This window comes from Photinus pyralis, unplaced genomic scaffold, assembly GCF_008802855.1.
Source record: "Photinus pyralis isolate 1611_PpyrPB1 unplaced genomic scaffold, Ppyr1.3 Ppyr1.4_LG8, whole genome shotgun sequence".
NCBI classification, from domain to species: Eukaryota; Metazoa; Arthropoda; class Insecta; order Coleoptera; family Lampyridae; genus Photinus; species Photinus pyralis.
In genome coordinates this window covers 17,098,705-17,170,178 of record NW_022170819.1, presented here as the reverse complement: position 1 = coordinate 17,170,178, position 71,474 = coordinate 17,098,705, and the positions used below count along the sequence as shown (strand labels likewise).

General features: G+C 38.5%; 5 protein-coding genes across 5 annotated transcripts in view; 4 read left to right on the top strand and 1 right to left on the bottom strand.

Annotated features, from left to right (window-relative positions):
* Positions 1-18,629: 18,629 nt before the first annotated feature.
* LOC116179677 lies at positions 18,630-19,151 on the top strand. The gene is made up of 2 exons (XM_031499491.1): positions 18,630-18,760; positions 18,807-19,151. The coding sequence occupies exons 1-2, from the start codon at positions 18,644-18,646 to the stop codon at positions 19,122-19,124; spliced, it is 435 nt and encodes a 144-aa protein (XP_031355351.1). The 5' UTR covers positions 18,630-18,643; the 3' UTR covers positions 19,125-19,151.
* Positions 19,152-27,786: 8,635 nt separating this feature from the next.
* On the bottom strand, positions 27,787-46,235 carry LOC116179676 (intersectin-1). The gene is made up of 19 exons (XM_031499490.1): positions 46,065-46,235; positions 45,807-45,987; positions 45,216-45,761; positions 42,711-42,866; positions 42,446-42,663; positions 42,117-42,390; positions 39,325-40,132; positions 39,101-39,273; positions 38,532-38,805; positions 38,316-38,480; positions 37,981-38,257; positions 35,149-35,319; positions 32,614-32,876; positions 32,080-32,565; positions 31,873-32,007; positions 31,608-31,827; positions 30,324-30,395; positions 29,899-30,123; positions 27,787-29,849 (listed from the first exon to the last, which is right to left on the bottom strand). The coding sequence occupies exons 2-19, from the start codon at positions 45,980-45,982 to the stop codon at positions 29,695-29,697; spliced, it is 4,794 nt and encodes a 1,597-aa protein (XP_031355350.1). The 5' UTR covers positions 45,983-45,987; positions 46,065-46,235; the 3' UTR covers positions 27,787-29,694.
* A 4,019-nt stretch (positions 46,236-50,254) lies between these two features.
* On the top strand, positions 50,255-62,090 carry LOC116179003 (organic cation transporter protein). The gene is made up of 12 exons (XM_031498694.1): positions 50,255-50,407; positions 58,546-58,597; positions 58,644-58,742; positions 58,787-58,976; positions 59,046-59,149; positions 59,202-59,356; positions 59,401-59,569; positions 59,622-59,855; positions 61,071-61,285; positions 61,363-61,544; positions 61,595-61,731; positions 61,779-62,090. Exons 2-12 carry the CDS (start codon positions 58,554-58,556, stop codon positions 61,855-61,857), a joined length of 1,608 nt encoding a protein of 535 aa, XP_031354554.1. The 5' UTR covers positions 50,255-50,407; positions 58,546-58,553; the 3' UTR covers positions 61,858-62,090.
* Positions 62,091-65,962: 3,872 nt separating this feature from the next.
* On the top strand, positions 65,963-67,554 carry LOC116179103 (adenylosuccinate lyase-like). Its single transcript, XM_031498814.1, has 2 exons — positions 65,963-66,284; positions 66,483-67,554. Exons 1-2 carry the CDS (start codon positions 66,028-66,030, stop codon positions 67,492-67,494), a joined length of 1,269 nt encoding a protein of 422 aa, XP_031354674.1. The 5' UTR covers positions 65,963-66,027; the 3' UTR covers positions 67,495-67,554.
* A 2,594-nt stretch (positions 67,555-70,148) lies between these two features.
* Positions 70,149-71,474, top strand: part of LOC116177965 (probable aconitate hydratase, mitochondrial) — a 6,500-nt gene continuing 5,174 nt past the window's right edge. The window contains exons 1-2 of the mRNA XM_031497165.1: positions 70,149-70,309; positions 70,525-70,755. Of these exons, the coding sequence (XP_031353025.1) occupies positions 70,277-70,309; positions 70,525-70,755 (264 nt within the window). The 5' untranslated portion in view covers positions 70,149-70,276. The remainder of the gene's footprint in view (positions 70,310-70,524; positions 70,756-71,474) is intronic.

The following is a 71,474-nucleotide window of genomic DNA, read 5'->3' as shown; positions in this document are numbered from 1 at the left end:
AAAAATTAACATGTAAAATCCTATGACCAGTCTTAAAAACTCTCACTGTATTACTGTATAGAGTAGACCATTCCCATGGGGTTCAGCTAGTTTTGGTGGAAAAGTTTTGATTTTAAATCTTCAGTTGTACAGTTTCTCGGGACTGGCCTGGGTACGTTACAAATTCAACATTTTACGGAATTTTTACAGGTTGTTTGGAGGTGCCCCTCAAGGACTAACTTGGATGGGGGGCTAAAAAACCCAAAATATTCGGACTTTTTTCAGTTTTTCGATTATATCTCGTAAACTAAGACTTTTGAAACTGTCATCTGGGGTCAAGTGTCATTTCCATGACAATCATGGAATTACCAGCCCACTTAAGTCGATATGTATTCGAGTATAAAGTCAATATGATTTCAGTATATTTTCCTTATTTTTAAAGTATATTGCAGATATAAAAAAATACTATAAGAACAACGTTTAAAGTTAAATTCGTTCTTTTAATATACTATTTGTGTATTATGGCACATTATAACGTTGTAGGGTTAAAATTTGGTTGGTAAAACAAAATTCTAGAAGATTTGGCCAGCCTAATGCAGCCTTAGGTTACAACAGTTCATGTGAGGAGTTTCCACTGCGTTAGACATACTATAAATTATTTTTGGTTATGAAATTAGTTAGAAACACCGCCCGTCGAGTTAAACATTTAAAAACTGTGAACGACTCACCGATTTTGTGAACCATCAGAAGCTATGTAACATTACTAAATAACACTACTTTAAACAACAAAAGTTTTCCGTTCGGAATATGGAGCTATAATGACGAATAGTCACCCGTCTACAATTACGTACTTGCATTGTTGACTCATAACGGAGTTATTCACATTATCAATTTACCAATTTTTGTGGGGAAACCATAAAATGCAATTTTTCGGAGGACAAAAAACAAAAAAAATCATTTTGGGTCTTTTCGATTAAATATCTGTCATGATTCAACAAAATTTCACCCTTGCCGTTTTTAGATAGATTTCGAAATAATATGGTCTCTGATTTATTTAGAAATTAATATTAGGCGAATGATGAAATGAGTGACATTGCCGTCAGCAAAGAATTATTTTAAATAATGCAACATTCATGTTTCTTCCCATTACAGGAGGTGTTCCCCAAGGATCCATTCCTAGTCCGTTGTTATATACTATATATGCATGTAATTTCTGTAGCAGTTTACGACAATGCAGATATAATTTATACGTTGATGACACCCAACGGCATCACATTAAATCGCTTGTTCTAAAATCTAAACAAACGTTGGTAGGTGTAAAATCCAAATCCAGTAAAGCCTATTATAAAGAATATGAAAGGTTGTTTCCATGGATGAATAGGAATTTACTTACGAATAAAGTCTTAAATGCATCGATAATGCTGGGATATATGAAGGAAATGTCAAAGGTATTTAAATCTATCTTTTGGTGTATTCATTCAAAACTTCAAACAATGCTGCGATTAAAAAGTGGAACAGATTTGGAAGCATACCCTAAATTACGCGCGTTTGTGAAAGCTTCAACCAAAGGATAGGTACAAGCCAAAGAAATGTTCTGCATTTACAGAAAGCGACCTAAGAGGATTTTTTATTTCACCCAGATGACAGTTTCAAAAGTCATACTTCAAGTATCACTACTTAGCAACTTTAAAGCATGTGTGTTTTAAAGGCCATTTTTCGCACGCATTTGAGTGTTTAAAATGGACATTGTGATTCAGGTATAATAAAAAAAAAGTTTCCTGTGTCTCATTGCGCTACTAGAGCGAGCTCTCGTTACAGAGCATATTAATAATAAATCGGCTCTGTTACAAAACAATGTAATGGGAACATGTCCGACCTTTTCAGTTTTGTTTACACCAAGCAAGGAATATCGAGAGTCGACTTCGGAATAAATTATGCGAAAACGGCGTGCATTAATAAAATTTGATTTGTTATTTAGTGCAATTCAATTGCATAGACGGAAAGGGGAACGCGTTTATCGACGTAATTAAATTTTTGTATACGAACGGACGTCATTTCCATTTTTTTTTCATTGTCAAAAGGGCTTTTGTACTACCTTCGATAACGTAAAGGAAGGAATCGAATCGTATAATTTTCAATTTAATTTCCATTAAGTCGGTGCATTGCTCTTTAGGTTTTTGGTTATTGCATCGGACCCGAACGGTGCCTCGAGTGTTTAACTAAATTATGTTTTGTGTTTCTCCCTTTCAGAAACGACCTGTACATAAGTGTAAGGGTAAAATGGTACCCCCCACCCTTCCTAAATCCACTAAAAATTAAAAAAAAAACAGGATATTAAATACAATAATAAAAATCTGAAGTGGAAGATATCTGCAAAGTCCATTTAATGTTCATAGCTATATTATTAGTAAGTAGGTACATTTTATAGGAAAAACTTTGCTCATAATTCATAGATATAATAGGTGGATAAAAATGTTATTAATTATCACCCATACCACAGATTAACTAATCTCTGCCCATACTAATAAAACCAATTAACATTATGCACCATTTCAAGCATCTTACACAACGTCATTCTTTTAACGTATGCTCTGGATGCCATGGAGTCGCACTTCTCTACTCATGTTAGCAAAGTGCCGCAAACAACGAGTACTGAAGGATATAAAATCGGCACGGAATCCCGGAACAATTATAAAGCGTCTGTGGGTTTGAGTTGTAGTAGGGCGTCGATAAAATCGTTTCAGTAAAATACGTAACGCAGAAGGGAAGAAAAACTAGAGTGTTGGGAGAGAGAGTATACAGAAAGGAGGAACAGATACAGAATAATTATGAAGAAAGAAAGAAGAGTAAGGTACCAAAGAAAATGCAAACAGGCAAAGGTGGAAAAACAAAAAGAATACGAAGAAAAAAATCAGGGAAAATAAAAACAGAGGACTTTTGAAGAAAGACGATAAAGAGAGGAAAAGAGAAAAATAGAACAAGTGGGAGAGAAATACTAATGAGGGAACAATACTTTATTAAAAGTGATACAGGGAAAGCAAGTGAGAGAGGTTGAGCAGCAATTAAAGAGACTGAAGAAATGGAATGGGCAGGGAGGGATAAAATAAGAAATGAAGCATGGATTTTTTCGCCGCAGATAGTATTAAGGAAAAGATGAGGAAGATATGGAAAGGATGGGGACTACCTGAAGAATGGAAAGAAGGGGTTAATAGTGCCGATGTACAAAAGAGGCGATAAATACTACATAAACTGTATATATGTACTACACAGATTGGTGGCAAAGGAATTGGAAAAAAAGAGCGGAAAGATGATTGGCAACAGAGGTATTGGGAAAGAATGGAAATAGAGTTAAATGTCGGATAGCCGAAGATTATGAGATTTGAAAAAGGGAGAGGAAGGGTTTATAGGGTGGGGAGTGGGGGTGTGAAAAAAGTGATACTTATGGTACCAATTGCCTGTGAGGCGCAGTGGCGTGGAAGCCCGATTGCGGCACTAATGGCACTGGTTCAAATTCGGGTTCGGGCATGGTTATTTGTAAATGTATAGTGGGTTGGGTTGGTAGAGCAGCCCTTGACTGAAACTCCGCCCACTTGAAACTTCGAGGACCAAAAAGAAATGAGGAAATGTGCAAATATAAGAACTCAGAAAAAAAGGGGAAGTGGCGAGGAAACAGATGTGGGGAATAGGAGAGAGGAGCGTCAAAAATGACTTTAAAACAAGAAAATATATGTTCCATACAATTGCGAAAAGGGTGCGGGGGTGGAAGGAATGGGATAAACGGAAGGCCACCAAAATTATAATGTTGTGTAAACACCCGGTATCTAGAAGCGTTTTAAGTTGGGAGCTTCGTTGCGTAGTTTGCCGTTCAGAAAATATTTATTTCTGTTTAGGAGCTGTAAATATAAGGTAGAAATTAGTGGGTTAAGTCCCGTTAAAGGAAATATCAACGCGATAACAGATTTCGCCGCTTGACCTCGCATTCCAAAGAACAAAAGGGCATTGCTGGACTGCCGAATTTGGAAATTTCATTCCGCCTATTTGGATAAGTACAGTTAACTGTAATTAGTTGTATCACTTACAGACCTCCGATTAAGTCGCGATTACAGCCGTTAGATGCGCCCTAAAAAAATTTTGACATCGGTCCCGTATTTTTAAGACGCCTGGGAAGGACGTAATTAATTGAAGGAGATTTAATTTTGAGCGTTATCAGAAGGGCAAGCTGTGTTAGTTAAAAAAACCGTCGATCCCTGCATGGTATAACCGAATTTTATAAAATGCAAAGCAGTTATTATTTAGATGGGATCTTTCTGGCTTTCGCACTTTTCGCAAGCTATGTACCGCAATTTTGAGCTTTTCCGTAAATTTATTTTGCATTCATACCGTGCATTTTTTACTTTTCATTAAGTTTACCGCACCGTATCTACATCTTTTGTTTTTTTTTAAGGTTAGCTATTCGTTACTTTCTGTTTAATTAATTTTAAGGGAAGGACATTGTTTGGTTTTCCTGCATTTGCTTTCCCATAGACACTGCTACCGAATCTGATTATTTACTGTTCCCGATTAGAGAAACTGCTGTGAGTTTAATTTTGTTTTAGCATTCACCAGTAGTCGGCACTCCTGAAGCTGTCGTTTACTCCGTTTGAGTTTTCCCGAGGCTTTCGAGACCGATCTGCGAACCCGCCGACCTAGACCAGGAGCAAGGTCGTACTCTTGGTGGCGCTCGAGTCCGTCCGTCCGTTCTGCTGACAGAACACCCGCTACTGTCGTCTATTGACTATAATTTGTATATAGATTTATTTTTCTTGTAAATTAAACTACAATCATGCTAATGCTCATTTAACTTTTCATGCCATTTGTGGTCGGACTTAAAACCAAAGTTCGTGACAGTGTTACGAAAAATGATGGGTTTCGTGTGGAGAAATGGGGACGTTTGGTGCGTTCCGTTGTAGCTGGCGTTTATCTAATTTAATTGTGATCGGCGGTAGATTTGAAAATTCCCTAAGAAGGAGTCTGTTTTCTGGTGTAAGTGGCGGTTCTTTAAATACTGAAGTCAACGTAAATACGAGGCTGCTGGTTTCGCGATGGTTGAAGAGCGTGTAGGTCGTTTTACTATAATTTTCTGGGAGTCGGCCTATTTGTTTCTACCGTCCGAACAGCCACCAAAAATTTGTCTTCTTACTCTAATTTTGTGTTATGAAGCATTGAAGTTCCGAAGCTGTCAGCATATGTGTGTGAGTTAAGTGCGTCTAGTATCGCAAACCTTTTACGGTCATGTTATTTGGATTATTACGAAAAATCTGTAGGTAAATTAGGATTTTTTAATTTTAATTCTCGACCGCCTGCGTGCGGGGTAATATGTCCGAACACGCTTTGTAAGCCTTTCTTTTTTACAGGGATTTTGTTTTAATTCTTACATGTATTTCGAAATAAATTTTTGTTATTGTCATACACGTTTCTAGAACACTATAACCAAAAGATGTAATTAATAATAGTAATAACATCAATAATTTTCAAAGCTCTTGCGATGTATAACCACAAAAAGATGATAAATTAAAATATCACCTTCATCGATTTTAAATTACATATTAGATAGTTTCTAGCCCTATAACTTCGAATAGCACGCCATCCTATAAAAGGCGCAGAGACTAACTAGATCGGAAATTAGATTTTCTTTTTTTATGCTCCAGTTTTTACGAGTGAATCTATTTCGAGAACGTATAGGCAACTCTGTTATCACATTCTACTCATTTAATTAGATTATGTCGTTGGAACGTGCTCTTTGTTTACGTCGAATAAGACGCGATTCTTTTCGCGTTACGATCGATACGGCCCAATTCAAATTAAACCGCCTAATTCAACGCAAACAGAACACAGGATAATTGACAACGACGCTCATATCAGTTTCAATATAAATTGCGTTATTCTTTAACCGCTCTCGTTTATATGCGATGGGTAAATATGCCTATTTTGCATGTGTACCAACAATAAACCGTCCGACTTTGGTCGCTTCCCTATCATTTAGTTTTCCTTACAACCTATGCGCACGATACGCGAGTTTTGCATTTCGTTTATTAAAGTTTTTCTTTCGGATGGGAGGAAAAACGGGACATCAAATACGTCGGAATGGAAGCAAAATATGATAAATTGCGAAGATACATATTTTTGCATTTTAATTAGGGGCAAATATGCAAAATTTGCTTCAAGTTTATATATCGTTTTATAACCCCTTGTTTACGTTTTATTGCCCTTGTTTTTCTCTCATTTGCGTTAGTTTTTCCGGCTGTTCCTTTCGTATTTGCATTTGCAGCGGGTCGGCTGTTTGATGTTTGCAGTTAATTTTCGACATTTTGCATAGATTAACTCAATAGAGATCAGAAATGTAGAATATTTGTAGTTTCTATCATTGACATGACTATAGTTATTATTGTTTAATAATTTAAATCATTAACACAAACTATCACATTAGAAAAAATGCATTGAACAGGATAAATCATCTTAATACTCTTTATTCGAGTTTTATGTTGACTTGTTACCAAGTTAGCTTTGTGTGGTTCATTCTAACTTTTTAGTGCGCTTTTGCTAGCAAAAAGAAGCTTGTAGCATCGTAAAGCTGTCACCTTTTTGGTATTCAATTCCCATTTTGCATATTGAATATGGCAAAATCGTTAGTTATGGATAAATGTCGTTGGGAAAACATCCAAACGCATTACATTAACGAAATAACGTTTTTGGCAGATAATCTGCACGTTAAGTTTGATGTTTCTGATACATCACAGGGATGATTATCTTCATTTTATACCGTTTTTAGTATTGGCCACTTTAGAATTTTCTAATTTCTCTAATCGTTTCTAAACAACAGTTTTCTTATCGGCCTTTGTAATTCTTTATCTAACTTAGCTGTTATCGTACATAATAAGCGTTTTTCCACAATAAAATCACCTACTTCCAGGCCATAATAACTTTTAATGTGCAGAAAACAAAAAAACAGGCATATAAGACAATCCCAACAAAAGCTTTTCCCCGAAAATCCGTGATAATGTTTTCACGCAGAAAGCAAAAACGAAGATTAATTGCGTTGCTTGTACAGTCGAATATTTTGTTCAGACTGGCCAATTAAAATTCACTACAGCCATCCCTTATTAAAGCTCAAAATCCCCAAAATGGAGACATTTTTTATTCCATTTCTGCGGAATTTCGATAAAAGATGGATGCCTAGTACAGTCCACTACAAAATCGTTAGTCAAATGATCACAGGGTGTCGAATTTTAGAGGGTTGATTTCCCATGGGCGTTACGTGTAGCGGAATTCTCATTAACAAGGTTTTTAAACCGTGTATACAGAGTGGCCCAACGAGAAGTATACAGAGGGCTTTTAGGGTATTAAATTTAGAAATTTCGAAAAATCCTCGAACACGTCAATTTTGTATTCGAGGGGGGCAACTTTTGGAATACAAATCACGAACCCAAGTCTTCACCCCTCTACGTATAGGGAGCTTAACCCCTAAAATGTTAAATGGAATCCTATGGCAAATGGCACATTATTTGAAAGCCAATTTAATCGTGATTACTAATCTGCTTTGCTTTTTAAATTCTATTGATTCGATTCGGAGATATTCGCATTTGAAATGGTTTTTTCTAAAAAAACCAAAACAAATGCGATCTAATTTAAAAATTTTAATACAAGGTTTAAATTGTGCAAAAAATAACAAATTACTTTAAACACACATTTATTGCAATAAATGTTCGAATTGGCTGTATACTTCTCGTTGGGCCACTCTGTATAAACATAGGTCAAACACAAAAGATACATCGTAGGCACATCGTGTCGCTGCTTTGGTGGGACAAAGACCTACAGGTAGGTGTGAAGCTGTGATACGCACAACGAGAACGTTAATTGAGCCATGCAAATTGAACTCTAGTTGTTCACAGTCGTAAAATTATCAAAATTGACGCATTCGTAGCAGTATTGTACGTCGTGAAGCTTTCTCCCACTTGTGATAACCAAGTGATTCCAATTTTTGGTAAACTAGTTAACCCCAAACAGTTATATTAATAAAATGGTGGTTTGCTCGTATTTTTTAAACACAAGGATCCACGAGAAAAAAAGTTTCGTATTACTATCGGCGAGATTCCAATCCCTCACTCTTTCCTAATTGATTGTCACTGAAGGAGGATTGTATCCAACCTAATTCTGTTCAACATTTCCACTTGCAAAAGGGAAAAAAACCATCGTCATTTTGAACTTCATTGCTGTTTAAAAGTTAATTAATAAATGTGACTTGTAAATTCTTAAAGAGCTCAACCTATAGACAGTTAAAACCGTTTTGTCTTGTATGTATTTTTACCGCTTATGAACCCTCAAAACATTGAGTTTTGTCTAGAAAGAGTTCGTTAATGATATTTGGTTATTAGATTCGATTATTAAGTCCTGATTAGTTAAAAAAGATGTGGCCACAATATTGACTTTGTAAACTTGACATTATAGGGGTAATGTAAATTGGAATTCTTGCACCATCTTTATTCTGCTAACGTTATTTTTAATTTGACTGGTAAAAGATTACGAGGTTGTGTCAATTTTACTTCAAGCGTTGCTTCTTTCGATGCCATTATCCATCATCTGTAACCTTTACTCTCTCTCTCTACCAGCTCTTAAGTACTTCCATTTTTCTTATAACTAAGTTATGATGAGCATTATAAGGAATGTAACGTTGTGTGAAAAACACGCAACAATCTATCACCTTCGCGTTGGTTGTTTTGATACAGTTCCATTTCTCTATATACGTCAGAAGACGGATATCGGCGCCAATAAGATTCATATCAAATCTAATATCGTTAATACCAAACACAAGAAAACCTAACAATAGCTGACATCAATATAAAAAATGAGAAAAGATATTCCCTTAGGAGATGAGGTGCACTCGCTTCCGAAGGGCTTATAATAAAATTATATACACTTACAATTTCTACAACAAAAGGCGTATCAGATGTATCCTTTCAGTCGTTCTTTTTGTGAGGCATTACGTTACATTCGCCTTGTTTCCGATTTAATTATCGCTCTCGATGTTTTTTAGGCGGCTAATGAGATGATTCGTATGGAGCAAACTTGGAAATTTGGCGCACGTACCACGGCTATCTTTAATCGTTAACAGAAGGCTTGAAGGAGGGTCCATATTAACGACAAATTAAACTATAACGTTAGGCTCTTTATTCTGTAATTAACGTGGAACGCGCGTGTAACAGATAAAATTAACATCCACCCTCCCGATAGGGGCTCGAACTAGTGTGTTTTGTGTTATTTTGTCGTCGGTACTCGTTTTTGATAAATGAAGATAAAATGGAATTGAATATGAGACAGTTAATTAATGTTATGGCTGCGACTTTTGTTCGAGAATACCTTAATGGCAACTTAATTAAGCGAGCGAGTTGATTTACAAACCCCCGCTTGTTTGCTACAGTATTTTCGGTGGAAGGTTTACGTATATCATTTCTGTTATTAAGCAACACTAATTACGCACGGAACTCGCTTAATCATTGTAGGAATCTTTCGAAAAAACGAGAACCATCTTTTTACAGCAAGGGGTTGGTATGATATTAATATCGAAATTGCGTGCTTAAAAGCTCAAAGATCTCGTGCACTTTTATTTCAGACGGATTGTCCAGAAATTACTACTACGTACACATCGCAAGCGGCGAGGGTAGTTTTTCAATTGAAAAATTCCCATCAACTAAATCCTATCCCTATATAGGAGAGAGAACGTTTTTACTTCTATGTTTGAACGCACCTGTATAAAGTGAAAATGTTCCAAACAAACTTAGGGGTACGTCAATAACGAGGGCTGCTTTGCTTTAGATACTGTTGAAGAAAGAAACTGAATGTTGTAGTTTTCTTAAATTAGATCAAGATAGTTTTCAGTTTGCCAAAATAAATACTTCATGATTATTATGGTTCTTTTGGTAATAAATTTGTTAATTACTGATATGTATTCAAGTTATTTATAATAATTGTATAAGGGTGCGCTGATGTTGTCATAGAGATAAGTTGTTGATTCTGTATTCTGTATTTTTGTAAATTGGTCAAAGTTTGTCAATCGTTAGAATAAAAGTTATTAGCAAGTCTACAACTTTTGTCCAGCGAATACATAACAATTTGGCGACGAGTCGGGTCAAGAACTATTGATGTGATGTCAAAGCATTGATATTTTCGTCAGTCTACAGTCTACAGGAAACGTGCTTGTCAAAGTTAGTATTAGTACTTTACGTCCAGAGTAGTATTACAGATCATTTAAATCATGGCGTTAATTGGATCCATAGAACAATTTAAAGGTGGAAACGCACAGGAGTTTAAAGGGTACATGGATAGAATGGAACACTTGTTTACCGTCAATGTTGTTAACGAAGACAAGATGAAAGTTTCGCTTTTTATAACCCTTGCAGGTCCTGAAATCTACAACGTATTGAGAAACCTAGTTTCACCGAGGACTCCTAGTCAATTATCATTTGAAGAATTAAAAACGTCTATCGAAGGCTACTACAATCCGGCAGTTTCAGAGATTGGCGAAAGATTCATTTTCCACAAGTGTGTACAGAAAGCAGGTAAATTTGTTTCTGACTACATCGTGGAAATTAAGAAGCTTGCATCAACATGCAATTTTGGAGCATTTTTAGAAAGTGCATTAAGGGATCGTTTGGTTTGTGGTCTTTCTAATGATAATATCCAGAAAAGGCTTTTGTCTAAGCAGGATTTAAGTTTCACAGATGCCTGTAAGATAGCTATAGGGTGTGAATTAGCAGATCAGCAGGCGAAGACGATGAGTGATCAGCAATCAAATGAGTCAGTCAACAAATTAAGTAAAAGCCAGTCTCAGAAACAGGGTCCGTATATGTCAAACAAGTCAAGAAGTCAAAATAGTCAGTCGCAAGGAGGAAAGTTAAGTCAGTCGAATCAAAGCAGTTTGTCGAATAGTCGTAGTCAGTTTAGTCAGCAGTCAAGTAAAAGTTGCTACCGTTGTGCTCGTTGGCACAATCCTGACACATGTCCAGCCCGGAATTGGGATTGTTTTACATGCAGAACTAAAGGACATACTAGCAGGGTATGCAAGAAGTCAAAAATCAACGTGGTAGAAGACACAGCATCGGAGGTAGAAGAAGATGAATTTGAACTAAGTTATATTGGTGTGGTGAGTGATAACCAAAAAGCTTTTAAGATACCTATAAATGTTGAGGGAAATATAGTCAATTTTGAGATTGACACTGGAGCGTCTAGGTCAGTAGCACATATATCATTTTTTAAACAATTGTTAGCACATAAAAAGTTATTTAGTGTTAATTTTAGTTTGAAAGTAGTTACTGGTCAAAAAGTTAATATAGTAGGTGAAGTCGATGTACTTGTTAAGTCAAATAATGGTCAAGATTTATTAGCACTCGTAATTGTAGAGTCAGAATCTTATTTTACTCCTTTATTAGGCAGAAATTGGCTGAATGTACTGTTACCTGATTGGAGAAATCATTTCTTGGGTATTAAGTCAAAAATTAATCATTTATTTTGCTTGAACAGTGATGAAAAGTCAGAGTCAATTGATGTTGGTCGGTGTATAGCTGCGGTTAAAAACAAGTTTAAGGTAGTTTTTAATGATTCTCCAGGATCAATTATAAAAGGTTTTCAAGCGAGTTTTCAACTTAAAGAAGGAAGTATCCCAGTTTTTCATCGTGCGTACGATGTACCAATTTTGTTAGAAAAAAAAGTTGAAAAAGAGTTATCAAAAATGGTCGAATCCGGTGTACTTGAAGAAGTTAAGTATAGTCAGTGGGCCAGTCCCATTGTTATTGTCCCTAAAAAGGAAAAAGGGGAAATAAGAATTTGCGTGGACTTTAAGAAAACTGTAAATCGTGTAATAAATTGTGATCATTGTAGGTTACCAACCCCTGAAGATATTTTTGCCTCGTTAGGGGGTAGCCGTTATTTTAGTATCATTGATCTAAAGGGAGCTTATCAACAGTTAGAAGTAGATCCACAGTCGAGTCCATTACTTACCATTAATACGCATAAAGGACTCTTTAGGTTTAAACGGTTAACATATGGTATTAGTTCTGCTCCGGCTATATTTTCTGCTGCCATGCCTACTATTTTGTCAGGTTTGCCATGCAGAAACTACCTAGATGATATTCTTGTGTTTGGTGATTCTTTACAGTCTTGTTATGAAAATGTTATAAAAGTTTTAAGTCGTTTACAAGAATATAATGTAAAAGCAAATGAAAAAAAATGCCAGTTATTTAAAAAGCAAGTCGATTTTTTAGGTCATCGTATTGATGAAGTTGGAATACATCCTTTAACGGATAAAGTAAAATGTATAAAGGAGTGTCCCGTACCCCAAAATGTTACACAACTTAAGGCATATTTAGGTTTGCTCAATTATTATGGTAAATTTTGCCCTATGTTGTCCACAGTGTTAAAATGTCTTTATGATTTATGTAAAAAAGATGTCGATTTTAATTGGGATAAAAACTGTGATGTAGCTTTTGAACGGAGCAAAGAATTGATTACATCGGATAAAGTGTTGACGCATTATAACCCTTCTCATCCTTTATATTTAACGTGTGACGCTAGTGCTTATGGTGTAGGCGCAGTCCTCAGTCATAGAATTAATGGATTAGAAAAACCAATAATGTTTGCTTCCGGCACACTATCAGATAGAGAGAGAAAGTATAGTAACTTAGAAACAGAGGCTTTGGCCTTGATTTTTGGTTTAAAAAATTTCATAAATTTTTGTATGTACGTAAATTTACGTTAGTCAGTGATCATCAACCATTAAAGTTTATCTTTAGTAAAAATAAAAGTATTCCTGTTACGGCTGCACCACTAATAGTACGTTGGGCAGTTACATTGTCTGGCTATAATTATGACATTGAATACAAAAAAGGGTCGTCGATAGCACATGCAGATGCATTATCACGTTGACCAGTAGATGAGCCCACAGGTATAGAATTATTTTCATTTAATACAGTGGATGAAATTCCACTGCACGCTGGTGTCATAGCACATCATACCTTGAAAGATAAGGTGTTGAGTAAGGTTGTAGAGTATACACTTTTACATTGGCCAAATGCTTTGAGTTCCATTGAATTAAAGCCATTCTTTAAAGTTAGACATGATTTATCTGTTGATCAAAATTGTCTTTTATTGGGAAATAAAGTAGTCATTCCACATGATTTGAAATTACAAGTTCTAAATTTATTCCATAAAGAACATATTGGAGTGGTTAGGTCTAAAATGTTATTAAGATCATATTGTTGGTGGCCATGCATTAATGAGGATTTGGAACAGTTTATCAGTAAATGTGAGAGTTGTCAAATTAATCAGAAGTGCAACAAATCATCATTGGTTTCCTGGTCTCCATCGATTAATAATTTTCAAAGAGTTCATATAGATTTCTTTTATAAATTTGGTTATACTTTTCTAATTTTGGTAGATTCAAAATCTAAATGGGTTGAAGTAAAGCTGATGGATGAAGGTACTTCAGCAAAAGAAACTATATTAAAGTTAAAAGAAATGTTCAGTGTTTTTGGACTTCCAGTATCACTTGTATCAGATAATGGTCCTCCATTCACTTCTAGTGAGTTTATATCTTTTTGTCATGCAAATGGAATCAACTGTTTAAAATCTCCACCGTACCATCCGCAAAGCAATGGCTGTGCTGAAAGGGGGGTGCAGACAGTAAAAAAAAGTCTAGAAAAGAGTTTGTTTTCTAAGGATAGGTCGATGATTTCCAAACCATTAGTTCAGAGTAAATTAGCAAATTTTTTATTTGAATACAGAAATACACCAAGCACATCAACAGGATTATCGCCGTCACAAATAATTTTTAAGTCAAAACCACGAACAAGATTTGATTTATTACGACCGGGTAATCAGTGTGCAAAGCCTATTTCTAATTTAGAACGTAAGCTGTATAATGTTAATGAAAGTGTTTTAGTTAGAAACAAACATTCTCAAGTATGGGAGAAAGGTAAAATTTTAAAAAATTTAAGTTTTTGTACACATTTAGTATTGGTTAATGGCAATGTAAAAATGTTTCATGCGGATAACATTCGCACAAGTACGTTACAGTCTAAAGTTACACCTTTTCTGCCACTTGAGACGGCTTTTGATAGAAACGTTTTGAGTAGTTCAGCACAATTGTCACCACCAAATGTAGCAACTGAGAATATGACTCCTTCTGAGGGAGAATTTGAAAAAACTACACTAAGTAGCGTTACCTTGGTTGCACCTCAATCAACTCCTGATGAGCTGGATTTACAATCGCTCAGGTAGGATTAGTAAACCACCTGTAAGATTAGATTTATAATTTTTTTTGTGAAGGGGGGAAATGATATGTATTCAAGTTATTTATAATAATTGTATAAGGGTGCGCTGATGTCATAGAGATAAGTTGTTGATTCTGTATTCTGTATTTTTGTAAATTGGTCAAAGTTTGTCAATCGTTAGAATAAAAGTTATTAGCAAGTCTACAACCTTTGTCCAGCGAATACATAACAATTACATTAGGTTATGGGCCCACGCTCTTTTACTAAAAATTAATTGGTCACTGCGAAAATATCAAAGGGCTCTTTGTAATATGTCAAGGAAAGTGTACAAGTAAACTTCAGTGAAAATCTAGCAGCTGCATTTGTTGGAAAACCAAGGTCTGGTGACTGTGAAGTGTTATAGATGTATAGATGAATTCGGACATATCAAGTCGAATTGTCCTAAGAGAAGCTCGACAAGAAGAAAACTGACGGAAAGAGCATGCTTTGTGCTATACTGGAATGGATTTTTGATTCTGGCGCCATTTCGTACATGTGCAATGACATTAATCTTTTTGAGAAAGGACAATTTATTGGAAATATCAATTTGGCTGTGAATGTCAATAATACGAACAAAAGTGAACTTGATTCCTACACTGTCTTCTCACAATTTAATTAGTTCCGCGTGCGTTATTTGTGTCTTGATAAAGACAACTACCGCTTGTGCTTCGAATATAAGCTTGAATTATGACCTACCTCGTGTTTTCAATTTACGAGACTTTACCACTAAAAACACGTTTGCACCCATTTTATTGAATCAAATATCATTAAAAATTTATGAGTAAATCTATATTGCAAAAATTATTTACAGTGGCGTGCGTCTACAGGACTAAGAGGGTTACTTTAATTCAATGGAAAGAACATTTTTCGTGAAGTACTATTAAAGAATAAACCTTTTTTAATATGACAACATGAAAAACAATCAAACTAGTAGAATGACAAACATAATTAACACAACTATTTTCCTTAATCAGTTTTTATGCTACTATATCCAAAAAAATGTACTCTTTAATAATATGTAATGAAAACTAGCAGTTGCCGTTAAAAAATGCCCCCTTTACCCATGCAGAAGTACGCCAGTGACTATTTGCGTAGATTGGTAGCAAATTTTTTATAATTTTGGATAGCTGCTTTAAAAAAAGTGTGGTTTTGAAGAGGTAAACTGTTCACCCTGTATAGGTATTTGATAGTCCTGACTCGTAAAGACTGTGATAAAGCTTAAAGACTTAGTTGTCGCCCTCTTCTGGGTTGAGTTTAAAACTAAACTCTGCGGAAAGGTAACCCTAAAGCAACTGTTGAATCAAGGAAGGATTGTAATTTGTGAAGCAAGAATTCGTTCTTTTTGACACCATATTTTACATATATTACACGATATTTTCATTACCATAAATATTTTTAAATTCAGTGTACTTTGCTGCCCGTGATATAAAAAAGGGGATTGGACTCTATTTTCATAGTCGCAAAAAAATGTAAACTTGTTACATAGTGAAGATTTCTCCTGTCTGGGATAATATTTTAGAAAAAGGTTTTGATTTCCCGTGACACTTGTTAAAAGTCTACGCCCAAAGAAACATTTGCATCATTTGCAAATTCACCGAAGTAGTAATAAAAATAATAATAATTTATTGCCATAAGTTTTACATTCTGTATTAGCATTGTCAGAGTAAATTGGTAAATTTAACAATAATTTAGTTGTCGAAGTTTCAGCTCCGTTTCGTTTCATATGTTCCATACGAGGTACCGTTATTTCATTAATGAAAAATTAAAGGTCCGAATCTTTAAGAGAAACATCGTAAATTATAACAGATTGAAGCAAGAAAACACTTAGTACAGAAAATTTTGATTTGCACGTTCTTGAAGAGATCAACCTAACCGCATTTTAAGCCTTTTTTTGTATTGCATGTATTTTTCCATTTAAAACATCCACTCGAATTGGATTTGAAAAAGCCAGATTCTTATTTGAAGTGAAACAAAAGGGTTCTTTCAACGAGGCTGTTCAGAACTTATCGTGTTCAGTTTGTTAATTTGAAATTTATTTACTATTCAATTTCTAAAAGTAAGTACTCGATCAAATGTATTGGGCCCGGTTTCAATAGAAAATTAAATTAATCTCGTTTCATACTTAGCTATAAAAGAAGTGCGCCCTCGCCCCCTCCAAAACTAACGTTTACATGTCCGAGAGTACTTTAATACTTTATTTTGAAGACAATACGAACATTTTTCGATGCACCACCCAGTATATATTTCATAAACATAATCGAAACTCACCCTTTCCACGTGGAAAATGCGTTTTCTACCAACGGAGCACATACAACCGCACTTACTGACGATTCATTCGTAAATGACTAGCGCTTACGAATAAATAAAATTATAACCGCGATATATAGGTATAAAAAGAAACAGGTAACACGTAACTTATCACATCCCTATCCTGGTCTATTCTGGCCGATTTGAATCCTACATTTTAGTCTAGAAGACTTCCGGAAAATTAACAGATTTAAATCGACCGCGAAAAGATTTTTTTTCTATACAGGGTGTTCCTAAATAAGATGTAAATACGGAAGGGGCCTATTTTATGACTAAAAGTTCATATAAACGTGGGCCCGCAAACGTTACCGGTCTACAGGGTGTTAAAATTTCAAGTTTTTCTTTATATCTCCTGCAGTTTTTGAGATATTCCCCTCAAATGTGAAATTTTTAAGTTACGCTGAAGGCCTTACATCATTGGTAATGCCAATAGTTGAGAGAATCTACAGGGTATTGTTTTTTCAAGGGCCATGTTTCAATTTTCAACTTGAACTTCTTTTCCGTGCACCATTGGTAGATGGGGAAACAAGAATACGATTTTCTGATTTGTTTAGAGTATTTTTGATGCATTTTGAATAAGATCGAATTGTAGTCATAAAATAAGCCAAATAATTAGCTCCTTCCGTATTAGGGAACAGCCTGTAGAGTCCAAACAGACAAAGTATGGACCGCTATATCAAGAGTTTAGCTCTTTGATATAAATTGTGTTTAAATGCAAGTAGCAGACAGCGTATCATTTCTATACATTCTTTTTGGGCTTCAACAGTATACTATCTGTCCTTTGTCTTCTTCGTTTTTATAAAGAAAATGCTTTTCTCTTCTCTGAAACATGTGAAACCAGGAAGTTACAGGTACTATTTTATTTTTTTCCAAGCAATAATTAGACCTTTCTTAATTATTATTAATTATTCAATACAAAATGACTGGTATCCTTCAAAATTTCAAACTAGGTGCATGCAAAAAGGGAATATTTTCCACAGTTAGCTTATATTATATTGTTGTGTAAACTGCAAGGGGGTGCTGTTTCTCTAGGTTGAAACAATGCCAAATATGAGAGTGAGCCACCCTGTAATTAAAAATGTACGTGGTCTACGATTGGAAATAGCAGTCGGGACATCCTGTATGTAAAATGTTTCAATTTATTTAATAGGACCTGGGGGAATTTCTTGCAAATAGACACAGAAATGGAAATAGTTGTTGAGTTGTCATTTTAATGTTAGTTAATTATCATAAAGTTAGTTAGTAATTGTTTAATTAGTTTAAAGAGCATAAAATGTAATCGAATTTAATGGAAATGTTTAAGGGTTCGGTCCAGGTGTTTGTTAAAAAAAAGCGTTATCGGGGAAATTAAATGGCTTTGTTTACTAACAACGCCACGTGCATGATATCCCTTATGGGGCTCTTATTTCTCATTTCAAAAATAATAGGGACTCAAAATTTTACACAGCTTCAAAATAGTTCTTTTTCAAGGCGTTTATCGTTGGATATATTTTGGTATAACATTTAGTTTGAACATTTATGAAAGTATTGCAATTGGATTGGTTATAAAAAAAATTAGTTTTTGTTTTAAAAAATTTGTTCAAAGTGCAGTAAAGAAAATTTACAAATTCATTGTAATTATTTTAAAGGTAAATTGTGCATGAAAACTTATCCTACGTAATTATATTTTATTCTTATTGGAATTTAAGTTAAGGGCATTTCACAGAAACCGTAGACTGTTTCAGTTAATTTCGAGTTATTAGTGAAAAAATATTTGGAGAAAATCCTGTAAAAAGAAAGTGTATATTGGAACCATTTCGATTCTTTCCAGAACGAGTAAAGTATCAAGAAGATGGAAAGGAGACCTGTCAACCAAAGCCTAAGGTTCGAATCATATGCTAGGAACTTTTTTGACAAACATTCCCAAATTTGTATTGTAACACTGCGTGCTTTGTAAAACAAACATTCCGGAGCAATTAATAAATAAGTGACTAAATAATTGACTGATTAACGTGTAATCAAAACCAATATCAAAGGAAATGAGATTGATACTTCCAACTGTAAATTACGCACGTGTAATTTACATTTCCATTTCGATTGCCAAGATGAAGTCCGTCTTCGCCTTAATTTTGCTCGTAGAGATCTTCTTTGGACAGGTACGTGCACTTGAACTTTAAATAGTTTAACCGGAAAAATTCGCAGGGGACGGCGGATGTGATAGAAGATAACAAAGAAGGCGCCATGAATTTTATAGCGCAGTGTCTGGATGAAACGGGCGTTAGTCTGGAGGAGCTTAAAGTCGCGATTAAAAGTGATAAGTTTGATTACTATCCCATCGACTTGTTCATGAAATGTTATGAAGAGACCATGTTTGCTATAGACGAACCAATTTCGCGGCACTGCGCCGAATTGAACGGATATGAATTGATGAAGTATTTAGAATGCTATCAGGACATTCTAATTGACTATCTCTCAGATTTTGCAGAAGAGATGATTAGTGTAGATCCAAAGAGAATGTGAACTAATGGTAATAAATATTCATAAGTGTGTTCGTTTTTCATTGTTCCATTCCACTTATTCTTATTGCATTTTAAAATTATAAAATATCTTGTTTGGTAGGTATACCTAGACAGTGTCGCTGGAACCAATTGAAAGATTGCCAAAATACCGCATGGTTCAAAAGGTTCCCTTTACTTTTTTGTCTTCTCAGCCGAGTTGGATTGGGTCACTGGTTCATTGGGTCGACTGAGTCAACTCATTGGGTTGAACTGGGTCACTTCATACTCTCTTCAGTTGTCCATTTTGACCCAATGACCCAGTTTGACTCAGTATTTACCTTTTTATTTAATTTTAAATATACCGACACACACGATTCAATTTGGTCTCATCTAAACAAAATGGCAGACCTATTGCCACGATACAAAAACATCGATCACAAATACCCCGTGTATAAGTATCATTACACCCTGTGTATTTAAAATCACAGTTAAAAATTCAAACATACCGCGACAAAATGGCAGACATCCCGAAATCTCTTGCACAAATTCGGTGGCTGGCCTCTTACTACTCCTATATGAAACAAATCAAAGGCGCCTAGGGCGAGGTTTCCATGGAGTTGTGGTTATGTACTGGCTACTGGGGTAGGTTACAGTACATGGACTGCTATTACCCCTATACAAAATGGGTGGGTGGATGGGGGGCATTGTGTTTTTGCGGAATACTGTAATGCCAACGTATTAACAAAACAAAAATGGAATTCCGTATTTATGTTACTGAGTTCTGCGTTATTTAAAAAATGAAACCGAACACCTTTAGTGAAAGGTTTTTTTTTGTTTCAGGCTAGTTTACGTTTACATTGCGACAAGTCAAGCTGTTTATCGCGTTTTTCTACATTAGCCGCTTAAAATTCATTAGTTTCAAAACGATCAATCATGGAAGCATAACTTCCGTAAGTCTCACAGCGATATTTTGCGCCAAAAGTTTCATAACCCACAAATGCCATCAGGTTTACCAAGAAAAAGTAAGCAACTTATTTCTCATCTTGTTTTTTATTTTGAACGAGAAAGAGATAATGATGGTCCACTTTTACCAGTCGCGGCAGATATTTGGGTAACTGATGATTCAGATTAATGTTTTCCGGTTTATTCGGATACCAAGCTTATCAAGTTTATCCCCCTTGCGACATTCATCAACCAACTGGAACGATGTAAGTTAATGTTTTGGGAAAAAATATGACGTTCCTAGAATCTTAAAATTCGTGACCCGATTTTGAAATGTTTTGTGGGTTTTTCCCATTTGTTGTCTTTGCTAATTTAGTTCGTGTATTTGCGTGAGCTATTCTAGGGTTTTTGTCCCGAAGAAGGTTTCCCTGATATCGATTGGTTGTGTGCGTAATATATTTTATATGCACAAAATTTCGATTCGATTACCATTAGTGTATAAAAAGAGCCGTTAGTTTTAATACCGACTGCTACACAGCTTCGAAAGTACTGCGAAACGTTCATCGTTTTGACATGAAAGTAACGGTAGCTCTGCTCTCTGAGTACGGAGTAAGTCAAGATCGCAGTCGCTTCTCGATTTCTGATATTAAGTACTGCGGGCGTTGTTATTACAAAAAAAAACGATTTTTTTTTATGTTTCCTTCACGCCCAAATAATAATGTCCACCTTGTCAGCAAAAGATCGTAACATAGGTAAGAAGTCGTGGATTTAATGGGTATCCTACCCAAAATGCAGCACGCTCTGTATGGTTGCCTACATACGTATTCTCTTCCATTGACTGCATGATGCTATGTAAACATACTTAATGATGACGTCATAATAACCTATAACGTGCGCGCAAACTAAGTAAAATCCTATTAAAGTGAAAATCAAGAGTCTGTGGCCCTGCGTCATTGATTTGTTAATTAATTTCGGACATACGTTCGAACAATGCAGCGTGTAACAAGTGTTCGAAATCTCAAAAATCGTGTCTCATTCGACAACGTCGGACAGACTCGTTTTATCCTAGAATATACATACCAAGGTGATGTATTTTACCCCTGATTTTACCATATTTTACTTGCAATTAGCAGTTCATACTGTATAGTGTAAATGGATCCCTAAAAAAATTGGCAACATAATTTGTACCAAACGGAGTTCCTGAAGAAACCCGTGAAGCAACCAAAAAAAAAGTATGTGCATGCCGTGTGGTGAAAAACGTGCGTCACGGCGGAAGTTTTACCCGCAAGTAACGCTAATTACTATTACTAAATTCATATTTTTGTCAATTATTAATTTACATCAATCAACTAATTTAGTGCATTTACACTATATAAATTAATTAATTTCGATACGCGAAGCAATATAATTTAAGGGCTGTTTATGAATCTTCGGACCTAATCCATAAAAAAAATTGCTGTGGCGAGCATAGATACACTCGCACATGCGCGATTCTGCCCTTTGGTGTCTAAGAATATGCGTACCAAATTTGGTTCCAATCGGTCCAGCCATTTCGCCGAAAATGAGAGTAGAGATTGACAGACCGACCGATTCGGATTCCTGGTGCTTAAAATCGTCTATTTTCGTAAAAAAAAGTGGGGGGTAATTTTTTACCCCAATGCAGTACCTCCCTTAGTAACGTGCGGGTGGTAAAAAGGAAGCCATTGTGGGTACTTTGTTCTTTTATCTGGATTTAAGGAATAAAAAATGATAATATTCCAACAAATAGTCGCCAGATCCAGATACTATACAGGGTGTCAATTTTTTTTAACCTCTCCCCGGGTGTCCTAGATTATCCTTAGAAGCTACAATTCCCAAAGATACTTTAATTTTAAATAAATTCCGGTTTAAATTTAGCAACTTGGCTCCAATTTAACCAACATCTTAGTGAGTACAGAGCACCCTGTTATTACTCTTACTAAATTGGTATTACGTAAAAAATCTGATATCAGTAAATATAGAAACCCGAAACGACAAAAAGATAGGGTATCGTTTATCACTCGTTTCAAGAGTTTTATTGTTGTTTACCCAAAGCATAATTTCCAAAATTAAGAAAGTGTTTAAACTACGCGAGAGAGAGAGAGAGGAAATATATACGCTGTTAATTTCTTCTGAGGTGTAGTTCGTCGAGACAGCCACAAAGAAGTCGCCATACATTGAAGTTGAGGAATTTCGAAAGTACCAAATCCCTTAAAAATGAGCATGTTCTGTGACTAATCAATGCAGACAGAATAGGAAAGTGTTTAATTCGATGATATCATAGTTATAGATTTCTCTTCTAAAATATAGCAAAATACTGTCCAGTACAAACACGATCTCCATAACAAAGTGAATAAATAGTTTGACTCACCCTTTGTTTCATCCACATTACTCTCAAGGCATCTTCCCCAGTGTTCAATAAATACTCGTAATGTGCCATTAGCATAACAATCACCCCCTGAAATGTTTTGCCAAGCTAATCCTACAAACAAAATTTGTTTTGAATTTTTATTTTTGTCAGTGATACACGATTCTGAGTATGGAGTTGGATAAGATTAAACCTCTTGAAAGCGATATAAAGGCCCTTGTTGAGCAAACGTTCCAGTATCGACACTGACCACAATGAGATTACTCCTACTATTTGTTATTTTGGGCCTTTTTGCAGCATCCGTTATGGCTGCCTGTCCCGAAAAGCCGGCTAAGGACCCAAAATGTAGATGTGAAGAGCCTGGAACTTCAGATCGACCTTCCTGGTAAGTCACGTTACCGTTCAACATTTAGACGTTGCTAATGGAACGATATTGAAATCAAAAGTATTTCTTCCCATAGTAACATTAGATTTTTGGTACCTATAAAATATGTAACAGGCTCAAACTTTAATCAAATTTTCGTTACAGTGGATCGTGCAGGACCAAGAAGATCCGGGTGGGAATCATACACTGCAGTGATTAATCAGGGAAAAGTTGCTGAATCGAAACTTAAAAATTGGTTACAATAATACATTGAAAATAAACGTATGAAGATTAGTCAATAGTATTTTTTTTATTTAAAATTTATTTAGTAATCCCATTTCAATCAAATTTTTGTTGGATTTTAAGTTCTACTAGCTGTACATTAAAGTACATTAAAGATGCAACAAAAAATATCAGTGGTTTGCGGTTCTAGCCCTTGCGTTAAGGGATAAAAAGATGGAATGGGAAAATTAATCAGCATAACATTCTCAATAACAGTGCCCATTAAGCGACTTTCTATCTCTTACGGTCTACGAGATTCCCATAGATAGTGGAAATGAAAAAGAACTGCCTGTATTAATAGTCAAGTAATTCTATGCCAAAAAGCGTCAAGTAGAATAATTAGTTCATGTAGTTCCGAGTGATTTCGATGCCGCTGGAGGAAGGGGAGGGGTTGAAGGTACAATTTTGCGGGTTTTCAGTATATCTCGAAAATGGTAGGTCGTAGGAAAAAATCCAAAGCTCATAAAATTTTCTACAATTTTACTTTTATACATTTTTTCCAAAAAACCCATCGCTCCCTCAGCAGATGGCATATGCAATGGCAAAAAATGGCTTGAAAAATTTCGAAGTTCAGCAGTTATTGGAAAAATCACCCCCTCCAGAACCATGGGGTTGGAAATGAGGATGGATACCTTCATCCAGTAAGGAACACAGCTCCATCATCTCCAAAGGGAATTTTAAAAGTCATTTTTTGCCGTTGTTCTACTAACAACTAAGGTACTTGCTGTGGGTGCAAGAAGGCTATCATATTTTACACCATTGCCTGTGCGAACTGCAAAGGAAGTTGTTTTAACTCTCCACCAATGTTAACAGAAGATAAGAGGACGCAGATGGTCCTCATAGAGAGGAATTGTACGTACATTAGAATTGGACAATATTATGGCCAGAGCTGGGCAGAATACTTTCAAAAAGTATTTGAATACTAAATACTTTTACGTCCAGCACAAGCGAATACTAGATACAGATACATTGAAAAGTATTCAAATACTTGAATATTTGAATAACTTAAAAGTACTGCCTTTTTTTGAGGCCAAAAAAAAATGTCTGAGATCGAGATCGATTGAGAGTCCATAATTTCAAACAGTTTGAAGATTGGGCTACTAGATCAAAAGTTACAGCCCTTTGAATTTTTTTTCGAAATTTGTTTTTTGTCCATAACTTTTTTTTGAGAGGTCTAATCGAAAACATACGAATAGTTTTGGATTCTACGCACCAAAATTAATAAGAAAGGTGTTTTCCCGAGAAATTTTGGTGCAGTCGATTTTTGGTAAAAAAGGAAGGTTGTAACTGCCTTTTTTTGAGGCCCGAAAAAAAAATTGTCTCAGATCGACCCGGAAAAAAATTTTCTTATAGAATGTGGCCTGTAGAATCCATAATTTCAAACAGTTCCAAGATTGGGCTACTAGTTCAAAAGTTACAGCCCTTTGAATTTTCTTTCGAAATTGGTTTCTAGTCTATAACTTTTGATTGAGAAGTCTGATCGAAAAAGTACGAATTGTTTTGGATTCTACGCACCAAAATTAATAAGAAAGTGTTTTTCTGAGAAATTTGATTTTGTGGTAAAAAAGGAAGGTTGAGGGGTGACGGGGGGCATTGCCGGGCTCGAGCCTACCCCAGGAATTGCTCCCTACGTTGTCAGGGCCTGGATTAACGTCTGGGTGACCAGTCAATTTCAGGCTCAGAGTCCACGTGCAGGTTTCTGTTGCGAAGCACATGTGCCTGTCCCTGTTACGCCTTGATCAGGGACGGACATCAACTCCCTGGAGGCAGCTATCTGGAACAGGGGAGGATGAAGCTAACTCTGAACCCAGTTGCGAAGTGCTGCCCGGTCGGGCTCCCCTGTGAATAGATAAATAAAATTTGCTTTTAATACACTTAAATGTTGCGACTCTGACCCATATTTCACTCCCGTACAGTACCACGTTGTTAGCGACCAATGGGAGGATCCTGGATCCGCAATGCAACTTTAGCTCGCACTACCTTTCAAGCAGAGCCTTCCTACCTGAACGCAACGACCTCGACTAGTGTATCGTTTTAAACGAATAGCCAGCCTGCACTTGTGTCGCCGCTTTAAACAGAGCTTTCCGCGATACGCTTCCTGTTATCGCAGACATACTTTTGTTCAGGTTCGCTATGAAGCGGTAAATTTCGCTGTTGACTAAAATGTAAATTGCAAAACAATTTTTTTTAATGGTCAAGCGACCACTAATTTGCTTTCTTTAACTGAATTAATATAGTTTTGAAATTTAACGACCGAATCCCTACGCTTCCTCTATTTGCAAAGTCTAATTACGTTCGCGAACTACGGTAATGTAAATTAGGAAACACAGTAAGAAAGTGATAAGGTAAATAAAATAATTAGGCAAAATCGACCTACTGCGAAAATTGGCATTTATAAATAATTACGATTAATTACTAATTATTTTTAACAGTTACACGAGGCAAGTGCACTTTTTTCCGAGATAATTGGGATTTAAAACGGACGCACGACCTAATTTCTTTCGGTTATTCATCACGAAAACTTCTAGGATGCGTAGGTAACTACGTATTTATTGTCTGTTACGGTAATTGCTCTTACGATGAATCACTAAATTGTATCGGAATGTATTCCGTTTCGTCTTGGGTTCGTAGAAAAGAAAGTGCTTTGCGGAAAATGGAACAGTAATTTTTCAGTGGGAATTCGTGTGCGTCATAATAAAAAAAAAACTAGAAACGCTGACCATTTCCTTAAAAAAAATTCTTGGCCAAGCACGTTCGGGCTTCGGACATGGAAATTTTGTAAATATTAACAGGTCGAGTTTCCCAACGATCCTTTAAAGATTTTTTAATGGATCTCCGTTGATTCTTTAATGAGAGTGTTTACAGAAATTCTTCTTAAAGCATTTTCAGATGCACCCACTAAAGTGTAAACTTGAAAATCCCGTACGGAGGGGCAAGTTGCAAATCCCAGGGGTGGAACCCTTTTAACAAAAACTCTTCGTGCAATACGAGTTGGATAACATGAAAGGAAAAGAAATTAGTTGGATCCAATATTCACAAAATAAATTAATAACTGCAATTGAATGAAATTAATTTGAAATACTTCGGTAGTGGGCACGACTGTCTCGTTGGAACGGTACGGTTCATCTCGCGCGCCACCAGGAGATCGCTGCCTTGCTCCTGGTCAGGGTCGGCTGTACGGTCGCTGATTTCCGTAAGCCACGGGCAGTTAGATGGTAAAACGGGAAACTCCAGGGGTCGTGCAGTCGGTGGCGAAAAATCTAAAACAAAATTACGGCCGAGGAAAGGCCGGGAAATCCACACAGCCCAACTACATCAACATGCTCGAAAATTAAAACTTCTCGGTCCCCTGTTATCATAAAAAACGGGAGACCAGTCTTAAAACGCATGGTTAATTAGCGCGCTTCCACTGATACTAAACGAATCTATTCATGCGAATCTATTCATTCAAGTATTTATTGCTAGGAAGTGAATAGTTACCCCTACCCCTTGGTATTGATCATGGGAGCGTGAAGTTATACATTTTTACAACTACATAATATATTTTTCAAATACAATTTAATTACATAATAATTAATTTTTTTTCTTATATCTACAATAATATAACATGAGCAATATAGCAATATAGAAAATAACATTATTGTAAAGCTACCAATGAGAGTGTAATTGTAGAGCGTTCAACTAAAGAGTGTAGTACCAATTTTACACACATTTCGCCATGTTTTGTCACTAATTACGAATTATTGTCAAAATGTGTACTAATGGCAGCTGTCATAGTCTGGTCCAGTTGTGTCACAATAGATATTCGGCAACATTAACAATTTTAAATCTTTCTTAATTAACACTAACACTAACTCACAATTATTTACTGTTGGGCAATATACGCTATTATGGAATATTAAAGCTGCATTAGAACTTAGCCAATAAGATATTGTAATAGTAGTAAGACCGTCGCGGCAAAAAGAGTGACCTTGAAATTAAGGTCGCGCGTTTTGTCGCCCCTACTACGACCGTAACAATAGCGACTCGAGCCTTCGTTCGTGGTTTGTCCTTGTATAGGAATGTGTAGCATTTTTTCTTACGGCTAAATTAAAACATTGAACGATAGCAGTCGTCAAGTGGTCTAATTGCCTACAATACGAACACTACTATCGTGCAACTTCGTAGATACTCGATTTGGCAAGAACAAACAATCGTAACGTCTAACACAATAATACTGTTATCGAAGCCTGAAACAAATCCAAATTCGTGCGCCATTTTGATTTGTCACCTACATTTAACTAAACTCGAATAATCCTAAAGTAAATTTGTACTTTCAACCAAATTTTGGATGAGCTTTTTTCATAAGAGACGTGGACGTTTTTGTTTTTTTTGTTCGGTCCCTAGACATACACAGTTGGAGCAGTGGTGTTGACGATCTGCCAAAACTGACACCAACTGCTGAAGTTATATCTACGGACGTCATTTAGGAAACATATCAGTGCAAATCGATCGACAGCTATACCGTCCATCGATCAAATCGATCAATTCCGTAAGGCAATGATATGGCAAGGGCGAGTAGCACCGCTGGCATTATGTCGTGTGGTTTTGTGCCAGGATCATCTACGGCCTTTCCTAACAGTTCAGTCGACCACGTTCCGGCCTCCGGGATAAACTTGGCCACAATATTTTGGCAAACGGAAATCCGAAAATTTAATTTATGACACCACATAACGTAATCCGTCGCCTGCATTCAATAGTCGATTTTCGAGCCAATTCCAGTCGTTCTAAGAAGTCGTAAGAAATACGCCGCAAAGCCCATCTATTCTGACAAATTAAAGTGTCATACCAATGTAAAAAGACCCGTCGTCAAATTTCAGGTGATCGCCTTAACTGCGCTAACGGCTTGACACGAATTCGAATAACACGAAATAAAATCCATCCAACGATAAATTACAGGTGGTCAACTTAACTTCGCTCGCGGTTCAACGTGAGTTATCACGTGCTGGGGGGTATTTTGTACCCCCAAGACCTCCCGGTCTTAGACCCTCCCCAAATTTTTAAAAGTTCACCACTCTTGTGATCATTTTTCAGGGAAGGCTATCGAAATTTGTGGACCGGAAAGGTGTCCAACTCCCAAATTCCCTTCGCTGATGTGTTGTCCTCAGAAACGTTTAAAAAATAACAAAAATTCGATGTCCTCCCTTAAAAAATGATCACCAAGAGTAGTGATTCCACGAAAAAAGAGTTTCGGAATTCCAATAACAATTAGTGAGGGAGATTTACGACATATTTCTTTCCTGAAATGTAAACTAGTTTGATCCAAAAAGAGCAGATGACGCCTATATTACTTTTTTGTTCGATTATTATAGTGTCATATCAATATAAAAAGACCCGTCGTCAATTTACAGGTGATCTGCTTGACCCGAGTTCGAATAACACGAAATAAAATCCATCCATCGATAAATTACAAGTGGTCAACTTAACTTCGCTCGCTACTCATCGTGAGTTATCACGTGCTGGAGGGTATTCCGTACCTCCCAAGACCTCCCGGTCTTCGACCCTCCCCAAATTGGTAAACGTTCACCACTCTTGCGATCATTTTTCAGGGAGGGCTATCGAAATTTGTGGACCAGAAAGGTATTCCACTCCCAAATTCCCTCTGCTGCTGTGTTGTCCTCCGAAACGTTTAAAAAATATCAAAAATATCCTCCCTTAAAAAATGGTCACCAGAGTAGTGAAGGTTTAAAAATTTGGGGACGAGTCTAAGACCGAGGGGGTCTGGGGGGGTATGGAATACCCCCCAACGACACACAGTATACATTCCACGAAAAAAGAGTCTCGGAATTCCAATAACAATTCGTGAGGGAGATTCACGAAATATTTCTTTCCTGGAATGTATACTGGTTCGATCCAAAAAGAGCAGATGACGCCTATATTACTTTTTTCGATTACTATAGTGTCATACCAATATAAAAAGACCCGTCGTTAAATTACAGGTGATCTGCTTGACCCGAGTTCGAATAACACGAAATAAAATCCATCCAACGATAAATTACAGGTGGTCAACTTAACTTCGCTCGCGGCTCAACGTGAATTATCACGTGCTGGGGGTATTCCGTACCCCCCAAGACCTCCCGGTCTTCGACCCTCCCCAAATTGTTAAACTTTTCAAAGAGAGAGAAATAGATCAATTATTCGAGAAGTTCCGTTAAAAATTCCGTTATAGTGAGCTAGCCGACGGCATAATTTTACAGGAAAGTATTTCTTTAATGACTTTAAACGAGCGGGTAATTCAGTTTCGTTTATGTGCAGAACAATTGGGTCAGGACAAAAAAAATGACGCTTTGACACAATAGATAAATGTGATCCTTGAAAATGACAGCTGTACCTAGCACTAAAACCGGTCCAAGGTAGACAAACAACTCTGGAATCGAAGACCATGGCCAAATGTCAGCGTGTTTCTGTTTGGGAAAGGCATAGCACGTTCCGGGCACAAAACACCCCCTCTCAAGAAAATAACACCGTAAGCTAGAAACGCTAACTGATTGTCACACTAATAGTCGAAGAATATCTACTAAATTAGATCGGTATAATACATAAAACTTAGCTTAGGTAAAAAAATGAATCCGTGCCATTTCAGTAGTCGTTGGTGAACATGTGCAAGTCCAATTTAATAGTGAGCTCGCCCGATTCGACCTGATGTAAGATCAACTTTTTCTCGATTGGTCCGTTGGTGTTCTGCGCCTCGTGATAGATATCCAAAACCTTCAGCTCGGCCCTTCCCAGAAACTCTGCAAAGACACTTTGGGTTAACAGTCAATGAAGGCGTCGGTGATCTACCGTCGGGCTGAAATGGGCACATCTCCAGTACGACAATTGATAGAACTTCTTCGTTGATGTTCTTAATCAAGAACTGCATGCTGTAATTCCACACGAGCAGGGAGGCTGGTACGACTCCGTTTTGTATCACATTGCCGTTGATGACGTTGTCCGTCGCGACGTCGGTAAGGTGCTCCTGGTCGTTGACGGTCACTTTGCAGTAGATGTTATCGGTGTGCAGTTTACCTGTTCGACAAACGTGGTTACACAAAGGGCAATCTACAGGTGAATTTTACGTGATTAGTCCTTGTACCTTTCTTTTTAGTATTTTTATGAAAACTCTTAGTGCGAATATCTTGACCGGCGATCAACGTTAGAGAGATCCACGCTTGCGATGAACTGTGAACTAAAACTAGGCATGCAACAGAAATAATTAAAAATCTTACCGGCCCTAATGAAGCGAGTTCCCTTCTGCACAAGCACCAGCAGACGACCACACGAAACCCCACCTTGTATCGCTGCGCACACACGTTATATTTAACAAATTTCTCAGCATTAATCCAATCGATATAGGCTTTTTGCTTGCCGTATTGAAAAACGAAGGGGGTACTGTAACGGGAGCCTCATAATGGGGGTTAATTTTTTCGAATGTTTGTAGGAGAAGCCCATTGGAGAAGATTCAGTTTTTCAAAACAATAGGCTTGAGTAAATTGCAGTAAAGTTGAACTAGCCGTAGATATAATATATGGCTCCTGTTACAGTACCCCTTTCATTACAGTACTATTTTTTTAATATGATAAACGCCTACTATATTTAACAAATTTCTCAGCATTAATCCAATCGATATAGGGTTTTTGCTTGCCATATGGAAAAACGAAGGGGGTACTGTAACGGGAGCCTTATAATGAGGTTAATTTTTTCGAATGTTTGTAGGAGAAGCCCCATTGGAGAAGATTCAGTTTTTCAAAACAATAGGTTTGAGTAAATTGTAGTAAAGTTGAACTAGCCGTAGATATAATATATGGTTCCTGTTACAGCACCCCTTTCATTACAGTACTATTTTTTTAATATGATAAACGCCTACTATATTTAACAAATTTCTCAGCATTAATCCAATCGATGTAGGCTTTTTGCTTGTCATATTGAAAAACTAGCGGAAACGAAGGGGGTACTGTAACGGGAGCCTTGTAATGGGGTTAATTTTTTCGAATGTTTGTAGAAGGAGAACCCCCATTGGAGAAGATTCAGTTCTTCAAAACAATAGGCTTGAGTAAATTGCAGTAAAGTTGAACTAGCCGTAGATATAATATATAGCTCCTGTTACAGTACCCCTTTCATTACAGTACTATTTTTTTAATATGATAAACGCCTACTATATTTAACAAATTTCTCAGCATTAATCCAATCGATATAGGCTTTTTGCTCGTCATATTGAAAAACTAGCGGAAACGAAGGGGGTACTGTAACGGGAGCCTTATAATGGAGGTTAATTTTTTCGAATGTTTGTAGAAGGAGAACCCCATTGGAGAAGATTCAGTTTTTCAAAACAATAGGCTTGAGTAAATTGTAGTAAAGTTGAACTAGCCGTAGATATAATATATGACTCCTGTTACAGTACCCCTTTCATTACAGTACTTTTTTTATGATACATTCGAACACCTACTTTGAGTGGTTTAAAAAACAATGACAATGCAACACACACCGCAAGCGGAATCACGCACCGTACTTACTCGATTTAGGTCGCGACTTCGTGAAAGACACAATCTTGAGATACTTCTTCTTCGCATCCTCTATCCTTCTCAGCCACAAGCTGCACTCGTTCGCCGAAGACGTCAACAGCGCGATCGTCTGCTTCTTATCTTGTACTTTCAAAACGCGGTTCGCATCGGTACCGCTCTCGACGTTATCGGTACTGACTTTCGTCGCGGTGAGATCTTTCACAAGTATCGGCTGCAACACTTATATCAGTTGGAGTAGAAACGCGAGATGGCAAACCTGTTTGTAGATCTTGTAGAGGACGTTGCTGTTGCGCTGAAAATTGAACTGGGTCGCGCCCGATGCCTTACTCGGTTGCACTAATAGCAAAAAGTCGTTGAACAAGAATCCGACGAGCTCTTTGCCACTTTTAACCTGCGAAGAAGGTAGGAGTGAGAATGATTGAAGTCTCAGAGCGTGGAGTCATCAGAATCGGCGGCAACTTACTTTGGTTAGAATTCCATAGTGTAAAATCTTTCTGGGACCTAGTTTATTCGTATCACCATTGAAATTGATCACAAGATCGTTTAATATGACATTACTTTGCAGCCACTCCAATCTTTCCTCGTTCTCCTTCAGTCTTACATTCTCGTTTAAGCGTTTCAAAAAGTCGTCAGCCAAATTCAAAGCCTCGACTAAGAATTGATGATCTACAAAGTCGATTAACAGCGGAAACGAGATCGATCGATGCGTACCCGTCGAGGTGGTCGGGGTGTGCTCCAAAATTTTGCTTATGAGCAGCGGATATCGGGTGATCCTCTGCATGGGTTTGATGAGAAAGGAACTGAGCGGCATGCCTCGCGTAAATCGGTTGCTCTGGCACTGCTTGACGACGTTTCGGAACGCCGGCGACGTCTCGGTGAGTTTCTGGAGGAGCGCGGCGCTTTCGAGCTGCTGGCTGCAGAAGGTGATGTAGGCCGTCATCAGCGGTAGCTGCGAGTGGATTACAGTGCGCTGAAAAATCGGCGCAAGTTGACTTACGTGCTCGCAGATCACATCGCCTATTATGGTACTGCCGGAACTGCGACGGTTCGTCAGGTCCGACAGGAAGTTGCGATTGCACTGCAAAATTTCCTGCCAATTGACGAATATTCCCCGAATCTCTTCGTTGCTTACGACTTTACTTTGGCGTAAAGGAATCTCGAAGACCTCGTACACGACGGTCATGTCGTCGATGTACGATTTTTCTGTTTGGATCAGTTCGTTTATGCACTCTAAACGCATTTTATCCTCAGGTTCGACGGCTGCAATTCATAAACTGAATGTCACAAACACAGTTTATCTGGACGTTATCCCAGTCCCCAAATTATTGTTGAATCATGTCTCTAAATGTAAGATCGGGAACAGAAAAATGCAACAAACCATTTTTTTAAGAGCGCACGTTTGATGTGCGACCCCACGATAGAAAGACGTGACATGGTAATGATCTGTCACCTAACCGGATTTTCGATTCTAATATCGGGTTCTCCAAATTTGACTGTTGGGCAAATCTGACTATCTCATTTTGACTTTTTACATTACATAGATCAGTAGTTAAGCAAAGAAATTTGGCGGAGGTAACCTTTACGAAAATAATTGGGTTGCAAGAAACGTTATTAAAATGGGTCGTGTTTGGTATTGTTGGAAGCGCGCTACAATAACATGAATTTTAAGATTGATCCCGGATTTTGTGATGATATGGGATCGAGGACGTTTTAATTTTTGAACCCGAGTACGCCGGCCGATGTTCCCTTTCCGCATTTTGGGAATTTTATACAAGGGAGAGGAGAGGGTGTTTCGTTTTCTTGCATTATGACAGTTACCGACCTTCCGAACTGTGGAATAGGCCGTTTGTCTCCAGATTACTTGCTCGTGGCTTCGTAGATCATTTTTACAACACCGGACTTGACCGCAGACACGTTTTTTCATTATCTCCCGGTAGCGCCCGAGATTACGATATCGTCCACCGACTACTGCACCGTTCGTGTATAATGGTCAATGTATTTGACCAATTAAGCTTTTTTTTCTAGTAGACGACCAACGTTCGTCGTGGGCCAGGAAGTGCCGTCACAGCCAATCAGAGACGAGCATCCTCTACGCCCCTCCCCTTGGCCAATGGGATACGGCGCGCCTTTAGATCTAGCACTCTGTGACCTCACAGTCAATAAATTGTGTGGTCGACCATTTTGTTGAGCGCCATCTTGGATCCGTCCGCCATTTTATTAGTAACTAGTCTAAATTCGCGATTTTTGTCTGCCTCCATCCCCACCCCCGCCACATGTAACTGTCACAGACTTCTTTGAAATATCGCAAGTAGTTTCATGATTCACCGCTAAAGCGAGCGCCATCGGCATTATTGGTTGATTATATGACTAAATTATATATTATATATAAATTAATATTACATATAAATTAAAATATTATATAAATTAATTTTCTTATGATTTTTATGAGAGAAGGGACACGGTCCCACGACCTTGACTGTCCTTTGAGCCCATCTCCTTGTTCAGTCTTATTCCGTCTGCATAAACTTGTACGGCTCGGCAATGAAATTCAGTACATCAGATATTCTGATCTCGAAAACTTATACGGTAAGGTAATGAAATTAAATTTCAACGTGATTTTTAAATTACACGGATGTACGTTAGGTAACAGACCATGGGCAATTCACTTGTTTGGGTTGTGGGGCTGTGCACCAAAGGTGCAACTTGAGCGACCTAAATTTAGGCGTAATTGCCATGGGCCTTCATCTTGGGTTCTAGTCGCCATCTTCGTCCTACCTTTAACACGAGTGAAATTGAAACGAGATGCAGGTTAACATAATATATATTACTACATAACAGTTGAATACAACAGTGCGTTACGTTCAAATCTGACTACACAAGCCATAGAATGCCAAGCGAAAGAAAAGGAAGCGTCCAACCTACGATATCGGTTGCACGCCCGAGGTTTTGTTACCACAATTTGCACAATAATTAAGTATTTCCGTTTAACATGAGATCGAAAACCTCCCCTAAAATTAACAAATTATCTAATGTCATCTGGCGATTCCCGCCCGCGGCTTCTCCACGCTCATTAAATGAGAATAGTATTAAAAAGAAGGAAGTACAAGATCAAAGAACGCTTAGCAGGGTGGTGCAAAATGTAAAAAAATAAAGATAGAGCGATTTGAAATCGAAAAAAAAAATTACTTTAAAACTTACCTACAAAAGACATGCACCCACCCTACTAAACTGAACACACACCAAAAATTGCCTATTAAAAACTATGTAAAAATTAAAATCACATAATCGTTACAGTACATGATAAGTTTGTGTGTAGATTACTTAAAGCTACGCAAGTGACAGATCTTGGATGATTAAATATTTCTATAGCGCGTTCTTGTTAAAATGCGGCCGAAGATTGAATCCACTTTGTTTCGTTTAGTAGAATGGGTGACGTTTAGATTCCTATAAAACAATAAAAATATATTTGCACCAGCCGACCAATCAAATTTTAGCGCGCGAAATAAAAGCGATTGAAAAAAAGGACACTTACACTGCTGTAATGGAGCCACGTAGTTACTGGGAAACAATCCCGAGACGCCGTTCAGTTCGCCGCGCCACCACGACGGCTCTTCTCTGGCGGTCACGCTAATAATGTCGTCCTTTAGGAAGCTGAGCTCGTCGGGGTTTGCGGCTGTGTACGGATACAGTGCGACGACTTTATCTGAATGTGGAAAGTTTAAGGTTAAGTACAAACTTAGAGGTGGATCGAGACGTAATTCGCTCTTGAAAAAATTATTCCCTCTCAAACTGAGGAAGTTCTGCTCAATTGCTCTCATCAGGTTAATCTACCTAATAAAATAACCGAATGTGCAGCCATGGCTCTCCTTGATAGGGCTTACCTAAAATATAGTTTTAGAAAACGCGGATAAGAGTCCACCGAGGGCATGCGCGGATCAATATTTCTTATTGCGCAAAATATGTTGGAATTAATACTGGGTGTCAAAAATCGAGTGCGAGTATGCGCGGTACAAAAACCCCCCACTTACGCAACGACGTCCCTAAAATAATAACAAAATGCGAAGGCAGATATCAATAGTCCAGTAAGCGCATGCGCAGATCCGTGTTTCTTATTGCGCAAAACGAAACGCTATTAATTTAAAGCCTGGAGAAAAAAAAGTGACAAAATACTGCCAAAAACGTCCCCCATCAGACGGCGTATCATTCTCCCACCCTTCGACGAAGAGGGGGGCGGGAAATTCAAAGTTACAGAATAATCGCCGAAAAAATATTTAAGCGTAAGTTTTGAGGAATGCGCCGATGCCTTTCCTCCGACGTCCTTTTTGAACCCTCGCACTCCACCACTACCGTGGTATATATTGGGGCAGCGGTTTATCCAAAAACGCAGAATTAGAACGAGGCGGTTTTTTATGTTCGTCTCGTGTTCGTACCCTCCGACTGCGCAACTAACACTAACTAAATTCTTTTAAAATTTTGTCTGGCTACCAGGAGAACATAATAGTCGAGGAGGTCTTTTCACATCACCCACAAAAATATTTCGAAGTCAAATTTCGTTTTAAATCTTTTCCAATTTGGTATCAGGAGGTTATAATGTTCGAGGAGGTGTTTCAGCTCCTAATACACGAAGTGCCATTCAGAAAATTATTGTAAAATTTTGCCTGGCTACCAGGAGAACATAATAGTCGAGGAGGTCTTTTCCCATCAACCACAAAAATATTTCGAAGCCAAATTTCGTTTTAAATCTTTTTTAATTTTGGTGTGTAGAATCCAAAACAATTCGTACTTTTTCGATTACTTCTCAATCAAAAGTTATAGACTAGAAACCAATTTCGAAAAAAAATTCAAAGGGCTGTAACTTTTGAACTAGTAGCCCAATCTTGGAACTGTTTGAAAATATGGATTCTACAGGCCACATTCTATAAGAAAATTTTTTTTCCGGGTCGATCTGAGACAATTTTTTTTGGGGCCCAAAAAAAGGCAGGGTATTACGTTCCTTTTTTTAGCAAAAATCGACTTCACCAAATTTGTATCAGGAGGTTATAATGTTCGAGGAGGTATTTCAGCTCCTAATACACGAAGTGCCATTCAGAAAATTATTGTAAAATTTTGTCTGGCTACCCGGAGAACATAATAGTCGAGGAGGTCTTTTCCCATCACCCACAAAAATATTTCGAAGCCAAATTTTCGTTTTAAATCTTTTCCAATTTGGTATCAGGAGGTTATAATGTGCGAGGAGGTGTTTAAGCTCCTAATACACAAGGGGACAATCAGAAAATTCTTTTAAAATTTTGTCTGGCTACCAGGAGAACATAATAGTCGAGAAGGTATTTTCCCATCACCCACAAAAATATTTCGAAGCCAAATTTCGTTTTAACTCTTTTCCAATTTGGTATCAGGAGGTTATAATGTGCGAAGGAGGTTACGCGCATCCACACAAAACACGTTTTCGTCTCATTTATGTGTAAGGGAAATATGTAACTAGGCTCAGGCCTGTTTATTTCAATAAATAAATAAATAAATAAATAATGTGCAAGGAGGTGTTTAAGCTCCTAATACACAAGGGGACAATCAGAAAAGTCTTTTAAAATTTTGTCTGGCTACCAGGAGAACATAATAGTCGAGGAGGTCTTTTCCCATCACCCACAAAAATATTTCGAAGCCAAATTTCGTTTTAAAACTTTTCCAATTTGGTATCAGGAGGTTATAATGTGCGAGGTGTTTCAGCTCCTAATACACGAGGGAACAATCAGGAAACTCTTTTAAAATTTTGTCTGGCTACCAGGAGAACATAATAGTCGAGGAGGTCTTTTCCCATCACCCACAAAAATATTTCGAAGTCAAATTTCGTTTTAAATCTTTTCCAATTTGGTATCAGGAGGTTATAATGTGCGAGGAGATGTTTCAGCTCCTAATACGCGAGGGGACAATCAGGAAACTCTTTTAAAATTTTGTCTGGCTACCAGGAGAACATAATAGTCGAGGAGGTCTTTTCCCATCACCCGCAAAAATATTTCGAAGCCAAATTTCGTTTTAAATCTTTTCCAATTTGGTATCAGGAGGTTATAATGTGCGAGGAGGTGTTTCAGCTCCTAATACACGAGGGGACAATCAGAAAATTCTTTTAAAATTTTGTCCGGCTACCAGGAGAACATAATAGTCGAGGAGGTCTTTTCCCATCACCCACAAAAATATTTCGAAGCCAAATTTCGTTTTAAAACTTTTCCAATTTGGTATCAGGAGGTTATAATATGTGAGGAGGTGTAACAACATCAAAACTTCGGTGTGCGCATGCGCAAAACCAACATTTCTTCTGGATCAACAGTGAATTACGTCTCGATCTTGGTAATCCATGCTTCGTACAAACCTATAACGACTTCCTGTTGTATCCTCGTTGTGGAAACGGGCGTGCTGCGACCGCTCGTTCTTCCGCTGCTGTTTAAAATTTTAACGTAACTCGCCGGAAACCAGCCGACCTGTCGCTTTCGACCTTTCGCCTGCAGCTCGCCCTCCCACCAGCCGGAATCGGTCTTCTTCCTAATCATGATCAGCTGCCCTCTTTGCAAGGACAACTGTTCGGGACTGGAAGATTGATACGGAGCGATGACCGACGCTATTTCCGGCTTCTTGGTACTCTTCATTGTCTACGACAAGATGTCGCCATTGAAACGAAAAAAAAGTGGGGGGGGGGGGATATCATACTTGCGTGTTCGAGCTGGGGTAGTCGGGCGACTTTTCGGATTTGCTTTCAATAATTTGTGACACCTCGTTGTCGAATTGGGAGGCGCTACAGTCGGTGGGGGTGGTAACCGCAGCGGGCGCGATTTCGGTAGGAACCGAAGTTACGGCCGGAGGGGCGGGAGGATTCTAAGAGTGCGAGCCGTGAGCAAAATAGGGGCGCGTTTAAGGGTTACTCACGTCAGGATCGTATTTCTGTACGTAATTGCAGGGAAATATACCGACGTTGTTGCCGACCTTACCGGTCCACCAGTCCCCTTCCTTTTTCACGACGGCGATGATGTCGCCGGCGTTGAAACTGAGATCGCCCTGTTCGACCGACTGGTAGGGGTAGCTCGCGATACAGTGTTCGACTATTTCCTCGACTGCGGTCGGTTGAACTGCCACCGGCTCCGAAATTTCAGGCGGCGGTTCGCTATTGTCAATTCCCGTTTCGGGTATCTCGGCTATGCCTCTGTAAAATCAATTCCGGTTGGCAATCACCGGATTTAATCAAAATTTAAAATGCAAAAATTTCGAAAATTCAAAAAAAATTAAGAAAATTTCAAAAATTAATAAAAATTGCAAAAAGGTAGAACATCGAAAATTAAAAAAATTCGAAAAATTGCAGAACATTGGAAACAGATTACGAGAAAAGGAAAAATTAAAAAACAAAAATATTCAAAAAATTTCAAAAATTGAATTTTTTAATCATTTTTTTTTCGATGATCGATTAAGATTTTCTGAGTTTTCATGTAACGATTACTTACTCTAAACGCTTAGGCTCAATTTCCTCCACCACAGGTTGAGCTTCCGCCTGCGAAACTCTACTCCCCACGCCGACACCATCCATTGGCTCAACGTACGATTCCGGAAACCAACCTGTATGTCCCTTAATTTCGCCCGCTAACCAACCAGGCTCTCCCGTCTGCTCAATCGGTACCTAAACCAAAAGAACGCTAAAAACGGATACCCCCCACCTAAAAAATCTTACATTAATAATATCACCGGGTTGAAATGATATTTCGTCCGAATTTCTCGCGACGAACTCGTACAGCGCGCGATATTTAACCGCGGCGGCGAGTATAACCTCGCCGTCGTTCGGCGCCGCCGCAGGAGCGCCCGTCGCCCAATTGTCAACGGGCCAATCGGTCGCGCTCTCCGTGCCCCAGTCGCTTTCCGTCTTCCACGCGGTATTGAAATTCGATTTGCCCGCGCTCTTCATCTCCAGCACGGTGTCGCGTTTCTGCTCGTAAATCTGGTACAGCTTCTCGCATTCGCCCAAAAGTTGGGCGAGCTGCGTGCGAAGATCGTTCAGCTGCGAGTTATTGTTCTCGATGTCGTTCATCTTGCCGTCGATCTGCGACTGCAGGTCCTCGACCTTCTCCCTCAAATTCTTGATCGTTATCTCCTTGTTGTCGAACGCCTGCTTCTGATCCGCGTCGCCCGATTGGTTCAGCTTATTCTTCGCGTCCAGTTTCACCTTCTCCTGCGAGAGCGCGAGCAGTTTCGCGTTCTGCTCCTTGAGCTTGTTCTTCAGTTGGGACATCTCTTGCATTTGGGCATCTCGGGTCGATCGCATGCCGTCGATGGTTGTCTTGACGTTCGATACTCCCACGCGAGTGTCGCATATCTTCTGCGATAGTTCCTTGATGTTCTCGTTCAACGATGACAACTCGATGGTTAAACTTTGGTTCTTCGCTTTCAGTTTAAGGACCGCTTCCTGTTCTCGCTGGCGTTGCTGCTGCAATTCCTGTGAACGTTGTTTTTCCCATTCTAATTGTCGCTGCCGCTCCATTTCCCTTTAATATAAGAATGCGATTTGTTATGGTTCATAAGAGTGCATTGCAAAAATTCAAAAACATTTTTTTTCGTTTTCATATCGATTGTGATTTAAAGCACTTGCGACCGTAGTGTCGAGATGGTAAACATATGTAACAGAGGTGGTCTCTAAAATAATAATTTACTCAACCCCCCCCCACACATCGTCGTTTTCTATTTGCTCCCGGGAAAATCGGTTTAACCCCCGAAAAGTGCCTTTTTTCTCGAAAGATTTTGCGCATTGTACCGGGTAGCCAAATAAGAATGCGAGGTACTGTATCTGGGAACCTGTCCATCGTAGAAGCTTGCGGTAAAAAAATTTTTTACTAAAACGGCCACGAGAAAAACCTGGAAAATATTTTTAAGATTCTGAAATGGCCGCTAGGGGGCGTAATTGCAATCTGGAATCTAAAAAAGTGATTTTTCTGTAAATTCCGCTATATTAACCTAACAAAAAAAATGTCCGGTCTTTGAAGACGACAATAATCTGAACCTTTTTTGTTTGACAATTTTTCCTGTATCTCTAAAAATGAAGTGGTGGGGGGTATTCAAAGGTTTCCGTAAAGAACACCCTGTATCTTCGAAACGACTGACCTGATTTTAACAAACTCGGGTTAATTGAAAAGTGTTATTCTTCGGCTACAAATATTATAATATTTGAAGTTTTGTTAGTTTCACATGTCGCCGCTTGAGGGCGTTTTTCGACATTCCGACAGAAATGATTAATTTTCTCAAAAAAATTAAATGCGTTGGTTCGATTTTTTTTTCATAAAAAAGTAGCTAAATGATGCCTAAACAAGCTCGCGAAGATCGCATCTCGATATCTTGTTCCTAACCTAAAATTTAGGCCAAAGAAGGTTTTATACCCTCAAAATGTTGTTTTTAAGATAATTTTTCCGGAATTATTTTTATCTCTCTCTCTCTCAAGATATCGAGATGCTGTTTTCGCAAATTTGTTTAGGCATCATTTAGCTACTTTTTCATGAAAAAAAAATCGAACCAATGCATTTAATTTTTTTGAGAAAATTAACCATTTCTGTCGGAATGTCGAAAAAAGCCCTCATGCGGTGATATGTGAAACTAACAAAAATAGTATAATATTTGTAGCTGAAGAACAGGTCTTTTGAACTAACCCGAGTTTGTTTAAATCGGCTCAGCCGTTTCGAAGATACAGGCTGTTCTTTACGGAAACCTTTGAATACCCCCCGCCACTTCATTTTTAGAGATACAGGCAAAATTGTCAAACAAAAATTGTTCAGATTATCGTCAACTTCAAAGACCGGGCACTTTTTTGTTAGGTTAATATAGCGGAATTCACAGAAACATCACTTATTTAGATTCCAGATTGCAGTTACGCCCCCTAGCGGTCATTTCAGAAACTTAAAAATAATTTCCAGGTTTTTCTCGTGGCCGTTTCAGTAATAAATTTTTTTACCGCAAGCCTCTACGATGGATAGATTCTCAGATACAGTACCTCGCATTCTTAGTTGGCCACCCTGTACACCCCCCCCAGGAGTTAATAAAAATTTTTACCTTAACCTCGTTAGACGTGCCTTACCGAGGTGGCGTCCTCGAAGCTGTTCTCGTTTGTCCTCCAAAGTAATTTTTTGTTGAAAAACACAAAAGTGAGGGTGCCGCAGAAGGGAGGGGGGCACCGCTCGAGGGATTTTCTTTTTCACATATTCTCGTCTCCTCCACGTTAGCGCCATTTTAGCAAATTTGTAAAAAAACATCTTCAGGTTTCGTATATACCATATTTTCTTATCAGTGCCAGTCTGACGGACGATAACACAATCTTATTGTGCGGCGTAAAATTTCAACATAACAAATTAGATGTATAAACAAATGATAAAATGCGCGAGTTCTTTAATAAATAGGCGAAAGTCGTTGCAAAAGTAAAAAGACCCTAAACACAAGATGAATCTAGTGATCCCGGTAGCATGAGTGGAATAATTGTGTAGATACCTTCTCGCCGCCTCTCGTTGTTCGGCCTGCCGCTTCCTCTCCTCCTCCTTCATCCTCTCCTGCTCCTGCTGCTCCCTCATCTGCTTTTCGAGTTCGTCCATCCGACGTCGTTCCGCCTCCTGCCTCGCCTTCTCGCGCCTCTCGATCTCCTCCCTCTCCTTTCTCTCCCTCTCCTCCGCCTCCTTTCTCTGCTGATCCAGCAGCATCTTCCGCCTCCGGTCCAATTCCGCCTGCCCCTTCTCGAAGTTCTCCTTGCGTTTGTCCTCGAAGGTCGCTGAAAAAAAACCGCCCGTGAAAACCTACCTACGTTCGTGTCACCTTCGCCATACTCGTCGGTAGCGTCGACGCGGGATCCTGCTCCACGTGACCGCTGCCCTGGCTCGAAACGGAGTTTGTCCTCGCGCCCCGTCTGAACGAGGGCGGGATCAGGTCGGGGGGTAGTGTAACGGGAGGCTGTACGCCTTGCAGCGCCTGCTCGCAGAGGTGCATCGCCAGGACGAATTCCTCGCAGCCCAAACGTCCGTCCGAGTCCATATCGGACAAGGCCCTACAAGCGGATCTTTAGCTTGTAAAAATCAGATTGGTTTCGGTTACCATATTTGGGCGAGTATGTTTTGGGACAACTTCGTGTGCACCATCACGTTTCTAGCTTGTACGCCCGACAAGTAGCCACTGCGCGATCTATCGGTCGTGTTAAAAATTTGCGTGTACTTTAATTTTGTTTGATGCGGAACTGACCAGTCGACGAGTCTGCAAATGAAACAAAATTATATATACACGGTGTCCAAGATAAAAATGTCGATCTCGAAAACCATAGAAGATGCGACGATGGTTAAATTGGGGAAGATTTGCGCAATTCAGCCGTATTCGATTATGAATAGTGTACTAATATACAGGATGACGTAAAAAAAGTTGGAAACTTCAACTAAATGGTGCAACCGCGCACAACGCCCTAATGGCGCGAGAATACCTATCGAAAAAATTTTCCAATATTGATTCCAATAAATTGTACACCCTGTATATAACTATACAGCTACGGCAATATTAAAATTTATCCTTACCTAAAGACAACAAAGATCAAGTTGTCAGTGTTCGATTGTGAATAGTATAACAATATACAGGGTGACACAAAAAAAACAAAAATCGGAAATTATTGGTTGCAACAAGATAATGCACCTGCGCACAATGCCCTAGGCGCGTAAAAATATTTACCGGAAAAATGTGCCAGGAAATTCACACAGAAGGTATAATCAAGCAAAAGGATTTCTGAAATCTTGATTCCAATAAATGGTACACCCTGTATATAACTATACAGCAATTTCTTTAATTTCATTTATACTCACCTTAAAACAACGTTAGCAGTGTTCGATTATGAATAGTGTAATGATATACAGGGTGACGCCAAAAAAAAAAATCGGAAACAGTTGGTTTCCACTAGATGGTACACACTCAACGGTCTAATCGCGCGAGAGTACCTATCGGAAAAATTTTCCATTTTCCAGGAAATTCATACAGAAAATAAAATCAAGAAAAAGGATGTTTGAAATATTGATTCCAATAAATGGTACACCCTGTATATAACTATACAACTACTGCAATATTAAAATTTATCTTTATCTAAAAACAACAAAGATCAAGCTATCAGTGTTCGATTGTGAACAGTATAATAATATACAGGATGACACAAAAAAAAACAAAAATCGGAAACTGTTGGTTGCAACAAGATGATGCACCTGCGCACAATGCCCTAGGCGCGTAAAAATATTTACCGGAAAAATGTTCCAAGAAATTCACAGAGAAGGTATAATCAAGCAAAAGGATTTCTGAAATCTTGATTCCAATAAATGGTACACCCTGTATATAACTATACACCTACGGCAATATTAAAATTTCTTTAATTTCATTTATACTCACCTTAAAACAACGTTAGCAGTGTTCGATTATGAATAGTGTAATGATATACAGGGTGACGCCAAATAAAAACAAAAATCGGAAACAGTTGGTTTCCACTAGATGGTACACACTCAACGCTCTAATCGCGCGAGAGTACCTATCGGAAAAATTTTTCATTTTCCAGGAAATTCATACAGAAAATAAAATCAAGAAAAAGGATTTTTGAAATCTTGATTCCAATAAATGGTACACCCTGTATATAACTATACAGCTACGGCAATATTAAAATTTATCCTTACCTAAAAACCACAAAGATCAAGTTAACAGTGTTCGATTATGAATAGTGCAATAATATACAGGGTAGCGCCAAAAAAAACAAAAGATGAAAACTGCTGGTTCCAACAAAATGGTGCACCCGCGTACAACGCCCTAATCGCGCGGAAAAATTTTCCATTTTCCAGGAAATTCATGGAGAAAATAAAATTACGCAAATGGATTTCCAAAATCTTGATCCCACTATATGTAATAATAATAATATATAATGAATAAATGAAATTTCACGTCTTTTTTAGATACAGGGTGTTCCAAATTTGTAGTGTATGGAGAAAAAATCAATTATTTTAAATGAAACACCCTGTATTTGGTTTTAGAATTCTAACTGTACTTTAAATTTCACATCGTTTTTATATACATGGTGTTTCATATTTGTAGTAAAAAGGGAAAAAAATTTTTTTAATGAAACACTGCATTTGGTTCTTCCCTACTATAATTTTAACGTCTTTTTACACAGGGTGTTCCAAATTTGTAGTGCAAAGACAAAAAATTACTTTTTTTTTAAATAAAACACCCTGTATTTGGTTCTAGAATTCTAGCTCTACTTTTAATTTCACGTCTTTTTTACATACAGGGTGTTCCAAATTTGTAGTATGTGGACAAAAAATTCATTTTCATATGAAACACCCTGTATTTGGTTATAGAATTCTAACTCTAAATTGCACGTCTTTTACATACAGGGTGTTCCAAATTTGTAGTACAAGGACAAAAAATTAAGTTTTTGATTGGAACATCCTGTATTCGGTTCCAACTTTCAAATTTCACGTTTTTTTATATACAGGGTGTTCCAAATTTGTGGTACGAGGACAAAAAAATTAATTTTTTTAATTGAAACACCCTGTATTGATTTCGGAATTCTAAAATCGTACTTACGGTGAGTCTATTGAAGCTGCACGATCCATACTAGTAATACTAGCTCTCGGTGTACTAGTATTGCTATGTACAGAACTCGGAGCTGAAGGTAAAATCGGCGCTCCAGGTACCGCTGGCGGAATTACACTTCCGCCGAGAGGTAGATTAACACTGGCTACTAACGGAGGGGAGGGTGCAGTCGCGATTAACGGCGCGACGATCGGGGGAGCTATTAAGGGGGCTCCAAAATTTACCAGGGGCTGAGCCACCGCCGGCTGTACGAAGCTTTGGGTGGCGGGCAGACCGCTTTGCATCGGAGGCACGATTCCTGTTGGAATGACAGTTGGGGGGATTTGGTTGAGGGGAATCAAGGGAGGCTGCTGTACGGATGGCACGGCGGGTAGCGGCGGTATGGCGGGCGGGTTGTGCATCCGCAGCGAGGCGATTAGAGTTGGCGGGAGAACTTTCGGGATTTCGAATCCGCGCAGTTTCAGATTTATGAGTTTGCACGCGATCGAGAATTCGTTAATGTCCATTTTACCGTCTGCATTTGTGTCGGCCAGCGCCCTAAAAGTAGCGTGTCGGTTATGGTACACGTAATCTGAGATTTACCATATCTGGCCGAGAGTCGCGGGGGGTAGCTGCGATTGTAGCAGGAAGCCTTTGGCCTGTTCGCCGGTAATAATTCCGTCGATCGGTTTTAAGCCTCTGAATTGATCTTCGTACCTACTTCTTTCCCGACTAACTATGACCCATGGGTCGGCTGAAGGAGTCCCTGCTGCTGACATTTTACCTGTAAATAGTGTTCAATTAGGGGAGGTTACAGGAAATCAATAACAGAGAAAAGGGGGGTATTTTTAAGTGACAAACCTTCGCCTTTATAAGTTCTCTAGTAATTACAAACTTGAGAGCATTTTCCGAGTATGCATTTGTGAATAATCTCCAAGAACATTCAAATTTAATTCACCCACAATCAAGGAACAGATTCTCCACCCACCATTCGAGGTGGACTTCTAATTATTTAATGTGTCCAACCATAGAATACACCCTTTTTCAAACTTACAGCAGTTGGAAGTGTGTCGTGTAGATGGCGCCACACTAATTCGGCATACAGGGTGCACCATAATAGATTTGCATGTGACTTAAGGCCGTATTAGACGATGCAATTTTTATTGCAATTTTTGCAGCAATTCATTGCCGCAAGAAATTGCACGAAAAATTGCTCCGTGTATGTTAAAATTGCACGTGCAATTTCTTGCGCCAAATATTGCAGCAAGACATTCTGCAATTTTCTGGTTATAGAACTTGTGCTATTTTTCTTGCAATTTAGCAATTTAGTAACTATTTTAGTAACATTTAATTTATAAAAAAAATAAAGTGGTATGCACTGGAGAACATTACCTCCTTATGCTATATACAGGTTTGTTATTTAAAGTTAAAACTGAAATAACCTATTTACGAGGAATTCAAAAATGGATATTGCTGCCGCATCTTTAGTTATTGCGTCTGCTGTTGCTCTTTTAAAAAAAAAGAAACAAAGAAGACGACGACGTTTTTGGACCAGGCAGTGGCTTGCCAATAACGATTTCACAAAGGGAAACCTAAACCTACTCAATGAATTTAACGAACCTGAGTGTGAATAAGTGCGTGCAAATATAAATAATAAATTGCACGGCCTTCAACAAAGGAAACGTCACAAAACACACGTTTCCTGGTCTACAACAGACGTGAAGTTGCTTTCAAGTATTTCCCAGTGATGCCAATTCCACTTTCATTGGCACCAATACATGATTAGAATTGGGTATAAAAAAATTGCCAAATAAATTGCATAGTGTAATCATTGCATCTTTTTGCAATAATTGCTGCAATAATAGCAGCAATAGTTGCTGCAAGGATTGGAATAAAAATTACATCGTCTAATACGGCCTTTATTGATGAAAAAGTTGGCAGGCGTCTCCTCCATAGACATATTACTCTCATATGTCTATGGTCTTCTCTCCAAATAGGGTGAAGATGGTGGTGCAAGATGAATGTGGATAAGGGTGGAGGGATTTGCAGTCCTGCAAATCCGAGGTGCTTGAATCTCTCTCCGGTATCGAAACCGTGCCAGCCTTACCGATTTGTCGCTTGTGCTACTTGTCACGGACACGGTAAGGGGTGAAGTTCTAGCGCGGCGTTTCAACGAAAAGGTCTCCGCGTCATAGCGATGACCGTGAAGGTATCTCAGGATGCCGACACACGACCGATTGGGTAGAAGTCTCCGCATCGAGTCACGGTTTTCTCGACGTACTCGTTCCACGAACCATTATTGTAGTTTTGAATAGTCACCTTGGCGGCGATTTGCTGTTTTTCTGGTGCATGTTGTAATCTGAGGGGTCCCCCATCCGCCGCTGCAAATTTGACTTACCCTATACTTAACCGTTGGCAACTCTGAGGAAAACTAACTTTAAGTTCAATTTATAGCCTCCAATATGAGACAAACTGTAACTCGATGCAAAACCAATTCGAGATCACACAAAAATTCGGTTAATCGCCATTATTTTAATTGTTCATTCCCTCTCAGAACAATTTTGGTAACCAATCCCTTATTAGATCCTTGTAACTACTATATTCACCCTCTGTTATTGTACATCCAGGTCCCTTTTTCCCGGCTCGTTTTCCATCCCTCTCCTCCTTTCGACATCGGACTATTCGTATCCATTTCTTTCATAATATTCTTCTCTTTATTCCTCCCACATTCCTCTAGCGTTCATCCCAGTTGTCAAGCATTCTTTTACCCAATAGCTTTCTCTTTCACTCCGTTCCTCGAACCTTGCCGCCCTACGTCTCGACTCCATTTTTCTTTCCTCTTCTAATATACAATTCGGTGTCCTTCCGTTTTGCCCCAACGCCCATTTATAGTATCTTCTTTGTGTTCTTTCCAATTCATCCCATTCCTTCCACGTACCATTATCTCAGTTTCGTCTCATCGTTGCATCATACCCATTCCCCACCCCGGTCTCATGTCCACCACCCCCTTTTCCTTAGTTCTCTAATTTGCGCATCTGCCCCACTATTTCTTTGCATTCGGTACCCTAAATATTGAACTTCTCTTACCTGTTCTATTTTGTCCTCTTTTCTCCCCATTGCCATTCCATCACCTTTTTCCTTCCACCCCCCTGTCCGAATCTCATCATCTTCGTTTTTTGTACGTTTTTTTCGAAATTGGATTTTTGTCCTTCACTTTTGATTGAGAGGTCTAATTGAAAAAGTACGATTCGTTTTGCATTCTACGCACCAAAATTAATACGAAAGTGTTTTCCCGAGAAATTTTGGTGTAGTCAATTTTTGGTAATAGGTAAAGGAAGGTGCCTAGATTTGAGGCCCGAAAAAAAAATTGTCTCAGATCGATCCGGAAAAAAAAATTTCTTATAGAATGTGGCCTGTAGAATCCATAATTTCAAAGAGTTCCAAGATTGGGCTACTAGTTCAAAAGTTACAGCCCTTTGAATTTTTTTTCGAAATTGGTTTCTAGTCTATAACTTTTGATTGAGAAATCTGATCGAAAAAGTACGAATTGTTTTGGATTCTACGCACCAAAATTAATAAGAAAAAGTGTTTTCCCGAGAAATTTTGGTGCAGTCGATTTTTTGTAAAAAAGGAAGGTTGTACACTGCCTTTTTTTGAGCCCCGAAAAAAAATTATGTCAGATCGACCCGGAAAAAATTTTCTTATAGAATGTGGCCTGTAGAATCCATAATTTCAAACAGTTCCAAGATTGGGCTACTAGTTCAAAAGTTACAGCCCTTTGAATTTTCTTTCGAAATTGTTTTCTAGTCTATAACTTTTGATTGAGAAGTCTGATCGAAAAAGTACGAATTGTTTTGGATTCTACGCACCAAAATTAATAAGAAAAAGTGTTTTCCCGAGAAATTTTGGTGCAGTCGATTTTTGGTAAAAAAAGGAAGGTAAAACACTGCCTTTTTTTGGGCCCCGAAAAAAAAATTGTCTCAGATCGATCCGGGAAAAAAATTTTCTTATAGAATGTGGCCTGTAGAATCCATAATTTCAAACAGTTCCAAGATTGGGCTACTAGTTCAAAAGTTACAGCCCTTTGAATTTTCTTTCGAAATTGGTTTCTAGTCTATAACTTTTGATTGAGAAGTCTGATCGAAAAAGTACGAATTGTTTTGGATTCTACGCACCAAAATTAATAAGAAAAAGTGTTTTCCCGAGAAATTTTGGTGTAGTCGATTTTTGGTAAAAAAGGAAGGTTATACACTGCCTTTTTTTGGGCCCCGAAAAAAAAATTGTCTCAGATCGACCCGGAAAAAAATTTTCTTATAGAATGTGGCCTGTAGAATCCATAATTTCAAACAGTTCCAAGATTGGGCTACTAGTTCAAAAGTTACAGCCCTTTGAATTTTCTTTCCAAAAGTTACAGCCCTTTGAATTTTCTTTCGAAATTGGTTTCTAGTCTATAACTTTTGATTGAGAAGTGTTTTCCCGAGAAATTTTGGAGTAGTCGATTTTTGGTTAAAAAAAAGGCTTGCAGGCCCTCGTTTAACTCCACACATGAGGGTAGGGATTGTACAGGGGGGTACGGAATGGCATATGGGTACCTAGACGTGAGAAGATCCTCGGTTCTCGTTAACCCAGCTTAGGGTAGCTATATGTAGCCGAATTCAAGGTAGAGGTACTCCTTGTGTCTCTTATAATTGCAGTGGTCCAGCTCGATTTCGGGTGGGGGTGAGTATGATTGTTTGATTATATCGCAACAAAGGAATTGACTGGTGTTTAGTAAATTATGTGGTATCGCCATGTATAAAAGCTGGAAGCACGTTCTCTGAATGAGAAAATATACACTGACGTCTTACAATGCGGGAAATAAAATAGGTACATCACGACCGTTGGCATACTTTTAAACGTCTACGTCAATCTCTTGTTTGGCTGCATCTGCTCCTTACTTTCCCCATCCCAACCACGATCTCGTCCGAAATCCTTGGTATTTAAATAGAATCGATTTTTAATGTAGAAAAAAACACACGCATGCGTCCCCTAACGGTGTGACATAATGAATGGTCTACCAAGAACGTTTTCGTCAAATCACGCGCAGAAGCCGCTCGTACGTAAACTTCGTGCAGCGTTTAGGGCACATTTTATTATCGTATTGGGGTGTAAAGTATTCGCACTTCGCGCGATTGTGTCACGTGAAAGTGTCTATAAATTTTAGGGTGAGTTTTACCCGACGCTTTCTTAATTTTAGTTCATTGTAAAAGTTGCATTTTTTCTTATCGTTTCGTGTGCTCTTATCAATGAAAGTTGAGTTAGAAAACTTTTCCCGTGAGTGGGGCGTGATTTTATGCTAAATGAGTTTAAGGGTGAGCACCCCTGCAACGCGCGATCACGCTATGTTAATTTTCGCACTTGTTTGCACACCAAACGGTTTTTCCGATGAACTGTGCGGTTTAATCAAATAAATAATAGATTAATAGGCCCTTGACGCGATATCAATGCTTGAATTGAAATTTGTTCACGGTACGAAATGATCCTTCATCGCAATGGCGAAATGGCTATGGGTAGTCGATGGCCATTTAATTGTGCCAGTAACTGTACTCCTAGGTGAACGAAATGGACCACCGCGTCCAAAATAACATTTTTACTTTTAGGGAATGGAATTTAAAATATGCCGCAGTCTTGTTAATAACCTTAATCAAATTTATTCGTAATTATTTTATTGGCATGAGAATTGCGTTGCCGTAATTAAAATACAAAAAACCGGATGTTCTCATTTCTTAAAATATTGTCTTTTTACTTAGTCGAAGAGCGTAATGCAGCAAAATTTGTATTGAAGCATCAGCTTCATTCTATTACAATAAAGGCATGGCATTATTCTGTCAATGAAATAATAGAGCTTGCACAATTGCTTAATAAAGGTCAGTACAGAATCGCTATAGCACCTTCACGATGTCGTTGATTTATAAGAAAAACAATACTGGTCCCAGTATAAAGCCCTGTGGGACGTCTTCGCTAATTGTGAAATACTCTAAACCATAGATTCTCACATACAGCAGGTTCTTCAGGACCAGCTACAGATAATCTGGTGGCGCTTATGGTAGATAGGTGGCCACGAGAGATCTTGGTTTTAGTGGAAAATGGTTCAGTCCCACATACTCCCAAAATTTTGCCTTCAACTAACGAAGGACATCTACGAGATCCAGTTAATCCGTGTCAAGGTATAATCCGATTACGTCCAGATAAATATTCGGAAACAAAAGCCTGATGATAAATAAAAGTAATCCTTGTGTAGTGTCTTGAATTTGGAACTGATAAAGAGTAATTTGTACTCGCAATCATAAGTTTCTCGAGTTGTGCGGTGGTTCTATTCGTTTTGACCTCTGTTTTGGCATTTTTCATTACAAACCTCGCTAATTTCCTGTTAAAATTTACGTGGCAATTCAAATTTCATCGCACCAATGTATATTTCTTGCAGACGTCTCAATCTACCCTTTTCCGACAATCCATTCTTGAGGTATAAGGAAATGTACCCGGTCACGATAAGGGGTCGAGGAGGAGGGCTATGGTTGGTAGAAATTAATTCCTTTCGTTGAGCAATTTTTTTTTCGGGCCTCAAAAAAGGCAGTGTATAACCTTCCTTTTTTATCAAAAATCGACTGCACCAATATTTCTCGGGAAAACACATTTTCTTATTAATTTTGGTGCGTAGAATCCAAAACAATTCGTACTTTTTCGATTAGACTTCTCAATCAAAAGTTATAGACTAGAAACCAATTTCGAAAAAAAATTCAAAGGGCCGTAACTTTTGAACTAGTAGCCCAATCTTGGAACTGTTTGAAATTATGGATTCCACAGGCCACATTCTATAAGAAAATTTTTTTCCGGGTCGATCTGAGACAATTATTTTTGCGGGCCTCAAAAAAAGGCAGTGTATAACCTTCCTTTTTTACCAAAAATCGACTACACCAAAATTTCTCGGGAAAACACTTTTTCTTATTAATTTTGGAGCGTAGAATCCAAAACAATTCGTACTTTTTCGATCAGACTTCTCAATCAAAAGTTATAGACTAGAAACCAATTTCGAAAGAAAATTCAAAGGGCTGTAACTTTTGAACTAGAAGCCCAATCTTGGAACTGTTTGAAATTATGGATTCTACAGGCCACATTCTATAAGAAAAATTTTTTCCGGGTCGATCTGAGACAATTTTTTTTTCGGGCCTCAAAAAAAGGCAGTGTATAAACCTTCCTTTTTTACCAAAAATCGACTGCACCAAAATTTCTCGGGAAAACACTTTTTCTTATTAATTTTGGTGCGTAGAATCCAAAACAATTCGTACTTTTTCGATCAGACTTCTCAATCCAAAGTTATAGACTAGAAACCAATTTCGAAAAAAAATTCAAAGGGCTGTAACTTTTGAACTAGTAGCCCAATCTTGGAACTGCTTGAAATTATGGATTCTACAGGCCACATTCTATCAGAAATTTTTTTTCCAGATCGATCTGAGACAATTTTTTTTTCGGGTCCCAAAAAAGGCAGTGTATAACCTTCCTTTTTTACCAAAAATCGACTGCACCAAAATTTCTCGGGAAAACAGTTTTTCTTATTAATTTTGGTGCATAGAATCCAAAACAATTCGTACTTTTTCGATTAGACTTCTCAATCAAAAGTTATAGACTAGAAAAAAATTCAAAGGGCTGTAACTTTTGAACTAGTAGCCCAATCTTGGAACTGTTTGAAATTATGGATTCTACAGAGGCCACATTCTATAAGAAAAACCTTCACGATGTCGTTGATTTATAAGAGAAACAATACTGGTCCCAGTATAGAGCCCTGTGGGACGTCTTCACTAATTGGGAAATACTCTAAACCATAGATTCTCACATACAGCAGGTTCTTCAGGACCAGCTACAGATAATCTGGTGGCGCTTATGGTAGACAGGTGGCCATGAGGGATCTTGGTTTTAGTGGGAAATGGCTCAATCCCACATACTCCCAAAATTTTGCCGTCAACTAACTTTGAACGAAGGACATCTACGAGATCCAGTTAATCCGTGTATAATCCGAGTACGTCCAGATAAATATTCGGAAACAAAGGCCTGATGATAAATAAAAATAATCCTTGTGTAATGTCTTGAATTTGGAACTGATAAAGAGTAATTTGTACTCGCAAATTTCATCGCACCATTGGATATTTCTTGCAGACGTCTCAATCTACCCTCTTCCGACAATCCATTCTTGAGGTACAAGGGAATATACCGGATCACGATAAGCAGTCGAGGATAAAACTAGTTCCACTCCCCCCCCCCCCCTCTATCTTGTACTTTGATAAGAGGACAGAAAGAAGGGCAGTAGTTGGTAGAAAACGGTCCCTTTCGTTGAGACCTTTAATTAGAATTAGAATACAATGAGAGATAAAATTAATTTTTAACCCCCCCCCCCCCCTCAGGTCCCGTCGCTCACTGATCTCGAAAATTGAGTCACACGGGAAAGTTACAGTTTGTACAAATCAATTTATTTCGATGAGACCTTTCATTAGAATATCATGAAGGGGTAAAACATATGTTTACACCCCCCTCCCTCCCATTTTCTAAAGTTTAACTTGGCACCACTAAAGACAAGCGTATGCAAAATCTGAGACCAATTGGTTGTCGTATGAAAAAGCTATGCACGTTTCAAAAACAGCATCTCAGGAAATAATTCCGGGGGGGGGGGGGGGATTTAGCCAACTGTCGTATGTGAAAATTAATCTTTCGTGAGCGACAATAGAAATTTTAGGTTCCCCCCAAAAACTGTGCACTTCGAAGAATTGATTGAGACCGGCATCCCCCATAGCTCAAACTAAAGGTAATTTTGCGTCATAATTAAGCGCAATTGGGCGATATAATTAGCCCTCAATTATAAAAGTCAATTTTGCAATTACAAAAAATTGATTGAGCTCTACCCAAACTGAGTTCGCGTAATTTAATTTTTACCGCGGCATAGTCAATTAAGCGCGCCACTGAATTAATCTGACATTGACACTTCTACCAAAACGAAATAAATTAGAATTCAATAGAAACAAAATAAAAAATTTGGTCCAAGATAGGATCCTTGAGACACTCAAGTTTTTCGACTATCACAAGAACCGACACAGCCGAAAAGATTAGGAAACGTCGAAAACAATCCAGGAAGTCTCTTTTTACGATTTACCATCCGGATGTAAAACATTCGACAACGCGATTGCATTATCACCTAACACGCGATTTACATGTCGTTGGTTACCACAAATTTGTGGACTATTTTTAACTTTATCGCCGGACTGTAACCTCAATTTTAGTCAGCCTACCTACTTGCTCAGCTCACAGAGAATTCCATCGAGGCCAAAAATAGGTTGCATTCAGGATGAAATGTTTTGTTTTCGTGACACTTGGCATTGTCAGATGGTCTATTAGCCTTACAAGTTGCTAAAGCGAAATAAGAGGGAAGTTCATTGCATCAGGAGCAAACGAAATATTTTTATCTTATTACATGTTCTCCGTATACCAAAAGTCTTCTGATTCGCAATTGATCCACAGAAGGCGTGTTATCATCAGGAGCATATAAACTCTTGACGAATTGCGATACAATCCAACTTCGTTTGAAATGGCCGGACTCAAGTTTCATATCATATTTTCCTGATCACATTACTTCTTCTATGCTCCTGATATGAGTCTGTTTCCGACATTTTTTGTTAGAAGAGTGTGGCGAACGCTCCTGATACACCAATAGCATCCGTTCATTTTCCTAATACAAGAACTTTAGCAGGTCGACCCGGACCAATTTCTGTACACCTAATACGGTAAATTTCATGTCGGAGGGACCCTTTCAATCCATTTTGAATCTTCGCTCAAATCATGGATTGATTACAATCACCATTTTAATTCCGACTAATTACGGCTAATTGGGTGGCGTTCCATTGTTATTGTTTTGTTTGTCGCCGAACCGTCGGCCATGGTCATTAACTTTCCGGAAGGTTGGCGGTTTGGTTTGTGGGTAGCAACGTACCTATTAGGGAACAAGAACTATTGCAAATTATGTTACGGACTGACATGACCTTTTCCGATCGGACCCAAACCAAATTACGCACTTATCTGCGTCCATTTTGCATTAAATTGTAACGGAAACCGTATACTTATAACAAAATCGGTTCGTCCAACATTGGCAAATTTAGGGCGATCGATAAGGGCAACCTCGGAGGCAACATAATGACTTTGAGTTGGATGATTATGGCTACACTTAAATCACGTAATTAGTTAATTAATTAGCTGAAAATGTACATAAATGTCCACTTAAAATTAATTTGTTTACACGTATTTCTAGCCCTTGAACCCTGAACTGCTGGATCGTAGGCCTCGGTCCAGTTTGTATCATGTCAACGACTCTTCTAAATCGTTTTTGTTGCATAATCAAAAGTTTGAATTGTTTTTCTGATTATAAAGCCGCAAAAATCTAGGAGGAGATCCGAAAGACATCCAAATAAGGTCCATATAATTCAAAAGATAAGGAGAATTCGAAGAAGAGGTAGAGAAGAATCCAAAGAATCAGAAATTCTGCTGGATTTTCAAAATTTGAAGAATACGGCAATGAATTTATGAACTTTGGAAGAAGCGGAAGAATCCGAAGAACCCGATGATGAATTGAAAAAAAAATGAATAATCCGATGAAACTGTAAGTCGGGAAGAATTTGAAGAAGTGGACGATTTGGAGAGGGGGGGGGGGCAAAGTGGGCAGTGAATTTAGGAGCCGACATGCTGACAAGTGTCATTCTCCAAAGCGGAATCCCTCAAACCTGTGTAAAGTGGGGGGGGGCATAATAATAATAATAGGAAGCTGAAATCAAAATTTTAAAAGTTTGATCATTTTGTTGAAAAATGGCGCTCGGAACCTGTCTAGGAATTAATTTGCAAATGATTAGTGAGCGTATGGGGTGGAGGAGGGGGCATAATTCGAATACTCCATTGAATTAAAAATGTAACGATTCCTTTCATTTTTTATCAACGTGAATTTGACACGAACTCGACAAGAACATAATTACAAAAGTCTGACACAAAGTGTCATTGTCCAAAGCGGAATCCCTCAAAACTTTGTAAACTAGAGGAGGGGGGGAGGGGGGGGGCATAACACGAATAATTCACGGAACAACTCTATTGGGGCCAAGCAAAACTTTTCAAGATGGCGCGGGGCGGGGGGGGGGGGGGACAAATTCTACCCTTCATGGTATTCTAAAGAAAGGTCTCATCGAAGGGAATTGATTACTACAAACTATATAACTGTCCGCGACTCAATTTAGAGATCAAAAGTGGCTAGAGGTGCAAGGCCGGGGGGTTGGTTTTTTTTCTTTCATAGTATTAAAGGTCCTAATGGAAGGCATTGTTTAATAATAATATTTAATTTTACTCCTGTTTTCTACACCTTACCCCTTTATAACAGAGGGCGGCGGAGGAGACGAACTGATTTTATCCTTTTTCGACCTCTTATCGTAATCGATAATGATTCAGCATATCTCAAAAGCAGAGTGTCGGATGAGGGTACTCACAAAAGGGCGATTGGGGCGTTTACAAGAAATATTGGTGCTTTCACGACTGTAAGAGCGAACATCGCGATAACGGCGTGGCAGAGGAGAGCGCCCACAAGAGCAAAATAAATCTTTGCGTATTGGCGAGGTCGATATCTTTAAAACGAAAAGTCGGAAGAGGGTACTTATAAAGGGAAAGTGCAACATCCGAACTAGGTGTCCATTCCTGGAGCAGTAGGGGGGGGGGGGGGGTTCAGGAGTCTCTTGTCTCGCACAAAGTAGACAAGAACATAATTGCAAAAGCCTACCACAAATTAATTAAGTGTCATTGTCAAATGGGGAATCTCTAGACCCTTGGGGGTGGGGGACGAATAATTCACTGGTTTAAAAATGTAACGAATCCTCTCGACATTTCTTTATCATTTATCGAAAGAGGACTAAGAGTTAATTTTTGATTTGCAAGTAGTCCTGATCTATAGACTTTATGCGAGTGAGGTAGTGAGGTGGTGGGGGTAAAGCGAATTTTGCAGTTAACCGACGATACGAGGTAGAAATGCGTTTGGTGGGGTGGGGGTGGGAACGTTAATTTACCAGGCAAGATACTGATACGAAATTGACGAGAATATAACTCGGCAAGTAGTATCGAAGAATCAAGAAATCATAATATACAGAGTGTTTGCATAGATTTTGATATACGCATTGACTTCTGTGTACAGGATGGTGCAAAAGCTCTGCCCTTCTTGTTATTTACATACTTTGGAGAATTAAATTGTTTTTGCGACATTGACACTATAGCTACACTTTATATACAGAGTGTCCCCTTTTCGCGTCTCTTTCCTGCAACCTTGATTTTGATTTTTTTCTGTTAAACTTCACATTCTAAACGTGCAACAAACAAAATCGCGTTTTATCAAAATGAAGGTATACAGAGTGTTTCAAAAAACAGTATGGGAATTTTCATATACAGGGTGATGTTTACCCTACCTTTCAAGTAGGACGGTATCGGTATCGCTATACTTTGAAAAAGCACATCTAAATATAAACTCTTATCGGTTTTTATTGCCTTAAATCCTCTCGACTCGAAGGTATACAGAGTGTTTCAAAAAACAGTATGGGAATTTTCATATACAGGGTGATGTTTACCCTACCTTTCAAGTAGGACGGTATCGGTATCGCTATACTTTGAAAAAGCACATCTAAATATAAACTCTTATCGGTTTTTATTGCCTTAAATCCTCTCGACTCGAAGGTATACAGAGTGTTTCAAAAAACAGTATGGGAATTTTCATATACAGGGTGATGTTTACCCTACCTTTCAAGTAGGACGGTATCGGTATCGCTATACTTTGAAAAAGCACATCTAAATATAAACTCTTATCGGTTTTTATTGCCTTAAATCCTCTCGACTCGAAGGTATACAGAGTGTTTCAAAAAACAGTATGGGAATTTTCATATACAGGGTGATGTTTACCCTACCTTTCAAGTAGGACGGTATCGGTATCGCTATACTTTGAAAAAGCACATCTAAATATAAACTCTTATCGGTTTTTATTGCCTTAAATCCTCTCGACTCGAAGGTATACAGAGTGTTTCAAAAAACAGTATGGGAATTTTCATATACAGGGTGATGTTTACCCTACCTTTCAAGTAGGACGGTATCGGTATCGCTATACTTTGAAAAAGCACATCTAAATATAAACTCTTATCGGTTTTTATTGCCTTAAATCTGTTATCGGCTTTGTTTGATTACGATATTGCACTGAACAATTTTGATCGTATCGATCTAAGCATTTATTTAATGTGCCCGCTTCCTGTTGCAGTTGGCGAAATGGGGTACGATGACGTAATACCGATGCTGGGTAACTTTGGAAGGTAAATTAAGCGCTATTTTTCGCGTTTGTAATCGAGCAAATTTCAGATACCAAAGGAGAATTTATCTGCTGCTCTGTTTACCGGCGGTGCTATGCGCCTTTCACAAGTTGTCGAACATGTTCTTGCAGGCGAAAGTGAACCACCGGTAGGTGTTCGGTTCTGGTGCCACCAAACTCCGTTTCGTTCCAGATGCCAGCTACCATCGGAGCTTCCGAACGCAACGTACGAATTACCGATCAGTATTCTAAACGAGTCGTATCCGTACGAAGCCGCCCTCGAAAGGTACTCGTCGTGCTCGCTGCTCGAAAATGGAAGAGACGCCCCCTGCGACAGTTACATCTATGATTACAGTAAATACGAGAGTAGTATTGTAATCGAGGTAATTCATGAACTTTAAACCTACGGACGTCGTCGCACTCCCTATCAAAATTACAAATAATATTTTCAGTGGAATATTGTATGTAATCGGGCTTATTTGACAGCAATAGGAGACGCCATCTTCATGCTGGGTGTTCTAGTCGGCTCGATCGTATTCGGCGACCTATCCGATAGGTAATTGTGACGATCCGGGATAAAGGATCGCGCTTAATAAGTGTCTTTCCAGATTTGGACGAAGAATTATATTTTTCATTTCGCTGGTTATCCAGGTGGTGTTTGGGGTGCTCGTCTCGATTGCGCCCGAATTTTGGTCGTATTCGATTTTCCGCTTCGTGGTGGGCTCGACCACCTCGGGCGTTTTTCTGGTCGCGTATGTCATAGGTGAGCTATCCGGGTCGCGAGACTGAACTTATCATAACTGCTAGCAATGGAAATGGTGGGTCCCATGGATCGACTTATCGCCGGCGTTGTCTGTCAAATGTTCTTTTCCTGCGGCTACATGCTGGTGGCGCTGTTTGCGTATTTCATACACGACTGGCGATATCTGCAGGTCGCGTTGACGCTGCCGGGAGCTGTATTTTTCTGTTACTGGTGGTAAGACTTCCGTTTGCAACGCGCGCACGTCCGTCCTTAATTCACCTTTTAGGTTCATACCGGAATCGGCACGTTGGTTATTGACTAAAGGTAGACTACAGGAAGCTAAGGTACTCATTCAGAAAGCAGCCAAGGAAAACAAGGTGATCATACCAGACGAAGATCTTCACGCACTCCTCGCCAGTGAAGTTAAACCGAAAGATACCAAGGAGGAGTCAGTTACAATACTTGAGATCTTCAAGCATCCTAACCTAAGGAAACGATCGCTGATAGTATTCTTTGATTGGTAAGTACCGAGGTACCCAGTAATGGAATATTCCTTATCCGATGTGTTGCGTACAAGTCATTTTTTAATTTGAGGTTGATTGTTTAAAAAACAAGCATACTCAGAATATTGCCAAAAAATGACAGCGTTGGAATATTCTCATAAAGTCATGGAATATTCCTTATCCGATGAGTTGCGAACCAGTCATTTTTTAATTTGAGGTTGATTGTTTAAAAAACAAGCACACGCAGAATATTGCCAAAAAATGGCAGCGTTGGAATATTCTTATAAAGTAATGGAATATTCCTTATCCGAGGAGTTGCGTACAAGTCATTTTTTAATTTGAAGTTGATTGTTTAAAAAACCAGCATACGCAGAATATTGCCAAAAAATGGCAGCGTTGGAATATTCTCATAAAGTAATGGAATATTCCTTATCCGATGAGTTGCGTACAAGTCATTTTTTAATTTGAAGTTGATTGTTTAAATAACAAGCACACACAGAGAAAATTGCCAAAAAATGGCAGCGTTGGAATATTCTCATAAAGTAATGGAATATTCCTTATCCGATGTGTTACGAACAAGTTATAATTTATTCTTACGATTAATATCTAATCATACATAATTATCTTTTACTAAAGATGAGTTTTGATTACATATTAAGTATTGAAATTAATGTCTAAAATATTGGCTTGGCCGTCAATAAAGATAAAGTCACTGTTTAAATCGAAACTAATTTTTTTCAAACACCCCGAATATTACCAAAAAAATGGCAACGTTGGAATATTCTCATAAATTAATAGAATATTCCTTATCCGAACTGTCACTTTTTAATTTGAGATTGTTTAAAAAATAAGCACACACAGAATATTGGAAAAAATAATGACCCGATATATTCTATTTAATATTCTTAAACTAAAAAGAAAATGCAACAGTTTCAGTATATTCATTGTTGTATTGACTAACATTATGATCACAGAAAAATATTCATAAAAATTAAGGAAGTAAGGTTGGTTGTAAGGACTCAAAGTGATTATGGCCTAATTTATTTTATTATTAGGAATATCCTTAAACTAGCAAGAAAGTGTTTCGGAATATTTTAAAAGAATATTCCATTATATTCTCATGATGGAAATTTGTAGCGAGAATATCTTCAAAAAATATTCAGAGCGTATTTCACGGAATATTGTACCAAATATATTCTGGTAAGGCCTCAATGGTTTTTTTTCTGTTTTAGGATGGTCAACAGCATGACCTACTACGGTCTGTCGTGGAACACGAGTAATTTAGGCGGAAACGACTACGTCAATTTTGTGATTGCGGGTGCGGTTGAACTTCCAGCGTACACGTTCCTTCTTCTCACCCTAAACAGATGGGGTCGTAAATCGATTCTGTGCGGATGTATGGTCACCGCCGGCGTTGCTCTGCTGCTCACGATGGCTGTACCGCAAGGTACGTTCGATAATTATTGTCTGCCGAAAAACTCCCTGGAATGGTAGTGAGTTATTTTTGATGAACTTGTTTCGTAGCGCATCCCTGGATGACGGTGACGCTGGCGATGATCGGAAAGTTGGCGATCACTGCAAGCTATGGAACAGTATACATTTTCTCCACCGAGCAATTCCCGACGGTAATCCGAAACGCCGGTCTCGGAGCAGGTTCGATGTGCGCGCGTATAGGCTCGATATCCGCTCCCCTCATCAACTTGAGCGTGAGTTTCCATCGTCATCCTTACCGTAGGTATTATCCCTTCGGTTCCAGAACGAAGTATGGAAACCGTTTCCGCTAATCATCTTCGGAATCCTATCGCTTTTGGCCGGATGCCTATCCCTGCTCCTACCAGAGACGCTCAACCAAAAATTGCCGGCCACGATAGCGGACTGCGAGACATTCGGAAGGTTCGCGCGATTTATTAATGTGCAATCTTTAGTTTTACAATTTACAGCCCGATGACTGTAATCGAAGAGGAGAAGCAACTGAAATGTGACGACGATCTCGAGAGGAACGACAAGATTAAACTTTAACTCGTGTATTAATTCTCAATATTAGGAATCTATATTTTAAACAATATTATTTTTAAACAGTGGTATATGTGGCTGTGGATTCTTTGCGCGAACTCGTTTTTTATGCACTGCGAAAGGTTTTACAGTAGCAAAAATGCCGTACAGTATCGGTTGAGATTAGGCGTGACGTTTATACAAATCAACGGTATACATTTTTTTACTCCATGTGTACAATAAAGAGAATTTCGTAATGATTTCGTTACCTCAGCGAAAATCCTCACCCCTCACATACGTAGCTGCCTCCTCGTTCGGAGTATCACATCCCAGAGCTGGATGTCGTGGTATTCGTTACAGATATTCACGTCCCTGGGATTGTCCCATCACTGCAAAAAGGGTTCGTCGGCACATATAAAGCAATTCGTTAATTTCTACAAACAAAACATTTACACAAGAAATGGTAACAGCTGTCAAAACTTCCTGCATACTTTTCGAATTTATGCAAATAAAGGCAATGCGAAAAATGGTTTAGAACACTCAGATAATAACAGTAAAATCACACACATAAGACATGCAGTTCAAATATTTATTATTCTAAAAACAGATTCAATGCAAGTTGTAGAACAGAGAACAGGCAGGATGAAGGCAGGCAATAAAACAAATCCGACCCCTCGCATAGGTAGCTGCTCCCTTGTTCGGAATATCACAAGCTACAGATGAGCTGCGTGATTAACAACAGCTGGATGTCGCAATATAATATTCGTTACATTCACATCTCTGGAATTTCCGCTTCACGGCGAAAAGGGTCAAAATAAGTACCCCCCAGAACCCCAAACGGTCAAGAAACACATTCTATTCAACAATAATCCGCTGTAAGAAAGAAGCACGCAGGTATTCAGGGGCGGACTGGGTAACTGCGGGCCAGGTGGAATTGCATAGGTTACGGGCCATTAAAGTATTAGTGTATAGTAATGATGGGGGATCGACCTGGAAAAAAATTTTCTTATAGAATGTGGCCTGTAGAATCCATAATTTCAAACAGTTCCAAGTTTGGGCTACTAGTTCAAAAGTTACAGCCCTTTGAATTTTCTTTCGAAATTGGTTTCTAGTCGATAACTTTTGATTGAGAAGTCCGATCGAAAAAGTACGGATTGTTTTGGATTCTACGCACCAAAATTAATAAGAAAAAGTGTTTTCTCCAGAAATTTTGGTGCAGTCGATTTTTGGAAAAAAAAGGAAGGTTGTACACTGCCTTTTTTTGAGCCTCGAAAAAGAAATTGTCTCGGATCGACCCGGCAAAAAAATTTTCTAATAGAATGTGGCCTGTAGAATCCATAATTTCAAACAGTTCCAAGATTGGGCTACTAGTTCAAAAGTTACAGCCCTTTGAATTTTCTTTCGAAATTGGTTTCTAGTCTATAACTTTTGATTGAGAAGTCTGATCGAAAAAGTACGAATTGTTTTGGATTCTACGCACCAAAATTAATAAGAAAAAGTGTTTCCCGAGAAATTTTGGTGTAGTCGATTTTTGGTAAAAAAGGAAGGTTATACACTGCCTTTTTTTGAGCCCCGAAAAAAAAATTGTCTCTGATCGACCCGGAAAAAACATTTTCTTATAGAATGTGGCCTGTAGAATCCATAATTTCAAACAGTTCCAAGATTGGGCTACTAGTTCAAAAGTTACAGCCCTTTGAATTTTCTTTCGAAATTGGTTTCTAGTCTATAACTTTTGATTGAGAAGTCTGATCGAAAAAGTACGAATTGTTTTGGATTCTACGCACCAAAATTAATAAGAAAAAGTGTTTTCCCGAGAAATTTTGGTGCAGTCGATTTTTGGTAAAAAAGGAAGGTTATACACTGCCTTTTTTTGAGCCCGAAAAAAAAATTGTCTCAGATCGACCCGGAAAAAAATTTTCTTATAGAATGTGGCCTGTAGAATCCATAATTTCAAACAGTTCCAAGATTGGGCTACTAGTTCAAAAGTTACAGCCCTTTGAATTTTCTTTCGAAATTGGTTTCTAGTCTATAACTTTTGATTGAGAAGTCTGATCGAAAAAGTACGAATTGTTTTGGATTCTACGCACCAAAATTAATAAGAAAAAGTGTTTTCCCGAGAAATTTTGGTGCAGTCGATTTTTGGAAAAAAGGAAGGTTATACACTGCCTTTTTTTTGAGCCTCGAAAAAAAAATTGTCTCAGATCGACCCGGAAAAAAAATTTTCTAATAGAATGTGGCCTGTAGAATCCATAATTTCAAACAGTTCCAAGATTGGGCTACTAGTTCAAAAGTTACAGCCCTTTGAATTTTCTTTCGAAATTGGTTTCTAGTCTATAACTTTTGATTGAGAAGTCTATCGAAAAAGTACGAATTGTTTTGGATTCTACGCACCAAAATTAATAAGAAAAAGTGTTTTCTCGAGAAATTTTGGTGCAGTCGATTTTTGGAAAAAAAGGAAGGTTATACACTGCCTTTTTTTGAGCCTCGAAAAAGAAATTGTCTCGGATCGACCCGGCAAAAAAATTTTCTTATAGAATGTGTAGTCCAGTAACTATATACAACAGACCATGCGTCAAATCTGGTAGTTCTGATTTTTTGTGGGATTGCTTATGTTGTTAACCCAATGTATAATTCAAGTTTTCGACCTCGAGCGGCGAACGCAACATAGTCAAATACACTAACGAGGAATTTTCGTTTTCTGTTCAGATTTTGACGATTTTAACCCTGAAGGACCAGTTTTTCGCCAATAACTAATGAATACGTTTTGAAAGTAGACTAAATTGTTTACAATTTGAGGCTACAACCGTTTCTATAGACGTAATAGTTTACGAGATAATGTTTTTCAAAGTTTATCGATTTTTTCAAAGTCGAAAATTGTTAGCACTATTTTGTTGTTCTGTAATTTTATAAAAGAAAACGAGAGGTGTAAATGATATTCTTAATTAAACTTCAAAACAGTCATTTTATAAAAAGAAATTTTGTTTGACTTCCATCGAAGTATATTTTCCCTTCTTGGACGAGCACGGTTGAGCATCGTCCATTTCCTCACTTGAAAGGTTTGTGGCTGGATTGTCAATATTTTGTGTAACATCTCTCCACAATACGTCCTCCACTATTTCTAGATCAGAAAAAAATCAGGGAAAATAAAAAACGGCATCGAATTATTGTAAAGTAAAAATATCCAGCACTGAACTGAACAGAACTAAATCAAACGATTACACTCTTGGATCTTTGACATTATCAGCTAATAATTGTTCGACAGTTTAGTTGGCAACAGAAACTACCACCTTACAAAATTCATTATTCGTTTTATTTTTCAGCGTAATACCGCCCATTCTTGGCATCTGTGTAAAACAGAATAGAAACGTCACCCATAAAGTATTGTGAAAGATTTTTGAATTCGAAAAATTGACAATCTTTGAAAAGCATTATCTCGGAATCTATTACACCTATACAAACGGATGTGGGCTTAAATTATAGCAAATTTGGTCTGCTTTGAAAACGTTAAACATTGCTATACCGTAACATTTTTGTGCAGCGCACTGTGCCTCTTGTGTGTTTGTTTCTGTTGTTACAGATAAGGCAGAAAGCGTCCTTCTGAGCTCAAAAGGCCGTATTTTTTTTATTTTCGACGACTTCTTCATATAATGTATCTCTGTCAATTGCATATTTCTTTAGCTTATCAAGACCAGAACAAGGATCTCTTAGTCTGCCTCTTCTCTCTGTAGATAAGTGTTTAATTTTCGCCTCCTCCTTATGCAATCATCCGATGTCTTATTTCTAATGAATAAATTACAAGACTAGACTGAGAAACAAATTCAAATGAAAGTAATTCCGTGCTTAATTCATAAATAATCCCCAGATTTACTTAATAAATTGAAATATTCTCATATACAGGATGTCCCGTCATTATTTTTGGTTAGACAAAAATAACGTCTACATCACGTTGTTTCTACAACAGTATTGATTTTTTTTAGTTTACCTAATTAATACATAAACAATTGATCGAACTGATAAGTAGATATTAAAATCGCTACTTGTTCATAATTCTATAGCCGTCCATCCATGTATTTTGACCAGCAGGTAACCAAATTGTCATTTATTTCTTTTCGAAAAACCGTTTTTTAAGAAATACTAATCATATGGATTTGATTTTAGGAATTGGGTCTTCATATCACCGATGACCAGATTGCCGAAATGGAATCAAACATAAACAACGTCGATTTTGAAGCTGCAGCCGCCGAAGAAGCCTTAACTAGGCACGATGTAATGGCCCACGTTCACGTTTTCGCGAAGCTCTGCCCCAAAGCAGCGCCCATCATACATCTTGGCGCAACCTCCTGCTTTGTAGGAGACAATACCGACCTAATGATTTTGAAGGACGGCTTGGACATCCTACTCGCACGGCTCGCTGGTGTGATTAGGAATCTTTCATTATTTTCAGAGGAATACAAGTGAGTGTAATGACTTACTAGACGTCAATCACGCAGCTCGTTGTCAATTATTCTATTATATTTTCATCTTAATCTAGCCCATGTGAAAAAAAAGACACAAGTTTTGCAGTGGGCGTCTACCTGCGTGATTGACGTGACTGTTTTTATACTAGAAGACGTCTAGTAGGGCTACCCCATCGTTATAACTTTTACGTACAGATCTCTTCCAACACTTGGATATACACACCTCCAGCCGGCGCAGATGACGACCGTTGGCAAAAGGGCCACCTTATGGATTGCAGACTTTCTTATGGACGAACGCGCAATCTCGCGCGCTAGAGACGACCTTAGATTTCGAGGTACCAAGGGCACGACCGGAACGCAAGCCTCTTTCATGCAGTTGTTCAACGAAAATTCCGCCAAAGTCAAGGCGCTCGACAAGCGCGTCGCCGAACTCTCCGGTTTTAGGCAGACGTACCCGGTGACGGGCCAAACCTATTCGCGCAAAGTTGACATCGAAGTAATAGCCGCGCTATCGAGCCTGGGGGCAACCGTGCACAAAATGTGCAGCGATCTAAGGCTGCTGGCGCATAAGAAAGAGATCGAGGAACCCTTCGAGAAGACGCAAATCGGAAGCTCCGCCATGCCCTACAAACGCAATCCGATGCGCTCGGAACGGTGCTGCGCGTTAGCGCGCCACCTCATGGCCTTGTACTCCAATGCCGCCAACACGCACGCGGTGCAATGGCTAGAACGAACCCTAGACGATTCGGCCAACAGGCGCATCACCCTCGCCGAAGCTTTCCTAAGTGCTGACGCCATTCTACTCACAGCCCTCAACATCACCTCCGGCCTCGTCGTTTACCCCAAAGTCATACACCGCCACATCCTCCAGGAGCTCCCATTCATGTGCTCCGAGAACATCATCATGGCAATGGTCAAGGAGGGCGGCGATCGACAGGTTTGCCACGAGAAAATTCGCGTTCTTTCGCAAGAAGCCGCCGCCGAGGTGAAACAGCACGGCAAGGATAACGATTTGATCGAGCGCATCAAAAACGACGGGTATTTTGCTCCGATTTTAAACCATTTGGATAAGATTTTAGATGCCAACACTTTCATTGGGAGAGCTGACGAGCAGGTGGTTGAATTTTTAGAGGACGAGGTCAGGCCGGTTTTGGAGCGTTACAGTGATAGGTTGATGTCTATGAAGGCACCTTCCTTAAATATCTAAGATTCGATATGACCAAAGATGTACACCTTGTATAAATAAATAAATAATTTTGCAACTGTATAACGAAAGTCCTCCTCCTTGAACTGACCCTGTATTTCCATGCACTGTGTAGCACTACATTCCTGCGAATTGTCACTCATGTCCCCTCCCAAGTACTTATTTAACTTCCTTGCTATTTCGCTGTAGATCTTACCTGGCCGTTTTCTATTATCTGAATCACAATCTCCGTTTTGAACACTCGAATGCGTGCGAAATCGGACCTTTAAAACAACTGTTCATGTTATATAATATTCTTTATTGGATTTGGATTTTGCACCTACCAACTTTTATTCTGCTTTTGCAACAAGCCATGGAATGGGCGGTTATTATCTTTTTCAACCGAAGGCATTTTATTTATAAAGACTGTGACCTAAAACAAACGTCAAGTGACATTTTCATAGCAATCATGTAATTAAGAATAAACAGTCCACTTAATTAGATATGTATTCGGGTGTAAGGTCAATGATTTTATTTTATTTCCCTTATTTTTAAATTATATTGCAGGTATAAGAAAAATACTATAAGAAACACGTGTATAATTGGTCTTTAAGGCACTTGCAACGTTTAAACTGAAGATTTATCAACCGAATAATCGGAAAAATCCAAGTGAAAAAATACCTGAAAGATACAAAAAATTTCAAGGAAACAAAGAATGTGAAAAATTAGAACAATTCCATAAATCGAAAAATCTTTAGAATTGCGGATTAGAAGAATTTGAAAAAGTGTAGTAGTCCGAAGAGTTTTTTTATCTAACGAATTTCAATGAAAGGAAATATTTTGAAGAAAGTCCAAGGAAACTCAATTCTTTTTGAAGACACTTTTTGCACCTGATTCCCTTATACCTTGCGCCTCCTCTCAGTCGTCATTCCCTCCTACTTAAAGTCTTCTTCATGGTGTCTTCATGTCTTCATAAAGGGTAAAATCAGTTCCACTCCCTTCCCCTCTTTTGATAAGGAGTCAGAAAGTAGAGCGGTGGTTGGTAAAAAACAGTTCCTTTTGTTGATACCTTTAATTATAATACCATGGAAAATACAATTATACTGTACCATGAAGGGTAGAACTCCCCTCTCCCCCCATTTTTACAAATTTTAGTTGGCATTATTAAAAGGATGCGTATGAAAATTTTGAGACCACTTGGGTTGTTGCATGTGAAAGTTATGCACGTTTTACTTTCAAAAACTGCATCTCAGCTCCCCCTCTTCAGACAGCGAAATTTGATGGCCGTCTGGCACACCTTCAAGGTATAGGCTGTAGGACCATTCCACTAACAGTAGTTCAAAACCGCAGAAGTGAGTCCGGACGGACGGACAAAAGTTTCTTCATTTAGTATGATCGTGCGCTTCACAATTTTTCCCGTGAAGAGGCGGGAAAGAATAATCCTACCGCAGGTACACTCCGTGTCGTAAAAAAAGCGAATCTGCCAACGATTTTTGGAAGGAGAACGCATCACCGGGGCTCTGGGCCTTTGGGGGGGGATATAGAATCCCCCCAGTGCACCGAAGAAATACTCTAATTACCTTTTTCCCGAAAACTACCATGACAGTTGTCATCAAATCTCATTTTGATGAGGGGTATTCCATTCTTCCCAGACCCCCTACTGATGCTTTCTGTCTCCCAAAATATTAAGCCCTTAGAACACTCTGTGTATGGATCTCCTAGGAAAGAAATTTGATGACGCTCTCTACAACGGAATAATAACCATAGCAGTTGCCCTGAAGATATTTTTGGGTGAGAGGGTAGCACCGGGGGTCTGGGAGATGTGGAATACCCCTCAACTTTCCCGAAAACTACCATGATAGTTGTCGTCAAATCACCCTCTGATGTTATGGAATACCCCCCAGGCTTCCCGGTGCTATGTTCGCCCCCAAAATGTCCTTAGAACTTTCTTGCGGCTCAGTGGTACAGCGTAGGGTTACATAGCCGGGAGGTCGGGTGTTCGAACCTGGGCTGAGGTGAATTTTTCATCTGTAGCAGAGATGGGAATTTCCTTAGATGAGTTTCGAGCATTCGGCCGGCTACTCCGAATTAGGTTTTCCTGCAGGTTTCCTAATTCGTAAGGTAAATATACCGGAGTAGTATAGAACAACTTAAAACCTTTTGCAGGGGCACCTCTACAAAGCATAAATTATGCGGGTCACTCGGTAATTGGGCGAAATAGCCTGTGGAGGGCCCAGAATAACAAGAGAGAGACAATAATAAATAAGGAAAGCCGAATAAAAATGTTTAATTATAATGGGGAAAACAACACAAAAAATATTAAGACCATCGAGCTTATTTTATTGCAAAAACAGATCTCCTAAAGATGTGTGCTGTGGTTCCGCCAGTGTACCCGAACCGTTGCTAGTCAGGGACCTTCACCAGGACCTTCGTCAGTTTCCCCTGTAGATCGTTGGAATTAATTAACGGCTATTTTGAGTTGTTCTCCTTATTATGTTTGCAGGATGGACCCGCTGTTGGTTGGGGGTGTGATCGACCGCGCTTTCTTATTTTGAGGTTGGTTGGGAGTTAAGGTGTCCGACCTCGGCCACATTTCCTGGCGACGAGACATTCCTATTATTTCCGAACACCCTGTATCATTTGCGTCAGGAGCGGTATTTGAATGCGTATTGCAAATGCGCAGAATCTTGGCCAGAAATAACAAAAGTACGTACGAAATCGAAGAAGACGTGATCAAATTCGTCTGAGGGGCATTGGCTTCTCAAAAATATTTCGCCCTTAAACTAAAAATTCCAGTTTATCACCCATGGCGTACTGTACGGGAGTTTTGCATCGCCAGGTAAGAATCGCCCTTTTAACCCAAAAATCTGCTAATGTCACGTGCGAAACTTAAATGTCGTTTAAAGTCAATGGTCGTTACGTAATTTGAATTTCGCACAAATTTATCGCAAATTGCACACAGTTCAAATGTCTAGGTTAACTTTTATCGCAAAGGACAAGGCGAAATGTTTATTGTGTCGATTGCCCCCCTTGACAGTGGACTTCTGTTTTCAGGGCTGCAAAATCACGAAGGTTCTACTGACCGAGATACAAATAAGATGCTTCCACGTGTCGCCGCTTTCTGCCGCCGCCTCCAAGGTGGCAATGAGCAAATTCGATGCCGAAAGTTACATGCCCTACGATAAGTTGACTAAGAACTTGGAGGTGGTTAAGAAACGTTTAGGTACACCTCTTACGTTGTCGGAAAAGGTCTTGTATTCGCATATTGATGAACCCAACAAGCAGGTAATTGTGATTGTATGATGCTAATGAAGCAGACAGTGAATTGTGTACCGAAATTAAAATTGCTGCATTCTTACAGTAGAGAAACTTCTCTTTTAACAGTCAGCTGTAGTGCACACAGTTCACATTTAAAAATTAATAAAATCAGGATTGCCAACCTAGAACACACTGTTTCTAAAGATATGCATACAGGATGTTTCAAGAATCATATTGTATTTATTTTTGTTAAAAGATTCATTGCCTGCAAATTTTCCCATTTCTCCTTGAGAAATATCCAATAAAAATGGCTTCTTGTATGATTTGTTACTAAATATTGTTTACTGTGCCTCATTATTCTTTGAAAACCCTCCATTTCTAAAAAATCAAGAATTTATTGGATCACCTTTCTTGATTGTGGAGCGTTTTTTTTAATGTTAGCAGTGGCTCCTAGTAAAATCATGTCAAAAGTTAGATGCGTTAAATAACGTACACAGCAAAAAAATGGTAAAATGGTACTATTCTCGCATGAAAAGGTCACATTCAACAACCATGGGAAGCGGTTGTTAATTACAAGCGTCTAGGGTGGGGTTGCTGAGAAAAGATTTAAGAAGAAACGCAAATTTTGGGACCATTAACATAGCTCCCAAACGGAAAATTTGGGTTTCTTAGTTTATTTTGAAAAAATATTCGTTTTGGAACTTTCAATTTTTTACACACTAGGTATATAAATCCGAACAAAAAAC

What these genes read in the sequence shown, in the direction of transcription:
- LOC116179677 (XM_031499491.1), top strand. Translation starts at nt 18,644, where the DNA reads ATGAGATTGATACTTCCAACTGTAAATTACGCACGTGTAATTTACATT. An exon ending in TAGAGATCTTCTTTGGACAG is followed by an intron (nt 18,761 to 18,806) that starts GTACGTGCACTT and finishes AAAAATTCGCAG; the next exon opens with GGGACGGCGGATGTGATAGA.
- LOC116179676 (XM_031499490.1), bottom strand. Translation starts at nt 45,982, where the DNA reads ATGTCAGCAGCAGGGACTCCTTCAGCCGACCCATGGGTCATAGTTAGT. An exon ending in AACATACTCGCCCAAATATG is followed by an intron (nt 42,664 to 42,710) that starts GTAACCGAAACC and finishes ATCCGCTTGTAG; the next exon opens with GGCCTTGTCCGATATGGACT. An exon ending in ACAACAGGAAGTCGTTATAG is followed by an intron (nt 35,320 to 37,980) that starts GTTTGTACGAAG and finishes TTCCACATTCAG; the next exon opens with ATAAAGTCGTCGCACTGTAT.
- LOC116179003 (XM_031498694.1), top strand. Translation starts at nt 58,554, where the DNA reads ATGGGGTACGATGACGTAATACCGATGCTGGGTAACTTTGGAAG. An exon ending in CAGGCGAAAGTGAACCACCG is followed by an intron (nt 58,743 to 58,786) that starts GTAGGTGTTCGG and finishes GTTTCGTTCCAG; the next exon opens with ATGCCAGCTACCATCGGAGC. An exon ending in TCTGGTCGCGTATGTCATAG is followed by an intron (nt 59,357 to 59,400) that starts GTGAGCTATCCG and finishes CATAACTGCTAG; the next exon opens with CAATGGAAATGGTGGGTCCC.
- LOC116179103 (XM_031498814.1), top strand. Translation starts at nt 66,028, where the DNA reads ATGGAATCAAACATAAACAACGTCGATTTTGAAGCTGCAGCCGCCGAA. An exon ending in TTATTTTCAGAGGAATACAA is followed by an intron (nt 66,285 to 66,482) that starts GTGAGTGTAATG and finishes TTTTACGTACAG; the next exon opens with ATCTCTTCCAACACTTGGAT.